Source organism: Jatropha curcas, chromosome 7 (assembly GCF_041381405.1).
Source record: "Jatropha curcas cultivar XTBG-Jc1 chromosome 7, XTBG_Jcur_1.0, whole genome shotgun sequence".
In the NCBI taxonomy this organism is placed as follows: domain Eukaryota; kingdom Viridiplantae; phylum Streptophyta; class Magnoliopsida; order Malpighiales; family Euphorbiaceae; genus Jatropha; species Jatropha curcas.
The window spans coordinates 8,506,616-8,578,704 of record NC_143157.1 but is presented as its reverse complement, the minus strand read 5'-3'; the positions used below and the strand labels follow the sequence as shown (position 1 = coordinate 8,578,704).

General features: G+C 39.6%; 1 protein-coding gene and 4 pseudogenes across 1 annotated transcript; 3 read left to right on the top strand and 2 right to left on the bottom strand.

Annotated features, from left to right (window-relative positions):
* The window catches only part of LOC149494669 (uncharacterized), a 2,801-nt pseudogene extending 1,735 nt beyond the window's left edge, over positions 1-1,066 (top strand).
* A 35,939-nt stretch (positions 1,067-37,005) lies between these two features.
* LOC149494668 (uncharacterized) lies at positions 37,006-44,001 on the top strand. The gene is made up of 3 exons (XM_089724396.1): positions 37,006-37,166; positions 41,782-43,352; positions 43,856-44,001. The coding sequence occupies exons 1-3, from the start codon at positions 37,006-37,008 to the stop codon at positions 43,999-44,001; spliced, it is 1,878 nt and encodes a 625-aa protein (XP_089580522.1).
* Positions 44,002-49,710: 5,709 nt separating this feature from the next.
* On the bottom strand, positions 49,711-51,398 carry LOC149494667 (uncharacterized; annotated as a pseudogene).
* Positions 51,399-53,456: 2,058 nt separating this feature from the next.
* Positions 53,457-55,804, top strand: LOC149494666 (uncharacterized; annotated as a pseudogene).
* Positions 55,805-57,315: 1,511 nt separating this feature from the next.
* On the bottom strand, positions 57,316-62,902 carry LOC149494665 (uncharacterized; annotated as a pseudogene).
* Between the last annotated feature and the right edge of the window lie 9,187 nt (positions 62,903-72,089).

Sequence of the window (72,089 nt, the reverse complement as noted above, 5' to 3'; positions counted from 1 at the left end):
AAGAACTTAACTTTCTCATTGAGACTAATCCTTCCTCTCCTTTGTTTGACGCGAAAGAAGAGAAATTCGCCAGCTTCGAAGACAAGTCGAAGAAATTGAAAGAGATAAAATCTTACAGCCTCCTATTCCTCCACCTTCTTACCCCTTTGATTATGCATTACCTCCACCACTGTTCACTCCCTCTCCAGCTCCTATAAAAATGTTCCCTTCAATTGCTGACCTTATCCCTAGAGAACCTCCTAAACCGCGTAGAAGACCTTCCTCCTCCTCTTTACCTTCTACCTCTTCTTCTCAAACAAACTTTGTACCTCCTCCAGAACCCAAAGACAAAGGTCCTGCCTTTCAGCAGTTTATGGCAACACCAGCTTCAGGTTCATCTAGTGATGTAGAAGACTCTCTCTCAGCTTCTTCATCCTCTTCTTCCCTTTTTCTTCCACAAGTTCTTATGAATGACCCACCGATGGAACCAAAAGTTGAACATCCAGATGATCCTTTTGATGATGCACCTTTTGATCTCCCTCAAGATCAACCAGTTCCTCCTCGTCCGACTTCTGGACCTTGGTTTACTTTTGATGATGTTCCTCCTAGTAAATGGCGTAGCCGCATTCTTGAGTTTAATGCCTGGCTTGATACACAAATGACTTTCCCACATACAAGTCTGAAAAAGGTTATTGCTGAATTCACTTCTCGTTTTACTGGATCTCTCAGAGAATGGTTCTTTAGTGGCCTTTCTGAATATCAACAAAAGCAATTTCTAGCAAGCGACAGTATCAGTGCTGCTTTTGTTACTATTCACACTCAGTTTCTTAGTAACTATCAGTTGATCTTTCAACAGCGCAAACAAGAGTTCTTTGACCGCAAGTGTTGTTCCCTTAAGTTTCGCGACTTAGAACGTCATTATCAACGGATGAATCATCTCTATCATGAGATTGGTGGATTTAAAGATGACAACTTGAAACTCACATTCATTGCTTCTCTTCCTCAACTCATTCAGCCTGAAGTGCAACGAATGTGTGGCACCATATTGCTAACCTCAAACTTGGTGAAATCTGGTAGTTTACTTTGACTGCTGTTGACCGCATGTGTGAACAACAACGACTTTTCAAAAAGATTGCTAAAGGTGATAAGCTGTTAAAAACTGCTTGCTCTCAACCATTCCAAACCCAGTGCAAAGATACTTCCTGTGAATGTCATCCTCGGCATTCCAAGCACTCAAAGCATTCTAAACATTCGAAGCATCAGAAGTCCATGTTCTTCCCCCGCAAGAAGAAGCACCGCTTCAGAAAGATGCGTTGGTTCAAACAGAAGTCCAAGTTTCGTCAAAAGTCTGACAGATGTTATATCTGTGGCAAGAAAGGGCATTATGCAAAAAATTGTCCCAAGAAGCCTAAACAGACTATTGCTCTTCTTCACCAACTTAAAGTTTCTTGTCCTGATTATGATTCAGACATGATTTGGAATCTTTGTTCTCAGAAGAAGATTCAGCTTCACCAGCAACTCTATTTGCTCTGCCTTATTCGGATTCTGATTCAGATTCAGACACAGATTCAGATGACATGGCTCCTGTCCTCACTATTGGTCCTCCTATTACTCTTAAACAGGAACCCGCAGACTTTGATTGCCCTGAATCTCCAGACTTCATCTCTTGTCCTTTGTCACCTCTCCCTCTAAGTCCAAATCCTTTTGATGACCTTTCCTTTGCAGAAATTTCCTATTGTTTTCCTGATATACCTTCACCATGTAAAATTCCTACACCTGTCTCATCTCCTAGTCTCTCAGACTCCTCATCTCTTATCTTATTCCCATTATCATCTCCTGAACCTGAAGAATCCCTACCTTCCTCACCTGATATAAGTTCAGTTCAGTTTTCTCATCATGTGCCCTTGATTTCAATGCACGTCCTTCCTGATAAGTATGAGAAACCTATTACAGTTACCGCTCTCTTTGACACTGGTTCACATTGTACAATGATCAATCCTGATGTGCTACCTGCTCATGCCTGGAAAAAGAAAATCCTCCATTTCTCAGCCGCTGATGGAAAAAAGTTCCAGACAACTATGATTACTAAGAAGAAAATTGGCCTTCAGTTCTTCCCTGATTGTATCATATGGACTCATGTCATTGGGTCCTACCTCTTTGGCCGAGATCTTCTAATTAGTTTTGATGTCTATCACCACGCACAAAACCTCCAAATCCTTCCCTCTGGTATTAAGTATAAAAGACAGTTCAAACCATACACCAATAGTCCCAACCAGTTCACTATAGCCACTGTTCCTCTTGATTTTGCTCACATAAAAGAATTATTCACTCCATGTTGGGCAACATCTCATCTCACCTTCAACCATCCTTCTCCTCTGTACAAAAATCCTAATTTCTTTGTCTCTCTTCCTTTTAAGGTCAATGAAGACATTAACCCTACAAAAGCTAGTCACCCTGGTATGTCTCCCTCTGACTTAGCTTTAGCCAGAGCTGAATGTCAAGAACTGCTTCAACAAGGTCTCATTGAACCCACTCAATCTCCATGGGCATGTCAAGCGTTTTATGTGAATAAACGCACAGAACAACTTCGAGGAAAAAAGAGACTTGTTATTGATTATAAACCCTTGAATCATTTCCTTGCTGATGACAAGTTTCCTATCCCTAAGATTTCCTCTCTCCTGGTTCATCTTCAAAATGCCAAGTTCTTTTCTAAGTTTGATCTTAAATCTGGTTTTTGGCAATTGGGAATTCTTCCTGAAGACAGATACAAAACTGCTTTTTGCATTCCTGATGCACAGTATCAATGGACCGTTATGCCCTTTGGTCTCAAGACTGCTCCTTCCATCTTCCAACGGGCTATGATCAGAATTTTTGAACCCTTGCTCCACAGTTGCATCATTTATATTGATGATATCCTATTGTTATCTGAAACTGCTAAGGCCCATGAAGATCTGTTGATCCAATTCCATTCTCTAGTCCATTCATATGGAGTTATGCTCTCTGAAAAGAAGTCCATTATTGGCAAGCATGAAATTGATTTCCTTGGGCTCCATATCAAAGATGGTCAATACCAACCAGGCCCACATCTGGCCCAAGAATTGGCCCATTTTCCAGACTCCAACCTTTCTAAAGTCCAAGTCCAACAATTCCTTGGGTTCATCAATTACATTCGGGACTTCATTCCTAAAGCCTCCATCTACACCAAGCCCTTATCCTCCTTACTCAAAAAGGATCCTCCTCCTTGGACCTATGAACATACCAAAGCCGTCCAAACACTTAAACAGTTAGCCCAAAAGACTCCCTCTCTCACTATTCCTTCTGATGAGGCCTAGCTTATTTTACAAACTGATGCTAGTGATTTAGCATGGGGTGCTATTCTTCTTCAACGCAAAAATGGCAAAGAATCTCTCTGTAAATATGCTTCTGGAAAATTCAAAGATGTTGAGCTCCATTATCATTCTAATTACAAAGAGATCCTTGCAGTCAAATATGGAATTCAGAAATGTGAGTTCTTTCTAGCCTCCCGCCATTTTATTGTCCGCCTCGACAATTCCTCTTTTCCCAAGATCCTTGATTTCAAAGGCAAAACCAATCTTATCCCTGACTTTTTGTCACGAGTCTCTAAACCTGTCACTCCTGTCTCCTCCATTATTAAGATCACTTATCCTTTTGTTGGCATGGCCTACCTGTTACAAGATACACCTCACCCTCAAATGCCACAAGGCCTCTCATCTCAAGAACGTGACATGTGGATCTACAGAAAAATAATTGAACTCTATCCTCAAGTACTTCCACATCCCAATGATTTCACTGCTCCTGTTCCTTAGAAACTGTTCCCCACTGTCAACGAGTCATTTCCTCACACAGACAATGAATTCTGGTACCTTTGGTGTCTTACCACCCTTTATCATCTTCCTGTAGAAATTCCACTTCTTCCAACTCTTTGGTTTCTACACAGAGAAGAGAACCATCGTCATCCTGCCTGGCAATTCTTTCAATTATTTGAGAATATTTCCTCATGGCAATACAAACTCAGAGCTTGGATTCACAAAAATAATCTGTTCACTCACCCTGATTTCACCAAAGCTAAAAAATACATGGCCATCTTGTTCCTCAGACGACAATATGACTCATCTGGTACCATTGTTACCACATTGACCATTCAACATGCACTGTTAGTCCATGCCAATACCCTTAATCATTCCACAGACATGAATATTCCCATGGTTAGCATGCATCGACATGACACAGACCCTAGAAAAATATTCTCCTATGCAGACTTGACACCTATACTTTCTTTGCCTAATTTTGAGAATACTTTTGAGATTGAGTGTGATGCTTCTGGAGTGGGAATTGGGGCTGTCCTAATGCAAGAAAAGAAGCCCATTGCCTACTTTAGTGAGAAGTTGAATGGAGCACAACTCAACTATTCAACCTATGACAAAGAGTTGTATGCCTTGGTAAGAACTTTGAATGTTTGGCAACACTACTTACTACCTAAAGAGTTTGTCATCCATACTGACCATGAGGCCCTAAAACAATTGAAGGGTCAAGGTAAGCTTAATAAAAGGCATGGTAAGTGGGTTGTGATACGGATCCATCATCACTCGTCGCTGGATCACAAGGAGGCATGGTGAACGACGAAGGAGATCCATTGGTGCTTCCTATTGGACCGATTACAAGGAGCCGTGCCAAGCGATATGGGGCAGCCATATCATTATTTGTTCAAGCCCGAAAAACACAAGAACTGCATGATGTTGCATTCAACAAGTGTTGTGAGGAACTTGAAGGCATTCCTAGGCTTCTAATGTTGTTGGTGGCTCTTTAAGTGGAGGAAAGCACGCTGCTACAGTAACGTGCTACAGGAACTCAGAAGCGCTACAGTGCTACAGGAACTCAGAAGCGCTACAGGAACCGTGCCAATTAGTTTGACTTGCTACAGTAAATTTGACTTTTCTATAGTAACGTGCTACAGGAACTCAGACGCGCTACAGTAACGCGTTTTGTGTGTTTTATGCTTCATTAAGCCCTAGTTTCTTGTTTTAGTATAAATGTCTTGTATTCCATGTAAGAACACAATTTTTGAGATATTGAAAACTTCATTTGTTTAAGCTTTGCTTGTACTCCTTTGCTTAGAGTGATAGTGAGAGATTGCTTCCTCTAATTGCATCAAGAATTAAGGTAAGCTTATCAACTTGTTTGTGGCGTTTATCTTGTTCTTTGCTCGATTATTGGTGTTACCGTTTCATTATAAACGTGGGGTGCCATAGAGGCGAACTTATATCTCATTCTTTGATCCGATCCGTATCAGGTTGAATTCATTGAACAATTTCCATATGTGATTAAATACAAGCATGGGAAAGATAATATTGTTGCTGATGCATTGTCAAGAAGATATACTCTAATTACTGCTCTTAGTTCTAAATTGCTTGGATTTGAGTATGTTAAAGACTTATATGAGAATGATTCTGACTTTAGCAACATATATGTAGCATGTGAACATGGAGCATTTGATAAGTTCTATAGACATGATGGATATTTGTTTAAGGGCAGCAAACTTTGTGTGCCTAAATGTTCTATGCGTGAATTGCTTGTGCTTGAATCTCATAGTGGGGGATTAATGGGACACTTTGGGGTATATAAGACTTATGATATGTTAAATAAACACTTTTATTGGCCTCACATGATTAAAGATGTAGAGAGGGTTTGTAACTCTTGTATTACTTGCAAACAGGCCAAATCTAAGTCTATGCCTCATGGATTATACATGCCTTTACCTGTTCCTAGTTCTCCTTGGATTGATATATCTATGGACTTTGTATTTGGATTACCTAGGACTAAACGTGGTAAAGATAGCATATTTGTTGTTGTTGATAGATTTAGCAAGATGGCTCATTTCATTCCTTATCATAAAACTGATGATGCCAACAATATTGCTGACTTATTCTTTAAAGAAGTGGTAAGATTGCATGGGGTACCAAGAACTATAGTTTCTGATAGGGATGCAAAGTTCCTTTCACACTTTTGGAGAGTTTTGTGGAGTAAGCTTGGAACTAAATTGCTTTATTCTACAACTTGTCATCCACAAACAGATGGACAAACTGAAGTTGTAAATGGAACTTTAGGAACATTGCTTCGTGCCATTGTGGGTAAGAACTTGAAAACTTGGGAAGATTGTTTGCCATTTATTGAGTTTGCATATAATCGTAGCATACATTCTACCTCAGGTTTTAGTCCATTTGAACTTGTTTATGGCTTTAATCCACTAACTGTATTAGATCTTGTTCCTTTACCTTTGAATGAACTTTCTAATCTAGATGGTGAGAAAAAAGCAGAATTGGTGAAGTCTTTACATGAGAAGGCTAGAGCCAACATAGAAAAGAGGAACAAGCAATATGCTAATAAAGCCAACAAGGGCAGGAAGAAATTAGTGCTTATGCTAGGTGATTGGGTTTGGGTACACTTTCGTAAGGAAAGATTTCCCAACCAAAGGAAGAGTAAGCTAGATGCACGTGGAGATGGTCCATTCCAAGTCTTAGAGCGCATCAATGACAATGCCTACAAAATAGACTTGCCAGGTGAGTATGGTGTTTCTGCAACTTTCAATGTTAGTGATTTGTCTCCCTTTGACATGGATGTAGATTTGAGGACAAATCTTTTTAAAGAAGGGGGGATGATACGGATCCACTATCACCAACCACCTATGGAGCTCAAGGAAACAAGGACCACAATAATGGCAATCCATTAGCACTTCCTAGTGGACCAATTACAAGGAGCCGTGCAAAGAAGTGGAGCAACCATGTCCTTATACATTCAAGGGCAAATCACACAAGAGCTCCATGACCTTGCTTTCAACAAGTGCTATGAAGAACTTGAAGAAACACCTAAGTTTCTCACATTAATAGAAGCACATGTTGAGTTGGTAAGCACGCCCGTGCAAGGTGGCACGCCCCAGACCGTGCAAGCTACTGCCTCTCAAGGAACAACATATGAATTGGAGCACGCCCGTGCCAATTAGCACGCCCCAAACTGTGCACTTCTCTGCCTCTCGCGAGGGACACACATACATGCGCGCACGCCCGTGCCAATCAGCACGCCCCAGGCCGTGCACTTCTCTGCCTCTCGCGAGGAACACACATACATGCGCGCACGCCCGTGCGCCTTGGCACACCCTAGACCGTGCAACTGTCTGCCTCTCATTAAACTAGTTAGCTTACATTGTGTTTTTGCAATGCTAATGGGTTGGGCCTCCAATATTTCGGCCACCCTTGAATAATTAGCCTTATTTTGATTAGATTTAGTCAATCTTTAGTGGATTTGGATTAGATCTCCAAATCCTTAAGTAGTTATGATTTTGTTAGTCAACTCCTTAGTTGGTTTAGATTTGCTAAATCCTACTCCTTAGCTAACTCTAAAACCTCTAAGGATCTGGACCTCTTAGATTAGTATAAATAGCTTGTTATTTTGTAAATTTTAACAGACAATTAATGAATTAAAAGAGAGTTTCTTCTTCACCTTCATGCTTAGGCGTGTTCATGTTTTTTAGAGAGTGTGAGATTGCATTCTTCTAATTGCATCAAGAATCAAGGTAAACTTATCAATCTAATAATTGTGGTGTTTATCTTATTCTTTTCTCTATTATTGGTGTTCTTGCTTCTTTTAGCTTTGGGTGCCATAGAGAGGGGTTTAGTTTGATCTTGGATCTCTTCCAAAACTTGTCATTGAGTTCATGAAATTTATTTTCATTGGGTTCTGCGTCACAATGCGCACGGGCGTGCTTCAATATAAAACTTCCCTCGCGAGAGGCAGAGGCTTGCACGGCCTGGGGCGTGCCACCTTGCGCGGGCGTGCTAACATAGCACGGTCTGGGGCGTACCATGGCTGGAATTTCAGATTCCATCTCAACATGTGCTTCCATTAATATGAGAAACTTAGGTGTTCTCCATGCTTCCTTGAGATCTATGGTTGAGTGGTAGCGATTCCGTATCATTCCCCCTTTCCTCGAAAAGATTCGTCCTCGAATCTTAATTAGAAGTTGAGGTATCCACGCTCTCTTGATCTCCATGGTTGCTCCATATTTCTTTGCACGGCTCCTTGTAATTGGTCCACTAGAAAGTACTAATGGATTGCCATTGTTGTGGTCCTTGCTCCCTTGAGTTCCATGGATGAGTGATGGTGGATTCGTATCAACGTGCATCGAGCTTATTCTTCCTTTGGTTGGGAAACCTTTCCTTGCGAAAATGTACCCAAACCCAATCACCTGGCATAAGCACCAACTTCTTCCTGCCCTTATTTGCTTTATTAGCATATTGCTTGTTCCTCTTTTCTATGTTGGCTCTAGCCTTCTCATGTAAAGACTTCACCAATTCTGCCTTTTGAGCCCCATCTAAATTAGAAAGTTCATTCAAAGGTAAAGGAACAAGATCTAATACAGTTAGTGGGTTAAAGCCATAGACAAGTTCAAATGGACTAAAACTTGAAGTAGAATGTATGCTACGATTATATGTAAACTCAATGAATGGCAAATAATCTTCCCAAGTTTTTAAGTTTTTACCCACAATGGCATGAAGCAATGTTCCTAAAATTCTATTCACAACCTCAGTTTGTCCATCTGTTTGTGGATGACAAGTTGTAGAATAAAGTAATTTAGTTCCAAGCTTACCCCACAAAAACTCTCCAAAAGTGTGAAAGGAACTTTGCATCCCTATCTGAAACTATAGTTTGTGGTACCCCATGTAACCTTACCACTTCTCTAAAGAATAGATCAGCAACATTATTGGCATCATCAGTTTTATGACAAGGAATAAAATGAGCCATTTTGCTAAACCTATCAACAACAACAAATATGCTGTCCTTACCACGCCTAGTCCTAGGTAAACCAAGTACAAAGTCCATGGATATGATACGGATCCATCATCACAAGGAGGCATGGTGAACGACGAAGGAGATCCATTGGTGCTTCCTATTGGACCGATTACAAGGAGTCGTGCCAAGCGATATGGGGCAGCCATATTATTATTTATTCAAGCCCAAATAACACAAGAACTGCATGATGTTGCATTCAACAAGTGTTGTGAGGAACTTGAAGGCATTCCTAGGCTTCTAATGTTGTTGGTGGCTCTTTAAGTGGAGGAAAGCACGCTGCTACAGTAACGCGCTACAGGAACTCAGAAGCGCTACAGTGCTACAGGAACGCGCTACAGGAACTCAGAAGCGCTACAGTGTCGCGCCAGTTAGTTTGACTTTGCTACAATGCTACAGTTAGGCGTGTTTTATTTGTTTTATGCTTCATTAAGCCCTAGTTTCTTGTTTTAGTATAAATATCTTGTATTCCATGTAAGAACACAACTTTGAGATATTGAAAACTTCATCTGTTCAAGCTTTGCTTGTTCTCCTTTGCATAGAGTGATAGTGAGAGATTGCTTCCTCTAATTGCATCAAGAATTAAGGTAAGCTTATCAACTTGTTTGTGGCGTTTATCTTGTTCTTTGCTCGATTACTGGTGTTACCGTTTCATTATAAACGTGGGGTGCCATAGAGCGTTTAATCTCGATTATTGGTGTTTCCATTTCCTTATAAACGTGGGGTGCCATAGAGGATATGATAAGGAACCGGGATCGGGAATCAAAGGAATGAGATGTAAGTTCGCCTCTATGGCACCCCACGTTTATAATGAAACGGAAACACCAATAATCGAGATTAAAACGCTCTATGGCACCCCACGTTTATAAGGAAACGGTAACACCAATAATCGAGCAAAGAACAAGATAAATGCCACAACGAGTTGATAAGTTTACCTTAATTTTTGATGCAATTAGAGGATAGCAAATTCTCACAATCACTCTAATTAAGAAGAACATGCAAGAGCATGAACAATTCTGCCTTTGATTCAAATTATGCCAAAAATCCCGTTTTACATCTTAAGGAGGCTATTTATGACGCGGAACCCAATGAAAATAAATTTCATGAACTCAATGACAAGTTTTGGAAGAGATCAAAGATCTAGAATAAACTCCCCTCTATGGCACCCAATGCTTAAAGAAGCAAGAACACCAATAATAGAGTAAAAGAATAAGATAAACGCCACAAAGAATTGATAAGTTTACCTTGATTCTTGATGCAATTAGAAGAATGTAATCTCACACTCTCTAAAAACATGAACACGCCTAAGCATGAAGAAGTAGTCTTTAATTCATTGAATAATTGTTGGAATAATTACAAAATAACAAGCTATTTATACTAATCTAAGAGGTCCAGATCCTTAAAGGATTTAGAGTTAGCTAAGGAGTAGGATTTAGCAAATCTAAACCAACTAAGGATAAGACTAATAAAATCATAACAACTTAAGGATTTGGAGATCTAATCCAAATCCACTAAAGATTGACTAAATCTAATCAAAATAAGGCTAATTATTCAAGGGTGGACGAAATATTGGAGGCCCAACCCATTAGCATTGCAAAAACACAAAATAAGCTAACTAACTAATGAGAGGCAGACAGTTGCACGGTCCAGGGCGTGCCAAGGCGCACGGGCGTGCGCGCATGTATGAGTGTTCCTCGCGAGAGGCAGAGAAGTGCACGGCCTGGGGCGTGCTGATTGGCACGGGCGTGCGCGCATGTATGTGTGTCCCTCGCGAGAGGCAGAGAAGTGCACGGTCTGGGGCGTGCTGATTGGCACGGGCGTGCGCGCATGTATGTGTGTCCCTCGTGAGAGGCAGAGAGGTGCACGGCATTGGGCGTGTTCGCTTGCACGGGCGTGCGCGCATGGAAGAGGTTCCTCCGCAAGAGTCAGTAAGGTGCACGGTCTGGGGTGTGCTTCCTTGCACGGGCGTGCTGCTTGGGCGTGCTATTTGGCACGGGCGTGCTTCATGCAACTTGATCTTCCTTGGCAAGCCAGAGGCTTGCACGGTCTTGGGCGTGCCACCTTGCACGGGCGTGCTAACATAGCACTGTCTAGGCATGTCATAGGCTGGAAATTCAGGTTCCAACTCCACATGTGCTTCCATCAATGTGAGAAACTTAGGTGTTCCCCATGCTTCCTCAAACTCTATGTTTGAGTGGTAGCCATTCCGTATCATACCCCTTTTCCTCGAAAAGATTCGTCCTCGAATCTTAGTTAGAAGTTGAGGTATCCATGCTCCTTTGTTCCTTTGATCTCCATGGATGAGTGTTGGTGGATTCATTTCATTCCCCTTTTCCTCAAAAGTGTTCGTCCTCGAATCTGCAGCCATGTTAAAAGGAAACAAATTACTAACATTGAAAGCAATGGAAACATCATACTCACCTGGTAAGTCTATCTTGTAAGTGTTGTCATCAATGTGCTTCAAGACTTGTAATCCTCTATCTCCATGTTTATCAAACTTAACCTTCCTTTGGTTGGGAAACTTTTCTTTGCGAAAATGTACCCAAACCCAATCTCCAGGTTTAAACACATCATGCCTTCTTCTATTGTTGGCACGGTTGGTATAGCCTTTGTTCTTTATGTTCATATGAACCCTAGCCTTAGCATGCATCTCCTTCACCAATGTAGGCTTTTCTTTACTTTTAGGAAATCCCTGCAACAAAGAAACAGAACTAGAAGGTAGAGAAGAAGTGTTAATGTTAGTCAAACTATGCAAAAACTCCTTGAACCGAATCATCAAGACTGGTCTACCCTCTCTCACACTGTTTTGGATTTCTCTCTTTTTCACATACACAATTTGTTTCTCTTTTTCACTCACAATTGGGCCATTAATTTGTTTTGTTATTTTTATGGCCTCTTTTCCCTCATCCTTACTCTTTTCTCTCTTTTGTTCTCTCAATCTCAGATTCTCACTCTCATGTTTTCTCAAGGCTGAAACCTCTCTCTCTCTCTCTCAAGTATCTTTCTTTGGTCTTTATAAACCTCTTGAGGTGATAAAGGTACAAGAACCACCTTTTTCCCCTTATGAATCAAAGAATATCGATTGTAGAATCCATCATGAAGTGCTTTTCTATCATATTGCCATGGTCTTCCCAACAATAGATGTCCAGCTTGCATAGGTACTATATCACACAAAATTTCATCCTCATACCATCCAATAGAAAATGGCACAAGTACCTGTTTAGTCACTTTCACTTCCCCACAATCATTCAACCATTGCAACCTATAAGGCTTAGGATGCTTGAGACAAGTTAAGTTCAGTTTGTTTACCATGTTTACACTAGCAACATTAGTGTAACTACCCCCATCAATAATAAGAGTACACACTTTCCCACTAATCAAACATCTAGTGTGAAATATATTCTCACGTTGCTCAAGGCTTTCCTCTTTAACTTGCATGTTCAAAGCACGTCTAGCAACCAAAGCTTCTCCATGTTCAGGAAGTATTAAGTTTTCTGAATCATCATCATCATTATCATCAAGTAATTTAGGCATGTCATCATAATCACTACATTCAGATTCAGAACTAACATTCCCATCATCTTTAATAATCATAACCCTTTTATTAGGACATTGAGATGCATAATGCCCTTTCCCCAAACATTTAAAGCATTTAATTTCTCTAGAAGGGGTTGTAGAGTTAGAAGTACCTTTGTTGCTTTTAATTGGAGTTTGGACAGCTTCTTTACCTTTTGAAGTTGAATCTGTCCTTTGAGAATTTGAACCTCTAAATTCCTTCTTCTCACCTTCTTTAGACCATTTAGATCCCCATGTGTTGTTGGAATACTTATGGGTGTTGGATCTTCCCTTTTTCTGTCTTTCAAGTTTCATGGCCATATCTATCATATCCTCCAAGGTATCATACCTATACATCTCTAAAGCATCAGCAATGTCTTTATTTAGGCCTCCAAGGAATCGTGACATGGTGATTTGCTCTTCTTCCTCAATCTTGGCTCTAGCCATGCAAATCTCCATTTCCTTATAGTATTCTTCAACACTCCTTCCTCCTTGCACCATTCTAGCTAATTTATTGTGTAAATCCCTAAAGTAATGAGTAGGGACAAATTTTTGGTGCATTAGTTCTTTCATGAGCTCCCATGGTGGTACGGGTCGTAATCCCTTCCTTCTTCTTTTCAATAGCAATTGTTCCCACCAAAACATAGCATATCCTTTGAATTCAACAGCAGCAAGATGAGATTTCTTTTCTTGACAATAGTTATGGCATTCAAATATTTGTTCTACCTTCCTTTCCCATTCAAGGTACTCTTCAGCATTGTTGTTGCCTTTGAATTCTGGAATCCTCATCTTAATTGATCCCAAGTCCCCATCAAGTTTATTAAAATTAGTACCTTCAGTATCTTCATCATCTTGGGGTTGAAATCTAGCTTGTTGTCGAGCTCTTGTTGCATTGGAGCTTTGTGAAGCCTTCATCTCTTGTAACTCCTCCTTCATGTCTTGGATAAGATTATTGAAGGTTCTGAACTGTCCTTGAATTGCTTCCATGAAAACCTTCATTTGAGGATCATCAAGGGGACTTCCATCTCCAGATTTGCCTGAACTCATGGTTAGTATTCAAAAGAAAACACAAAAGATTTTGGATTATTGGTAAATCACTCCCTCACGTGTTTACACTCTTGAATCTCTCCTTGCAATTCTTCCAATTGAACTTCAGAATCTTAGTTCAACCAATTCAACTCAAAGCACGTTTAGAATCAAGGAATAAAACTTAACAATGAAAAGCAAGCACAAGTTCTAGAAAGAAGACTCAAAACGATATGGACAGTAGCACAAGAACATAAACAATGCACTACTTTAATGATCAATTAGAGTGTAGTGAACAAGCAAACACACCCTAATAATGTAATAGAAGCAACAGAAAGCTCACACAAAAACAAAGAAACTAGAATTTGTAAGACAATATTAGGATATAATGTATCAATTTAGCTTACTACAAACCAAACCAAATATGGACCTAATTAATTCTACCCAAAACAAAGCAAGTAATCAAAGAAAAACAAAAGAAAACAGTTTGTTTAATAGGTTCAGAACCGTGCACGGGCGTGCTAGATGGAGCACGGGCGTGCGTGTAAGATCTTAGTCCAACAAGTGGAAGTCAGAAAAGTGCACGGTTGTGCTTGAGGTGAAGCACGGGCGTGCTGCCTTGTGTCCCTTTTATTGTAACCCAATTCAAGTAGGATTCTTAGATTTGACAAGGATTGTAGTAGATTTTGCTCAATCTCAAAAGATATGGTCAACTAATTTTGTTATCTTATCCACAAGTAGTTAAGATTGGATTTTATCACAAGATTATAGTGGATAACTAAATCCCATAAAATATGGTCAAATCCCTTTAGGATTAGGAACAATCCCACTAAATATGGTCAAATCTCCTAAGGATTAGGAATAATCCCACAAAATATGGCAAAATCCCACAAAATAAGGTAAAATCCCTTTGAATTAGGATCAAATCCCTTGGATTCAGGAACAAATCAAGATCCACACAAGCAATTTTAATGGTGGACGAAATTTTCTTTCTATACTTTTTTTTTTTTTAGTCAACAAGATCTAAGATCTAAACTTCCAGAATTGAAACAAGCACGAAATTACTAAATTTAATTGAAGCAAAAACGAATTGAAACTAAACAAAAGAAAACAATCACACAAAGAAACAAGATGAAGAAGAAAACAAACACAAGAACAATAAGAATAAGAAAACAAATAAACACAGATCCTAGAGCTAAGATAAATAAGAATTTACCTTAATCTTTGGCTCTGATACCAAACTGACGCGGAACCCAATGAAAATAAATTTCATGAACTCAATGACAAGTTTTGGAAGAGATCAAAGATCTAGAATAAACTCACCTCTATGGCACCCAAATGTTTAAAGAAGCAAGAACACCAATAATAGAGTAAAAGAATAAGATAAACGCCACAAAGAATTGATAAGTTTACCTTGATTCTTGATGCAATTAGAAGAATGTAATCTCACACTCTCTAAAAACATGAACACGCCTAAGCATGAAGAAGTAGTCTTTAATTCATTGAATAATTGTTGGAATAATTACAAAATAACAAGCTATTTATACTAATCTAAGAGGTCCAGATCCTTAAAGGATTTAGAGTTAGCTAAGGAGTAGGATTTAGCAAATCTAAACCAACTAAGGATAAGACTAATAAAATCATAACAACTTAAGGATTTGGAGATCTAATCCAAATCCACTAAAGATTGACTAAATCTAATCAAAATAAGGCTAATTATTCAAGGGTGGACGAAATATTGGAGGCCCAACCCATTAGCATTGCAAAAACACAAAATAAGCTAACTAACTAATGAGAGGCAGACAGTTGCACGGTCCAGGGCGTGCCAAGGCGCACGGGCGTGCGCGCATGTATGAGTGTTCCTCGCGAGAGGCAGAGAAGTGCACGGCCTGGGGCGTGCTGATTGGCACGGGCGTGCGCGCATGTATGTGTGTCCCTCGCGAGAGGCAGAGAAGTGCACGGTCTGGGGCGTGCTGATTGGCACGGGCGTGCGCGCATGTATGTGTGTCCCTCGTGAGAGGCAGAGAGGTGCACGGCATTGGGCGTGTCCGCTTGCACGGGCGTGCGCGCATGGAAGAGGTTCCTCCGCAAGAGTCAGTAAGGTGCACGGTCTGGGGTGTGCTTCCTTGCACGGGCGTGCTGCTTGGGCGTGCTATTTGGCACGGGCGTGCTTCATGCAACTTGATCTTCCTTGGCAAGCCAGAGGCTTGCACGGTCTTGGGCGTGCCACCTTGCACGGGCGTGCTAACATAGCACTGTCTAGGCATGTCATAGGCTGGAAATTCAGGTTCCAACTCCACATGTGCTTCCATCAATGTGAGAAACTTAGGTGTTCCCCATGCTTCCTCAAACTCTATGTTTGAGTGGTAGCCATTCCGTATCAATTTATATGCCTTAAACAAACATAACCCTAAAGAAGAGCATCTAACTAGGCTGCCCTAGGGCCAAAACACATGGGCTTAACTCTAAAACACAAAATAAAGTCATTTCCAGCCCAAAACAAACGACTAGATATTGGGTAGATTGCATGCATCATAAAACCAACCCAAAACAACTTAAATAAACACTATGAGCCCATATTACATATTAATTAGACCAAAACATGCAACAAGGGATAAGGACACGTCCAAGCCCACATCCCTTACATATTAGCATGGCTAGGGTGTGCTACACCAACAGCACATGTCTCCAACATTGTAAGAAGCCTAGGTGTGCCTTCAAGTTCCACACAACACTTGTTAAATGCCACATCATGAAGTTCTTGTGTAATTTGGGCTTGAACATATAAGGATATGGCTGCCCCATATCTCTTTGCTTGACTTCTTGTAATTGGCCCACTAGGAAACACTAATGGATCTCCCATGTTGTTCTCCTTGCTCCCTTGAGCTCCATGGTTGAGTGATGGTTGATCCATATCATTTTTGGTATCAGAGCCAAATCAAAGTTTTGGGGTAAGTTCTGTTATCTTAGTTAGGAATTTGAGTTTTCTTGTTGTTGGATTCCATTGTTGTTTGTCTAAATTCTTGTTTTCATTCTAGATCTGGATTTTTCTCTTTAGATCTTGTTGGATCTAGACATTTTCTGTTTAGATCTTGTTTAGACATTATCTCTTTAGATCTTGTTGGATCTAGACAATTTCTCTTTAGATTTTGTTGGATTTAGATAGATAATTTCTATTTAAATCTTCTTGAATCTAGTTTTCTTTTGTATCTTCTTATTGTTTGCATCATTTTCTAGTTACCCTTTTGACTAATTCAAGATCTATCTTTGAATATTCTTGTTGTTTGCTTGTTTCTTGATTAAAAAAAAAAAAAAGGTTATTGATAAAGAGAGATAAGTCAGAATTTGTTAAGGTCATTACCTACTTAAGTTGAATTGGGAGACACAAAATTGTTGGACAACCTACATACTAAGTCAATATCTACCTAGATTGAAATTGGAAGACACAATTGCTGGACAACCTAAAGGCATTTTGACTTGATTTGGGAATTTATTGATAGTCTATCTTACATTCAATTGAAGGATATCATATTTTGACTTGATTTGGGATCTTGAAAAAAAAAACACAAAAGTCATTGTTGGACAACCTAAATATTTATTAAGTCATTACCTACCTAAATTGAAATTGGGAGACACAAACCATCCACTTACACCTTGCTAAGGCCTTACCCTACCTAAATTGGGTCACATTTGTAGGTTAAGTGAGGATATAAGTCAAAAACGTGTGCTACAGTAACTTGCTATAGGAACTCAGAAGCAAACTTGCTACAGTACCTTAAAACGTCTGCTACAGTAACTTGCTACAGGAACTCAGAAGCAAACTTGCTACAGTACCTTAAAAAAAAAAATTTTTTTTTTTTTGGGTTTTTCTTTGTTTGCTTGCTTTGATTGGGTAGAATTAATTAGGTCCATATTTGGTTTGCTTTGTAGTGAACTAAATTCATGCAATATATCCAGAAATTGTCTTTTAAATTCTAGTTTCTATTTCTTGTTTTTGTGCTATCTTTGCTTCATTTATATTGTTAGGGTGTATTTGCTTGTTCCAACACTCTAATTAATAATCAAGTAGTACATTGTTTTGTTCTTGTGCTACCATTCATTTCGTTTGAGTTTTCATTCTAGAATTGTGCTTACGTTTCTTTTGTTAAGGTTTATTTTCCTTGTGTTCTAAACGTGCTTTGAGATTGATTGGTTGGCCTGAAATTCTGAAGTACAATTGGAGGATTTGCAAGGAGTGATTGAGGAGTGTAAACACGTGAGGGAGTGCCTTATCACTAACTCAAATCTTTTTCGTGTTTTCTATTTTTGAATACTAACCATGAGTACAGGTAAATCTGGAGATGGTAATGATGGAATTCCAATTAAAGATCCTCAATTGAAACTTTTCATGGAAGCAATTCAAGGACAGTTTAGAACCTTCAATAATCTTGTCCAAGACATGAGGGAGGAATTGCAAGAGATAAAAGCTTCACATAGCTCTAATACAACTAGAACTCGTCCACAAACTAGATTTCAAGACCATGATGATGAAGAAAGTGAAGAGACCAATCCTAATAAACTTGATGGAGACTTGGGATCAATTAAGATGAGGATTCCAGAATTCAAAGGCAACAACAATGCTGAAGAGTATCTTGAATGGGAAATGAAGGTAGAACAAATCTTTGAATGCCATAACTATTCCCAGGAGAAGAAATCCCATCTTGCAGCTGTGGAGTTCAAAGGATATGCTATGTTTTGGTGGGAACAATTGCTACTAAAAAGAAGAAGCAGGGGGATGCGACCAGTACCACCATGGGAGATCATGAAGGAATTAATGCACCAAAAGTTTGTCCCTGCTCATTACTTTAGGGATTTACACAACAAACTAGTAAGAATGGTGCAAGGAGGGAGGAGTGTGGAAGAGTACTACAAGGAGATGGAGATTTGCATGGCAAGAGCTAAGATTGAGGAAGATGTCCAAATCACCATGTCACGATTCCTTGGAGGTCTAAATAGCGATATTGCTGATGCTTTGGAGATGTATCGCTATGATACACTAGAAGAGATGGTAGATATGGCCATGAAGCTAGAAAGGCAGAAAAAGGGAAAGCCTACCAACAAGTATTCCAACAATACTTTGGGAACCAAATGGTCCAAAGGAGGTGAGAAGAAAGACTTCAAAGGTCCTAGTTTCCAAAGGACAAAATCAATTTCGAAAGGTAAAGAGGTTGCCCAAACTACATTCAAAGGAAACAAAGGTACTTCTAACTCTATAAACCCTGCTAGAGAGATTAAATGCTTTAAGTGTTTAGGAAAAGGGCATATTGCATCTCAATGTCCTAATAAAAGGGTTATGATTGTTAGGGAAGATGGAAATGTTAGTTCTGAATCCGAATGTAGTGATTGTGATGATATGCCTCATTTGCATGATGTTGATAATGATAATTCAGATGAGGATGAGCATAACTTGTTGTTTGCTGAACGTGGAGAATCTTTGGTTGTTAGGCGAGTTTTGAATATGCATGTTAAGGAGGAGAGCCTTGAACAACGTGAGAACATATTTCACACTAGATGCTTGATACATGGAAAAGTGTGCTTGCTTATTATTGATGGGGGTAGTTGCACTAATGTTGCTAGTGTAAGTATGGTGAATAAGTTGAATTTGGCATGTCTTAAACATCCTAAACCTTATAGATTGCAATGGTTGAATGATGGTGGAGAGGTGAAGGTGACACGCCAAGTGCTTGTGCCATTCTCCATTGGATGGTACAAAGATGAGATTTTGTGTGATGTAGTACCGATGCAGGCAGGCCATCTATTGTTGGGAAGGCCATGGCAATATGATCGAAAGGCACTACATGATGGGTTCTTTAACCGATACTCTTTGGTTCATAAGGGGAAGAAGGTGACTCTTGTTCCATTATCACCTCAAGAAGTGTACACCGATCAGAAGAAAATACTTGAGAGAGAGAGAGAAACTTCAGCTTTGAAGGAAAATGAGAGTGAGACATCCAGTTCGAGAGAACAAAAGAGTATTAAAAGAGAGGTTGAAAAGAAAGAGGCCACAAAAGATACCAAACAGATTATTGGCCCAAAAGTGAGTGAAACACAAAGAGGGGAGAGAAAGAAACACACTTTTTATGCGAGAGCTAGAGAGGTTAAGTGTGCCATAGCCTTGAGGCAACCCGTGTTGCTTCTTAGATTCAGGGAAATTTTGTTTTCTAACGCTGACACTAATCTTGATGGTTTACCTCCTGTGTTTGTTTCTATGTTACAGGAATTCACTGATGTTTTTCTAGAGGAGCTACCTAGTGGATTACCACCTTTGAGAGGGATAGAACATCATATTGATTTCATTCCCGGCTCCACCATTCCAAATCGACCAGCCTATCGAAGCAATCCAACGGAGACAAAGGAGTTGCAGAGGCAAGTTGATGAGCTTATGGAGAAAGGATTGGTGCGAGAGAGCATGAGTCCTTGTGCCGTTCCAGTACTTTTAGTACCCAAAAAGGATGGTACATGGCGAATGTGTATTGACTGTAGGGCGGTCAACAAAATCACTGTAAAGTATAGACACCCTATTCCTAGACTTGATGACATGTTAGATGAGTTGTGTGGGTCTACTTACTTTACAAAGATCGATTTAATGAGTGGTTATCATCAAATTCGAATGCAACCAGGTGATGAATGGAAAACTGCTTTCAAAACTAAGTATGGTTTGTATGAATGGTTAGTTATGCCTTTTGGATTGTCTAATGCACCTAGTACTTTCATGAGGCTTATGAACCATGTTTTATGTGCTTTTTTAGGAAAATTTGTAGTTGTGTACTTTGATGATATACTTGTTTATAGCAAGTCTCTTAATGATCATGTTGGGCATGTTAGGCTAGTATTACAAGCTTTGAGAACTGAACAATTGTATGCTAAGCTTAAGAAATGCACATTTTGTATAGATAGACTTGTGTTTCTTGGTTTTGTTGTGAGTGCGCAGGGTATAGAGGTGGATGATGAGAAAGTGAAAGCTATCAAGGAATGGCCGACGCCGAAATCAGCTTCGGATGTACGAAGTTTCCATGGGTTGGCAAGTTTCTACCGACGGTTTGTACAAGATTTCTCTTCGATTGCTGCACCACTCACGGAGGTAATTAAAAAGGAAGTTGGGTTCAAGTGGGGCGAGGAACAACAGAAAGCGTTTGACATGCTTAAAGGGAAGTTGACATCCGCTCCAATACTTTCTTTACCTAATTTTGAGAACACCTTTGAAATCGAGTGTGATGCTTCTGGTGTAGGTATTGGAGGAGTGCTGATGCAAGAGAAGAAGCCAATTGCCTACTTCAGTGAGAAGTTGAATGGAGCACAACTCAATTACTCGACCTATGATAAGGAGCTATATGCCTTGGTGAGGACTTTGAACGTATGGCAACACTACTTATTACCTAAGGAGTTTGTCATTCACACTGATCACGAAGCCCTAAAACACTTGAAGGGTCAAGGTAAGCTCAACAAGCGACATGGTAAGTGGGTTGAGTTCATTGAACAATTCCCTTACGTTATTAAATACAAGCATGGAAAGGATAACGTTGTTGCTGATGCATTGTCACGGAGACATGCTTTACTTACTACTCTTAGTTCTAAGTTGCTAGGATTTGAGTATGTTAAGGATTTGTATGTGTCTGATTCAGATTTTGGCAATGTGTATTTGGCATGTGAACATGGAGCATTTGATAAATTTTATCGACATGAAGGATATTTGTTTAAGGGCAGTAAACTTTGTGTTCCTAAATGCTCTATGCATGATTTGCTTGTACTTGAGTCTCATTGTGGGGGATTGATGGGACATTTTGGGGTACATAAGACTTATGACATGTTGAATGAACATTTTTATTGGCCTCATATGCGTAAAGATGTCGAGAAAGTTTGTGATTCTTGCCTTACTTGTAAACAGGCCAAGTCTAAGTCTATGCCTCATGGCTTGTATATGCCTTTACCAGTTCCTAGTTCACCTTGGGTTGATATCTCTATGGATTTTGTACTTGGATTACCTAGGACTAGGCATGGTAGAGACAGTATATTTGTAGTGGTTGATAGGTTCAGCAAAATGGCTCATTTCATTCCTTGTCATAAAACTGATGATGCCATTCATATTGCTGAATTGTTCTTTAGAGAGGTGGTACGATTACATGGAGTTCCACGGACTATCGTTTCTGATAGGGATGCTAAGTTCCTTTCACATTTTTGGAAGGTTTTGTGGGGTAAGCTAGGTACAAAATTACTTTATTCTACTACCTGTCATCCACAAACAGATGGACAAACTGAAGTTGTGAATAGGACTTTAGGAACTTTACTTCGTGCGATAGTGGGTAAAAATTTGAAAACTTGGGAGGATTGTTTGCCATTTATTGAATTTGCATATAATCGAAGCATACATTCTACTTCAGGTTTTACTCCATTTGAACTTGTTTATGGATTTAACCCACTAACTGTTTTGGATCTTGTTCCTTTACCTTTACATGAGCTCTCTAGTTTAGATGGTGATAAAAAGGCTGAATTGGTGAAGTCTTTACATGAGAAGGCTCGAGCAAATATTGAAAAGAGGAACAAACAATATGCTGACAGGGCAAACAAAGGAAGGAAGAAGCTGGTGTTTGCGCCTGGAGATTGGGTTTGGGTGCACCTTCGGAAGGAAAGGTTTCCCAACCAACGAAAGTCTAAGCTAGATGCACGTGGTGATGGTCCATTCCAAGTCTTGGAACACATTAATGACAACGCCTACAAGATAGACTTGCCAGGTGAGTATGGTGTTTCCGCTACCTTTAATGTTAGTGATTTGTCTCCTTTTGACATGGATGCAGATTTGAGGACAAATCTTTTTGAGGAAGGGGGGAATGATATGGATCAACCATCACTCAACCATGGAGCTCAAGGGAGCAAGGAGAACAACATGGGAGATCCATTAGTGTTTCCTAGTGGGCCAATTACAAGAAGTCAAGCAAAGAGATATGGGGCAGCCATATCCTTATATGTTCAAGCCCAAATTACACAAGAACTTCATGATGTGGCATTTAACAAGTGTTGTGTGGAACTTGAAGGCACACCTAGGCTTCTTACAATGTTGGAGACATGTGCTGTTGGTGTAGCACACCCTAGCCATGCTAATATGTAAGGGATGTGGGCTTGGACGTGTCCTTATCCCTTGTTGCATGTTTTGGTCTAATTAATATGTAATATGGGCTCATAGTGTTTATTTAAGTTGTTTTGGGTTGGTTTTATGATGCATGCAATCTACCCAATATCTAGTCGTTTGTTTTGGGCTGGAAATGACTTTATTTTGTGTTTTAGAGTTAAGCCCATGTGTTTTGGCCCTAGGGCAGCCTAGTTAGATGCTCTTCTTTAGGGTTATGTTTGTTTAAGGCATATAAATAGCCTCCTTAAGATGTAAAACGGGATTTTTGGCATAATTTGAATCAAAGGCAGAATTGTTCATGCTCTTGCATGTTCTTCTTAATTAGAGTGATTGTGAGAATTTGCTATCCTCTAATTGCATCAAGAATTAAGGTAAACTTATCAACTCGTTGTGGCGTTTATCTTGTTCTTTGCTTGATTATTGGTGTTACCGTTTCCTTATAAACGTGGGGTGCCATAGAGCGTTTTAATCTCGATTATTGGTGTTTCCGTTTCATTATAAACGTGGGGTGCCATAGAGGCGAACTTACATCTCATTCCTTTGATTCCCGATCCCAGTTCCTTATCAGGATATATCAATCCAAGATGAACTAGGAACAGGTAAAGGCATGTATAATCCATGAGGCATAGACTTAGATTTGGCCTGTTTGCAAGCAATACAAGAATTACAAACTTTTTCCACATCTCTATGCATATGAGGCCAATAAAAATGTTCATTCAGCATATCATAAGTCTTATGTACCCCAAAGTGTCCCATCAATCCCCCATTATGAGATTCAAGCACAAGCAATTCACGCATAGAACATTTAGGCACACAAAGTTTGCTGCTCTTAAACAAATATCCATCATGTCTATAGAACTTATCAAATGCTCCATGCTCACATGCTACATATATGTTGCCAAAGTCAGAATCATTCACATATAAGTCTTTAACATACTCAAATCTAAGAAATTTAGAACTAAGAGCAGTAATTAGAGTATATCTTCTTGACAATGCATCAGCAACAACATTATCTTTTCCATGCTTGATACGGATCCACTACCACCAACCATCTATGGAGCTCAAGGGAACAAGGACCACAACAATGGCAATCCATTAGCACTTCCTAGTGGACCAATTACAAGGAGCCGTGCAAAGAAGTATGGAGCAACCATGTCCTTACATATTCAAGAACAAGTTACAAAAGAGCTCCATGACCTTGCTTTCAACAAGTGCTATGAAGAACTTGAAGGAACACCTAAGTTTCTCACATTAATAGAAGCACATGTTGAGTGGGAACATGAATTGGTTAGCACGCCCGTGCTAGATGGCACACCCCAGGCCGTGCCCTCGTCTGACTTGCTGAGGAAAACAACTACCTTGAAGCACCCCCGTGCCAAATAGCACACCCAGGCCGTGCTTCCCTCTGACTCTGAAGCACCCCCGTGCCAAATAGCACACCCTGGTCGTGCTTCCCTCTGACTCTCACGAGGGAACTCCTACATTGAAGCACGTCCGTGCCATATAGCACACCCAGGCCGTGCTTGTCCCTGCCTCTCATTAAGTTAGTTAGCTTATTTTGAGTTTTTGCTTTGTTAATGGGTTGGGCCTCCAATATTTCGGCCCCCCTTGATTAATTAGCCTTATTTTGTTTAGATTTAGTCAATCTTTAGTAGATTTGGATTAGATATCCAAATCCTTAAGTTGTTATGATTTTATTAGTCTTATCCTTAGTTGGTTTAGATTTGCTAAATCCTACTCCTTAGCTAACTCTAAATCCTTTAAGGATCTGGACCTCTTAGATTAGTATAAATAGCTTGTCATTTTGTAATTATTCAACAATTATTCAATGAATTAAAGACTACTTCTTCATGCTTAGGCGTGTTCATTTTTTTAGAGGGTGTGAGATTGCATTCTTCTAATTGCATCAAGAATCAAGGTAAACTTATCAATTCTTTGTGGCGTTTATCTTATTCTTTTACTCTATTATTGGTGTTCTTGCTTCTTTAAGCTTTGGGTGCCATAGAGGGGAATTTATTCTAGATCTTTGATCTCTTCCAAAACTTGTCATTGAGTTCATGAAATTTATTTTCATTGGGTTCCGCGTCAATGCTTGTATTTAATCACATATGGAAATTGTTCAATAAATTCAACCCACTTACCATGCCTTTTATTAAGCTTACCTTGACCCTTCAAGTGTTTTAGGGCCTCATGGTCTGTATGGATGATAAACTCCTTAGGTAGTAAGTAGTGTTGCCAAACATTTAGAGTTCTTACCAAGGCATACAACTCTTTGTCATAGGTTGAATAGTTGAGTTGTGCTCCATTCAACTTCTCCCTAAAGTAGGCTATTGGTTTCTTTTCTTGCATTAGGACAGCCCCAATTCCCACACCAGAAGCATCACACTCAATTTCAAAAGTATTCTCAAAGTTAGGTAAAGAAAGTATAGGTGCAGATGTTAACTTCCCTTTAAGCGTGTCAAACGCCTTTTGTTGCTCTTCTCCCCACTTGAACCCAACTTCCTTTTTGATTATTTCTGTTAGTGGTGCTGCAATTGAAGAGAAATCTTTTACAAACCTTCTATAAAAGCTTGCCAACCCATGGAAGCTCCTAACTTCAGAAATTGATTTGGGAGTTGGCCATTCTTTGATAGCTTTTATTTTCTCCTCATCTACTTCAATACCCTGTGCACTCACAACAAGTCCAAGAAATACAAGTCTATCTATACAGAATGTGCATTTGTTAAGTTTAGCATACAACTTTTTAGATCTTAATGTTTGTAATACTATCCTAACATGCTCAATATGATCATTAAGAGACTTGCTATAGATGAGTATATCATCAAAGTATACAACCACAATCTTTCCTAAGAAGGCACGCAATACATGGTTCATGAGCCTCATAAAAGTATTAGGTGCATTAGATAGTCCAAAAGGCATAACTAACCATTCACACAAACCATACTTAGTTTTAAAAGCAGTTTTCCATTCATCACTTAGTTGCATTCTAATTTGATGGTAACCACTCATTAAATCAATTTTAGTAAAGTAAGTTGCCCCATGCAATTCATCTAACATATCATCAAGTCTAGGGAAAGGGTGCCTATACTTTACAGTGATTTTGTTGACCGCTCTACAATCAACACACATGCGCCATGTTCCACCTTTTTAGGTACTAGAAGCACGGGAACGGCACACGGGCTCATGCTCTCTCGCACCAAACCTTTTTCCATAAGCTCATCAACTTGCCTTTACAACTCCTTTGTCTCCATTGGATTGCTTGTATAGGCAGGTCTATTTGGAATGGTGGATCCAGGAATGAAGTCAATTTGATGTTCGAAATTCCCCTTAGAGGTGGTAAACCACTAGGTAATTCACTAGGAAAGACATCATCAAATTCCTGCAACATAGAAATAAACATAGAAGGTAAACTTTCAAGGTTAGTGTTAGTTTCAGCAAATAAAACCTCTTTATATCTAAGAAGCAACACGGGCTTCTCCAAGGCAATAGCTGACGCGGAACCCAATGAAAATAAATTTCATGAACTCAATGACAAGTTTTGGAAGAGATCCAAGATCAAACTAAACCCCTCTCTATGGCACCCAAAGCTTAAAGAAGCAAGAACACCAATAATAGAGAAAAGAATAAGATAAACGCCACAATTAGATTGATAAGTTTACCTTGATTCTTGATGCAATTAGAAGAATGCAATCTCACACTCTCTAAAAACATGAACACACCTAAGCATGAAGTTGAAGAAGAAACTCTCTTTTAATTCATTAATTGTCTGTTAAAATTTACAAAATAACAAGCTATTTATACTAATCTAAGAGGTCCAGATCCTTAGAGGATTTAGAGTTAGCTAAGGAGTAGGATTTAGCAACTCTAAACCAACTAAGGAGTTGACTAACAAAATCATAACTACTTAAGGATTTGGAGATCTAAATCAAATCCACTAAAGATTGACTAAATCTAATCAAAATAAGGCTAATTATTTAAGGGTGGCCGAAATATTGGAGGCCCAACCCATTAGCATTGCAAAAACACAAAATAAGCTAACTAATATTTGAGAGGCAGGGAAGTGCACGGCCTGGGGCGTGCTGATTGGCACGGGCGTGCGCGCATGTATGAGTGTTCCTCGCGAGAGGCAGAGAAGTGCACGGCCTGGGGCGTGCTGATTGGCACGGGCGTGTGCGCATGTATGTGTGTCCCTCGCTAGAGGCAGAGAAGAGCACGGCCTGGGGCGTGCTAGTTGGCACGGGCGTGCATCATCTCAAGTGTTGTTCCTTGAGAGGCAGTAGCTTGCACGTCTTGGGGCGTGTCACCTTGCACGGGCGTGCTAACCAAGCATGGTTCCCACTGAACTTGTGCTTCTATTAATGTGAGAAACTTAGTTGTTCCTTTAAGTTCTTCATAGCATTTGTTGAAAGCAAGGTCATGGAGCTCTTGTGTGATTTGTTCTTGAATGTATAAGGACATGGTTGCTCCATACTTCTTTGCACGGCTCCTTGTAATTGGTCCACTAGGAGGTGATAATGGTTTGCCATTGTTGTGGTCCTTGTTCCCTTGAGCTTCATAGGTGGTTGGTGATAGTGGATCCATATCATCCCCCCCTTCTTTAAAAAGATTTGTCCTCAAATCTGCATCCATGTCAAAGGGAGACAAATCACTAACATTGAAAGTTGCAGAAACACTATACTCACCTGGCAAGTCTATTTTGTAGGCATTGTCATTGATGCGCTCTAAGACTTGGAATGGACCATGTCCACGTGCATCTAGCTTACTCTTCCTTTGGTTGGGAAATCTTTCCTTGCGAAAGTGTACCCAAACCCAATCACCTGGCATAAGCACTAACTTCTTCCTGCCCTTGTTGGCTTTATTAGCATATTGCTTGTTCCTCTTTTCTATGTTGGCTCTAGCCTTCTCATGTAAAAAGACTTCACCAATTCTGCCTTTTTCTCACCATCTAGATTAGAAAGTTCATTCAAAGGTAAAGGAACAAGATCTAATACAGTTAGTGGATTAAAGCCATAAACAAGTTCAAATGGACTAAAACCTGAGGTAGAATGTATGCTACGATTATATGCAAACTCAATAAATGGCAAACAATCTTCCCAAGTTTTCAAGTTCTTACCCACAATGGCACGAAGTAATGTTCCTAAAGTTCTATTCACAACTTCAGTTTGTCCATCTGTTTGTGGATGACAAGTTGTAGAATAAAGTAGTTTAGTTCCAAGCTTACCCCACAAAACTCTCCAAAGTGTGAAAGGAACTTTGCATCCCTATGAGAAACTATAGTTCTTGGTACCCCATGCAATCTTACCACTTCTTTAAAGAATAATTCAGCAACATTATTGGCATCATCAGTTTTATGACAAGGAATAAAATGAGCCATCTTGCTAAATCTATCAACAACAACAAATATGCTATCTTTACCACGCTTAGTCCTAGGTAATCCAAGTACAAAGTCCATAGATATATCAATCCAAGGAGAACTAGGAACAGGTAAAAGGCATGTATAATTCATGAGGCATAGACTTAGATTTGGCCTGTTTACAAGTAATACAAGAGTTACAAACCCTCTCTACATCTTTAATCATGTGAGGCCAATAAAATTGTTCATTTAACATATCATAAGTCTTATGTACCCCAAAGTGTCCCATCAATCCCCCACTATGAGATTCAAGCACAAGCAATTGACGCATAGAACATTTAGGCACACAAAGTTTGTTGTTCTTAAACAAATACCCATCATGTCTATAGAACTTATCAAATGCTCCATGCTCACATGCTACATATATGTTGCCAAAGTCAAAATCATTCACATACAATTCTTTAACATACTCAAATCCAAGCAATTTAGAACTAAGAGCAGTAATTAGAGTATATCTTCTTGATAATGCATCTGCAACAACATTGTCTTTTCCATGCTTGTAATTAATCACATATGGAAATTGTTCAATAAATTCAACCCACTTACCATGTCTTTTATTGAGCTTACCTTGACCCTTCAAGTGTTTTAGGGCCTCATGGTCAGTATGGATGACAAACTCTTTAGGTAATAAGTAGTGTTGCCAAACATGTAAAGTTCTTACCAGGGCATAAAGCTCTTTGTCATAGGTTGAATAGTTGAGTTGTGCTCCATTCAACTTCTCACTAAAGTAGGCAATTGGCTTCTTTTCTTGCATTAGGACAGCCCCAATTCCCACTCCAGAAGCATCACACTCAATCTCAAAAGTATTCTCAAAATTAGGCAAAGAAAGTATAGGTGCAGAAGTTAACTTCCCTTTTTGTGTTTCGAATGCCCTTTGTTGTTCTTCTTCCCACTTGAACCCAACTTCCTTTTTGATAATTTCTGTTAGTGGTGCTGCAATTGAAGAGAAATCTCTAACAAATCTTCTATAGAAGCTTGCCAACCCATGAAAACTCCTAACTTCAGAAACTGATTTGGGAGTTGGCCACTCTTTGATAGCTTTCACTTTCTCCTCATCTACTTCAATACCCTGTGCACTCACAATAAAACCAAGAAATACAAGTCTATCTATACAAAATGTGCATTTGTTAAGCTTAGCATACAACTTTTCTGTCCTCAAAGTTTGTAACACTATCCTAACATGCTCAATATGATCATTAAGAGACTTGCTATAAATGAGTATATCATCAAAGTATACAACCACAAATTTTCCTAAGAAGGCACGCAATACATGGTTCATAAGTCTCATAAAAGTACTAGGTGCATTAGATAGTCCAAAAGCCATAACTAACCATTCATACAAACCATACTTAGTTTTAAAAGCAGTTTTCCATTCATCTCCTGGTTGCATTCTAATTTGATGGTAACCACTCATTAAATCAATTTTAGTAAAGTAAGTTGCCCCATGCAATTCATCTAACATATCATCAAGTCTAGGGATAGGGTGTCTATACTTTGCTGTAATTTTGTTGACCGCTCTACAATCAACACACATGCGCCATGTTCCATCCTTTTTAGGTACTAGAAGCACGGGAACGGCACACGGGCTCATGCTTTCCCTCACCAAACCTTTCTCCATAAGTTCATCAACTTGCCTTTGCAACTCCTTTGTCTCCATTGGATTGCTTCTATAGGCAGGCCTATTTGGAATGGTGGATCCAGGAATGAAGTCAATTTGATGTTCTATTCCTCTTAAAGGTGGTAAACCACTAGGTAGTTCACTAGGAAAGACATCATCAAATTCCTGCAACATAGAAACAAACATAGAAGGCAAACTATCAAGGTTAGCATTAGTTTCAGCAAATAAAATTTCCTTGTACCTAAGAAGCAATATGGGCTTCTCCAAGGCAATGGCACACTTAACCTCTCTAGCTCTTGCATAAAAAGTCTGTTTCTTTTTCTCCTCTCTTTCTTTTTCTCTCACAATTGGGCCATTAATTTGTTTTGTTATTTTTGTGGCCTCTTTTCCCTCATCCTTACTCTTTTCTCTCTTTTGTTCTCTCAATCTCGAATTTTCACTCTCATGTTTTCTCAAGCCCGAAACCTCTCTCTCTCTCTCAACTATCTTTCTTTGGTCTTCATAAACTTCTTGAGGTGATAAAGGTACAAGAACCACCTTTTTCCCCTTATGAATCAAAGAATATCGATTGTGGAATCCATCATGAAGTGCTCTTCTATCATATTGCCATGGTCTTCCCAACAATAGATGTCCAGCTTGCATAGGTACTATATCACACAAAATTTCATCTTCATACCATCCAATAGAAAATGGCACAAGTACCTGTTTAGTCACTTTCACTTCCCCACAATCATTCAACCATTGCAACCTATAAGGTTTAGGATGCTTGAGACAAGTCAAGTTCAGTTTGTTCACCATGTTTACACTAGCAACATTAGTGCAACTACCCCCATCAATGATAAGAGTACACACTTTTCCACTAATCAAACATCTAGTGTGAAATATATTCTCACGTTGCTCAAGGCTTTCTTCTTTAACATGCATGTTCAAAGCACGTCTAGCAACCAAAGCTTCTCCATGTTCAGGAAGTATCAAATTTTCTGAATTATCATCATTATTATCATCAAGTAATTTAGGCATATCATCATAATCACTACATTCAGATTCAGAACTAACATTCCCATCATCTTTAATAATCATAACCCTTTTATTAGGACATTGAGATGCATAATGCCTTTTCCCCAAACATTTAAAGCATTTAATTTCTCTAGAAGGGGTTGTAGAGTTAGAAGTACCTTTGTTGCTTTTAAATGGAGTTTGGACAGTTTCTTTACCCTTTGAAGTTGAATCTGTCCTTTGAGAACTTGAGCCTCTAAATTCTTTCTTCTCACCTTCTTTAGGCCATTTAGATCCCCATGTGTTGTTGAAATACTTATTGGTGTTGGATTTCCCCTTTTTCTGTCTTTCAAGTTTCATGGCCATATCTACCATCTCCTCTAAGCTTTCATACCTATACATCTCTAAAGCATCAGCAATGTCTTTATTGAGACCCCCAAGGAATCGTGACATGGTGATTTGCTCCTCTTCCTCAATTTTGGCTCTAGCCATGCAAATCTCCATCTCCTTGTAGTATTCTTCAACACTTCTTCCTCCTTGCACCATCCTTGCTAATTTATTGTGTAAATCCCTAAAGTAGTGAGTAGGGACAAATTTTTGGTGCATCAATTCTTTCATAATCTCCCATGGTGGTACAGGTCGCAATCCCTTTCTTCTTCTTTTCAATAGTAATTGTTCCCACCAAAACATGGCATAACCTTTGAATTCAACAGCAGCAAGATGGGATTTCTTTTCTTGAGAATAGTTATGGCATTCAAAAATTTGTTCTACTTTTCTCTCCCATTCAAGATATTCTTCAGCATTGTTATTGCCTTTGAATTCTGGAATCCTCATTTTAATTGATCCCAAGTCCCCATCAAGTTTATTAGGATTGGTCTCTTCACTCTCTTCAACATCATGGTCTTGAAATCTGGTTTGTGGACGAGTTCTAGTTGTATTAGAGCTTTGTGAAGCTTTTATCTCTTGCAACTCCTCCCTCATGTCTTGGACAAGATTATTGAAGGTTCTAAACTGTCCTTGAATTGCTTCCATGAAGAGTTTTAATTGAGGATCTTTAATTGGAATTCCATCATTACCATCACCAGATTTGCCTGTACTCATGGTTAGTTTTCAAAAGAAAACACAAGAAGATTTGAATTAATGGTAAGTCACTCCCTCACGTGTTTACACTCTTTAATCACTCCTTGCAATTCTTCCAATTGAACTTCAGAATCTTAGTTCAACCAATCAACTCAAAAGCACGTTTAGAATCAAGGAATAAAACTTAACAATGAAACGCAAGCACAAATTCTAGAAAGAAGACTCAAAACGATATGGACAGTAGCACAAGAACATAAACAATGCACTACTTTAATTATCAATTAGAGTGTAGTGAACAAGCAAACACACCCTAACAATGTAATAGAAGCAATAGAAAGCTCACACAAAAAAAACAAAGAAACTAGAATTTAAAAGACAATTACTGGATATAATGTATGAATTTAACTTACTACAAAGTAAACCAAATATGGACCTAATTAATTCTACCCAAAACAATGCAAGCAATCAAAGAAAACAAAAGAAAACAATTTGTTTAATAGGGTCAGAACCGAGCACGGGCGTGCTAGATAGAGCACGGGCGTGCGTATAAGTCCTAGTCCAACAAGTGGAACTCAGAAAAGTGCACGGTTGTGCTTGAGGTGAAGCACGGGTGTGCTGCCTTGTGTCCCTTTTCAATGCAACCCAATTTAAGTAGGATTCTTAGATTTGACAAGGATTGTAGTAGATTTTGCTCAATCTCAAAAGATATGGTCAACTAATTTTTGTTATCTTATCCACAAGTAGTTAAGATTGGATTTTATCACAAGATTATAGTGGATAACTAAATCCCATAAAATATGGTCAAATCCTTTTAGGATTAGGATCAATCCCACAAAATATGGTCAAATCTTCTAAGGATTAGGAATAATCCCACAAAATATGGCAAAATCCCACAAAATAAGGTAAAATCCCTTTGAATTAGGATCAAATCCCTTGGATTCAGGAACAAAATCAAGATCCACACAAACAAATTTCAATGGTGGACGAAATTTTTTTCTATACTCTTTTTTTTTTTTTTAATCAATAAGATCTAAGATCTAAACTTCTAGAATTGAAACAAGCACGAAATTACTAAATTTAATTGAAGCAAAAACGAATTGAACTAATCAAACAAGAAAACAAACACAAAAGAAACAAGATGAAGAAGAAAACAAACACAAGAACAATAAGAATAAGAAAACAAATAAACACAAACCCTAGAGCTAAGATAAATAAGAATTTACCTTAATCTTTAGCTCTGATACCAAACTGACGTGGAACCCAATGAAAATAAATTTCATGAACTCAATGACAAGTTTTGGAAGAAATCCAAGATCAAACTAAACCCTTCTCTATGGCACCCAAAGCTTAAAGAAGCAAGAACACCAATAATAGAGAAAAAGAATAAGATAAACGCCATAATTAGATTGATAAGTTTACCTTGATTCTTGATGCAATTAGAAGAATGCAATCTCACACTCTCTAAAAACATGAACACGCCTAAGCATGAAGTTGAAGAAGAAACTCTCTTTTTATTCATTAATTGTCTGTTAAAATTTACAAAATAACAAGCTTAGGTCCAGATCCTTAGAGGATTTAGAGTTAGCTAAGGAGTAGGATTTAGCAACTCTAAACCAACTAAGGAGTTGACTAACAAAATCATAACTACTCAAGGATTTGGAGATCTAAATCAAATCCACTAAAGATTGACTAAATCTAATCAAAATAAGGCTAATTATTCAAGGGTGGCCGAAATATTGGAGGCCCAACCCATTAGCATTGCAAAAACACAAAATAAGCTAACTAATATTTGAGAGGCAAGGAAGTGCACGGCCTGGGGCGTGCTGATTGGCACGGGCGTGCGCGCATGTATGAGTGTTCCTCGCGAGAGGCAGAGAAGTGCACGGCCTGGGGCGTGCTGATTGGCACGGGCGTGCGCGCATGTATGTGTGTCCCTCGCGAGAGGCAGAGAAGAGCACGGCCTGGGGAGTGCTAGTTGGCACGGGCGTGCATCATCTCAAGTGTTGTTCCTTGAGAGGAAGTAGCTTACACGTCTTGGGGCGTGTCACCTTTCACGGGCGTGCTAACCAAGCATGGTTCCCACTGAACTTGTGCTTCTATTAATGTGAGAAACTTAGGTGTTCCTTTAAGTTCTTCATAGCATTTGTTGAAAGCAAGGTCATGGAGCTCTTGTGTGATTTGTTCTTGAATGTATAAGACTTCTTTGCACGGCTCCTTGTAATTGGTCCACTAGGAAGTGCTAATGGTTTGCCATTGTTGTGGTCCTTGTTCCCTTGAGCTTCATAGGTGGTTGGTGATAGTGGATCCGTATCAATAGCACATTTAACCTCCCTAGCTCTTGCATAAAAGGTTTGTTTCTTTTTTTCCTCTCTCTGTTTTTCACTCACAATTGGGCCATTAATTTGTTTTGCTATTTTTTTGGCCTCTTTCCCCTCATCCTTACTCTTTTCTCTCTTTTGTTCTTCTGAAACCTCACTCTCATGTTTTCTCAAGGCCGAAACCTCTCTCTCTCTCTCAAGTATCTTCCTTTGATCTTCATAAACTTCTTGAGGTGATAATGGTACAAGAACCACCTTTTTCCCCTTATGAATCAAAGAGTATCGATTATGGAATCCATCATGAAGTGCTCTTCTATCATATTGCCATGGTCTTCCCAACAATAAATGGCCAGCTTGCATAGGTACTATGTCACATAAAATTTCATCTTCATACCTTCCAATAGAAAATGGGACAAGTACCTGTCGAGTCACTTTCACCTCTCCACAATCATTCAACCATTGCAACTTATGGCTTAGGATACTTGAGACAAGTTAAGTTCAGTTTGTTTACCATGTTTACACTAGCAACATTAGTGCAACTACCCCCATCAATAATAAGAGTACACACTTTTCCACTAATCAAACATCTAGTGTGAAATATGTTCTCACGTTGCTCAAGGCTTTCCTCTTTGACATGCATATTCAAAGCACGCCTAGCAACCAAAGCTTCACCATGTTCAGGAAGTATTAAGTTTTCTGAATCATCATCATCATCATCAATTAAATTAGGCATATCATCATAATCACTTAATACGACCCTAGCTAATTAACAAGTACTCTTGCAAATCAACAAGGAAATCTAGCGGAAAGCATGCAATCACAGAAGTACCCATCAATCCCTTTAACCCCCAAGTACTCTTGAAGAGAGAAAAACAAGGAATTTAAAACAAGAATCAGAAACTTACCTTCAAGTACTCTTGAAAACAACTCTGAAATTCTTGGCGCAATTAATCTTGTAGAACTCACAAGCCTAATTACTAAGGAAGATTCGGTTCTATTCATGCAAGGATGAAGAACACGGTCTGTTCTTGAAGAACAAAGAAAACACGTGGGTTTTTGATTAATTTTCAAGGTGGCTGCTGTGTAGCTCTTACAACAATATAAATAACCTAAGCTAACCCTAATTTAGCTATTACTTAAGTTAGCCCAGGCCTAAACCTAATGTGGCCCAAATGGGCTTAATTAAATACAAGTCCAAGCTAACTAATTAAAATAAGCCTGACTTAAACATTAACTAATCTAGTGCTGGCTCAACTCTGGAAAATAAGCCCAACCAGCCTTACACTAATTAATTAAGTCCACTAAAAGAATTTAAACAAAAAACAGGACAAATGGGCCAGAGGCCCTACACAACCCATACTTAAAGCTCATAATAAAATAACAGCCTCCTAAATTTGCCTAAGTATAGAATCATGTAAACTTCATCAACAGGCAGCCTCCTTGCACGCCTCAAGCACCATAACAAGCTTTGGTGCTTCTTCAAGTTCAATCTCACATCTTGCATAATTATGATCTTGAAGCTCCAATGTGATTTGTTCTTGAGCAAATGCATTCAAGGCTGCTCGTAGCTTGGTTACGCGAGCTCTTGTGATTGGCCCCGCGGGTAGAGCTAGAGGATCCTTCATCTTGCTCCCTTGCATCCGTATCATTCCCTCCCACCTCAAAGCATCCGTATCATTCCCTCCCACCTCAAAAAGATTTGTCATCAAATCTGAATCATAATCAAATGGAGAAAGGTCAGAAACATTAAAGGTAGCAGACACGCCATACTCACCTGGTAGATCAATCTTGTAGGCGTTGTCATTGATCCTCTCCAACACTTGAAAAGGTCCATCACCTCGGGCAGCAAGCTTTCCCTTCCTTTGGTTTGGGAATCTTTCCTTCCTCATGTGCACCCAAACCCAATCTCCAGGTTGAAAGACCACACGCCTCCTTCCCTTGTTGGCACGGTCAGCATAGCTTTTGTTCTTCATGTCTATATGAGCTCTGGCTTTAGCATGTATCTCCCTGACCAATTCAGCCTTCTTTTCACCATCCAAGTTAGCAATTTCACTCAAAGGCAAAGGAGATAAATCAAGTACAGTCAAAGGATTAAAACCATACACTAGCTCAAATGGACTATAACCACTAGAAGAATGTATAGACCTATTATAAGCAAATTCAATGAAAGGCAAACAATCCTCCCAGGTTTTTAGATTTTGTTACTATTCACACTCAATTCCTTGGTAACTATCAACTGATCTTTCAACAGCGCAAACAAGAGTTCTTTGATCGAAAATGCTGTTCCCTTAAGCTCCGTGACTTAGAACGTCATTATCAACGTATGAATCATCTTTATCATGAGATTGGTGGGCACTAATGTGTTGTGGGCCCCTCCCACATTATTATGTCTAGGATAAGATTCCTTTGCATTATTAGGTTAGAAGATAAGATTGCCACGTGGCTTGTCACGATTGGCTCTCTAAGATTACTTAAGATAAGGTTAGATAAGGATGCCACATGGGATCTTCTCATTGGCTCTTTAGATTACTTAGGATAAGGCTCCTTGCCTATAAATATGTAAGCTCTCTTCATTGTAAGGGATAAGAAAACTTGCATAAATATAATCTAGTGTGTTTTCTCTCTATGGCTTTCTAAATCTTCCCCTTTCTCCTTTCTAAAAATAGTTGCTGTACTAAGTAGCTTTCTCCATTAATGCAAAGATCCTAGTCTCCGATTTGTACCCCCTGTGTGCTATTCTGGTTCAGTGTTCTAAAGACCTTGAAAGGCCTATTGAAGCCGTGGAAGGCGTGTTGAGGCTATTCGGTTGCGAACTGCTGAACGGAATACCATGCTGGGTGGACAGCTCTCAAGGCGTGTTGAGGCTATTCGGTTGCGAACTGCTGAACGGAATACCATGCTGGGTGGACAGCTCTCGGATCCCTGGTATCAGAGCCTTAAGTCTGAAAACCGCTTTGCTACAGTAACTATTGGAAGAAGGAGATCTACAGTACCCATGGAAACAGTAACCAACAATCCTATTGTTCAAACCTCATCTTTACAACTTCCACCTACATGTAAACAGTACCTTACTGATAAAATAGATAACCTAGTTGAAATCTCCCATATCCCTGAGTCCGCTCAGATCCAAAATTCCCTTGTACCTATCCTTAACCCTTATGTGATACGGAATCGATACCACTCAACCATAAAGTGCAAGGAAGCATGGGGAACACCTAAGTTTCTCACATTATTGAAAGCACATGTTGAGTTGGACACGTCTGCTACAGTAAATTTGACTTTTCTACAGTAACTTTGACTTGAAGGCTTGTAGAAGCACGCCCCAGGCCGTGCACTTATCTGCCTCTCACGAGGAACACTCATACATGCGCGCACGCCCGTGCCAATCAGCACGCCCCAGGCCGTGCACTTCTCTGCCTCTCGCGAGGAACACTCATACATGCGCGCACGCCCGTGCGCCTTGGCACGCCCTGGACCGTGCAACTGTCTGCCTATCATTAAGTTAGTTAGCTTATTTTGAGTTTTTGCTTTGCTAATGGGTTGGGCCTCCAATATTTCGGCCACCCTTGAATAATTAGCCTTATTTTGATTAGATTTAGTCAATCTTTAGTGGATTTGGATTAGATCTCCAAATCCTTAAGTTGTTATGATTTTATTAGTCTTATCCTTAGTTGGTTTAGATTTGCTAAATCCTACTCCTTAGCTAACTCTAAATCCTTTAAGGATCTAGACCTCTTAGATTAGTATAAATAGCTTGTTATTTTGTAATTAAAAAAAAGACAATTATTCAATGCATTAAAGACTACTTCTTCATGCTTAGACGTGTTCATGTTTTTAGAGAGTGTGAGATTGCATTCTTCTAATTGCATCAAGAATCAAGGTAAACTTATCAATTCTTTGTGGCGTTTATCTTATTCTTTTACTCTATTATTGGTGTTCTTGCTTCTTTAAGCATTGGGTGCCATAGAGGGGAATTTATTCTAGATCTTTGATCTCTTCCAAAACTTGTCATTGAGTTCATGAAATTTATTTTCATTGGGTTCCGAGTCAGTTTGGTATCAGAGCCAAAGATTAAGGTAAATTCTTATTTATCTTAGCTCTAGGGTTTGTGTTTATTTGTTTTCTTATTCATCTTGTTCTTGTGTTTGTTTTCTTGTTCATCTTGTTTCTTTGTGTTTGTTTTTCTTATTTGATTAGTTCAATTCGTTTTGCTTCAATTAAATTTCATAAATTTCGTTATTGTTCAAGTCTGGAAGTTTAGATCTTAGATCTTGTTGACTAAAAAAAAAAAAAAAAGTGTATAAAAAAAAAAAAATTTCGTCCACCATTGAAGTTTGTTGGTGTGGATCTTGTTTTTGTTCCTGAATCCAAGGGATTTGATCCTACTTCAAAGGGATTTTACCTTATTTTGTGGGATTTTGCCATATTTTGTGGGATTATTCCTAATCCTTAGGAGATTTGACCATATTTAGTGGGATTGTTCCTAATCCTAAAGGGATTTGACCATATTTTATGGGATTTAGTTATCCACTATAATCTTGTGATAAAATCCAATCTTAACTACTTGTGGATAAGATAACAAAAAAATTAGTTGACCATATCTTTTGAGATTGAGCAAAATCTACTACAATCCTTGTCAAATCTAAGAATCCTACTTAAATTGGGTTGCATTGAAAAGGGAAACAAGGCAGCACGCCCGTGCTTCACCTCAAGCATAACCGTGCTAGGGCCTGACTTCCACTTATTGGACTAGGCATTACACGCACGCCCGTGCTTCTTCTAGCACACCCGTGCCCGATTCTGTCCATTGTTTTTCTTTGATTACTTGCTTTGTTTTGGGTAGAATTAATTAGGTCCATATTTGGTTTACTTTGTAGTAAGCTAAATTCATACATTATATCCTAATATTGTCTTTTAAATTCTAGTTTCTTTATTTTTGTGTGAGCCTTCTATTGCTTCTATTACATTGTTAGGGTGTGTTTGCTTGTTCACTACACTCTAATTGATCATTAAAGTAGTACATTATTTATGTTCTTGTGCTACTGTCCATATCGTTTTGAGTCTTCTTTCTAGAATTTGTGCTTGCTTTTCATTATTAAGTTTTTTATTCCTTGATTCTAAACGTGATCTTTGAGTTGATTGGTTGAACTAAGATTCTGAAGTTCAATTAGAAGAATTGCAAGGAGTGATTCAAGAGTGTAAACACGTGAGGGAGTGATTTATCAATAATCCAAATCTTTTGTGTTTTCTTTGAATACTAACCATGAGGACAGATAATAGTGAGGATGAAAGTCAAATAGATGATTCCCAATTAAAACTTGTAATGGAATCAATCCAAGAACAGTTTGAAAGCTTCAACAGTTTCTTCCAAGATATGAGAAAGGGTTTGAAGGAGATTAAAGCTGCTCAACGCTCTAATACAACAAGAGCTCGTCCTAGTACTACACTAACCAGATTTCAAATACCTAAAGATGAGGAGGTCGATAATCCTAATTGTTACTTTAGGAATTTGAACAATAATTCAGGAAGGATGCAAGAAAGGAAAAGTGTGGATTACCTCAATAGATATTCATTCACAAAGGATGGGTGGATGACTGATTCAAATTCATCTTTCTCAAAAGAAGTGTATGAAGACCAATATGAAAAGAAAAAGATGAGTTTTGAGACTGTCAATAAAGAAAAAGAAAGTAAAAGTAAAATGAGTGAAAACATGATAAGTGAAAATAAAAAGAAAGAGGGGGAAGGAAAGGAAAAACAAATTCAACCTATAATTGTACCTTTGTGCAAAGAAGTTTGTGTAACCATCAATGATCTTAACCCATCTTTGCCAAGTATGTTTGTTGATCCTTTGCAAGAAATTGAAGATGTATTTCCAAAAGAAGATTGCCAATCTTCAATTGAGGATAAACAGATGGTTCTTGATCCTTTATCACCTCAAGAAGTATATGAAGATCAAAGGAAGATAATTGAGAGAGAAAGAGAGGTTTCGACCTTGAAAGAAAATGAGAATGAGGCTTTGAGTTCAAAAGAACCAAAGTGTGAAAAGAGTGAAGAAAAAGAGGAGGAAGAGGCCACAGAACAAAAGAGTGAAAAGAGTGAGGAGAAAGAGAAAGAGGCCACAAAAATAACAAAACAAATTAATGGCCCAATTATGAGTGAAAAAGAGAAACAAATTGTGTATGTGAAAAAGAGAGAAATCCAAAACAGTGAGAGAGAGGGTAGACCAGTCTTGATGATTCAGTTTAAGGAGTTTTTGCATAGTTTGACTAACATTAACACTTTTTCTCTACCTTCTAGTTCTGTTTCTTTGTTGCAGGGATTTCCTCAAAGTGAAGAAAAGCCTACATTGGTGAAGGAGATGCACGCTAAGGCTAGGGTTCATATGAACATGAAGAACAAAAGCTATGCCAACCGTGCCAACAAGAGAAAAAGACATGTTATGTTTAAACCAGGTGATTGGGTTTGGGTACATTTTCGCAAAGAAAAGTTTCCCAACCAAAGAAAGATTAAGTTTGATGAACGTGGAGGTGAACCATTCCAAGTTGTGGAGCACATTGATGACAACACCTACAAGATAGACTTACCAGGTAAGTATGATGTTTTCATTGCTTTCAATGTTAGTAATTTGTCGCCTTTTGACATTAATGCAGATTCGAGGATGAACCTTTTCGAGGAAAGGGGGAATGATACGAATCCGCCATCACTCATCCATGGAACTCAAGGGGGCAAGGAGAACAACATGAAAAATCCATTAGTGCTACCTAGTGGATCAATTACAAGAAATCATGCAAAGAAGTATGGAGCAACCATGGAGATCAAGAGAGCATGGATACCTCAGCTTCTAACTAAGATTCGCGGACGAATCTTTTCGAGGAAAGGGGGTATGATATGGAATCGATACCACTCAACCATAAAGTGCAAGGAAGCATGGGGAACACCTAAGTTTCTCACGTTATTGAAAGCACATGTTGAGTTGGACACGTCTGCTACAGTAACTTTGACTTGAAGGCTTGTAGAAGCACGCCCGTGCCAATCAGCATGCCCCAGGCCGTGCACTTATCTGCCTCTCGCGAGGAACACTCATACATGCGCGCACGCCCGTGCCAATCAGCACGCCCCAGGCCGTGCACTTCTCTGCCTCTCACGAGGAACACTCATACATGCGCGCACGCCCGTGCGCCTTGGCACGCCCTGGACTGTGCAACTGTCTGCCTATCATTAAGTTAGTTAGCTTATTTTGAGTTTTTGCTTTGCTAATGGGTTGGGCCTCCAATATTTCGGCCACCCTTGAATAATTAGCCTTATTTTGATTAGATTTAGTCAATCTTTAGTGGATTTGGATTAGATCTCCAAATCCTTAAGTTGTTATGATTTTATTAGTCTTATCCTTAGTTGGTTTAGATTTGCTAAATCCTACTCCTTAGCTAACTCTAAATCCTTTAAGGATCTGGACCTCTTAGATTAGTATAAATAGCTTGTTATTTTGTAATTAAAAAAAAGACAATTATTCAATGAATTAAAGACTACTTCTTCATGCTTAGGCGTGTTCATGTTTTTAGAGAGTGTGAGATTGCATTCTTCTAATTGCATCAAGAATCAAGGTAAACTTATCAATTCTTTGTGGCGTTTATCTTATTCTTTTACTCTATTATTGGTGTTCTTGCTTCTTTAAGCTTTGGGTGCCATAGAGGGGAGTTTATTCTAGATCTTTGATCTCTTCCAAAACTTGTCATTGAGTTCATGAAATTTATTTTCATTGGGTTCCGCGTCATTATGCTGTGTTTAAACGTAGTCCGTCTCTGTCTCGTCACCTCCGTCAAATTATTAGCCGTCCCTCTGTTAATATTAAAGAATATGTTCAATCCTCCTCCCTTTCTCAGTGTGTTTTGTCCTCTACACCTGCAGAACAGTATGTTACTTTAGAGATTCCTGACCAGTTCATCTCCCAGTGGAAAAAGCAAAAATATACTCACCTCCACTTTGGAGCTATCCGTCTTGTCCTTTCCTACCATGGCCGACAAGGCTCACCTGTCACTGCTCGCTTGTCTCTTTTAGACACCCGTTATCTTCAGTATGAACATGCTGTTATTGGTACTATTGCTACTACCCTCAACGCTGGTAGCGTAGTCCTCACTTTCTTCCCCAATTTCAACATGTCTGTTGAAGATCCCCATCTTAATACTGCCCTGAAAGTTCAAGTACAGATCACTGGTGCTGATCAAGTTCCTGAAACCATCTCTGCCACTTTACACCACCAAATTGTCTACAGACTCCAAGATCATGCCATTAACCTGCAGACACCTGGCATCTCCCACAGTGATGCTTTGTACATCTTCGCTGATGGTGGTCCTACTCCCACTATTGTCCAAACTCCTAGGCAACTGCCTAGAGAAGAGCTTGAGAAGCTGATTCCCTCTGCCTGGATTACCAATTATGAAAAGCTTCATCAACTCCCTCAACCTGTTCCACAACAGGATCCCATCTTTGTTCGCCAACTGGATAAATCCGTTAGGATTTCATTTCTCCCATCCAGTTCTGAACCTAGACACTCTGTCTCTATGATTCAGCCAATTAAGAGCAAACCACTCCAACATGCTCCTATCCATAGTTTTGCCCATACTGGTAAACAGATCTATGCTGCTAAGAATGATGGTCACTTCCTTTGGGATGCTGATCCTCACATGTGTGACCCTGACTGTCCTTGCAAGTATGAAGATGATGGTTGGCTTGAAGATGCCACTGTTACCATCACCAAGTTAGAATCTCAGCCTCTTCTCCGAAAGACTCATTCCTGCCATCCTTCAGCTAAGAAGCGTCCTTATGATGATGATGATGATGCTCCTCCTCCATGGGTTGGCCTTCCTAAAGCCAAAAATAAACCCATGACTGAAGATCACTATCTCAAACGCTGTTTTGAGATTCTTGCAGAAGAAGGACTCCTCAAATGTCCTCCACCTCCTACTATTTGTTCTTGCTCTTTGGAAGCATATCAGACTCCTTCTGCTCCAGCGCCTCCCTTGTCTTGTTGCATGCTACAACCCGAAGACTTTCCTCCACTGGAAACAATCCGTGATTCCACGTCAAGAGTAACAGCCAGTCCTTATGTCCGACAAACTGTTGTTCACTCCACTGGCAACCTCCAGCCTATTTCCTCTTCAGAAGAAGTTCTCAACTGGCAAACTTCTAATGCTGTTGTCCAAAACAACTATCTCAAGAACATTGATGGCAAACTAAATCAAGCATTGAAAAAGAATGATCATTTGGCTTCAACTGTCTCTTCCTTCCGACAGGAAGCTCAACAAATGCATGATGATCTTCTACGAAGAATTTCTAAGCTGACGCGGAACCCAATGAAAATAAATTTCATGAACTCTATGACAAGTTTTTGGAAGAGATCAAAGATCTAGAATAAACTCCCCTCTATGGCACCCAAAGCTTAAAGAAGCAAGAACACCAATAATAGAGTAAAAGAATAAGATAAACGCCACAAAGAATTGATAAGTTTACCTTGATTCTTGATGCAATTAGAAGAATGCAATCTCACACTCTCTAAAAACATGAACACGCCTAAGCATGAAGAAGTAGTCTTTAACATGTGCTTCTATTAATGTGAGAAACTTAGGTGTTCCTCCAAGTTCTTTATAGCACTTGTTGAAAGCAAGGTCATGGAGCTCTTGTGTGATTTGTTCTTGAATGTATAAGGACATGGTTGCTCCATACTTCTTTGCACGGCTCCTTGTAATTGGTCCACTAGGAAGTGCTAATGGATTGCCATTGTTGTGGTCCTTGTTCCCTTGAACCCCATAGGTGGTTGGTGGTAGTGGATCCGTATCATAAGCTTGATAAAGAACTCAACTTTCTCATTGAAACTAATCCTTCCTCTCCTCTCTTTAATGAGAAAGAAAGAGAAATTCGCCAACTTCGCCGACAAGTCGAAGAAATTGAGAGAGATAGAAACTTACAACCTCCTGTTCCTCCACTTTCTTACTGATACGAAATGGCTACCACTCAAACATAAAGCTCAAGGAAGCATGGAGAACATCTAAGTTTCTCACATTAATAGAAGCACATGTTGAATGGGAACATGAATTGGTTAGCACGCCCGTGCTAGATGGCACACCCCAGGCCGTGCCCTCGTCTGACTTGCTGAGGAAAACAACTACCTTGAAGCACACCCCGTGCCAAATAGCACACCCAGGCCATGCTTCCCTCTGACTTTGAAGCACCCCCGTGCCAAATAGCACACCCAGGCCGTGCTTCCCTCTGACTCTCACGAGGGAACTCCTACATTGAAGCACGCCCGTGTCAAATAGCACACCCAGGCCGTGCTTGTCCCTGCCTCTCAAATATTAGTTAGTTATTTTTGAGTTTTTGCTTTACTAATGGGTTGGGCCTCCAATATTTCGGCCACCCTTGAATAATTAGCCTTATTTTGTTTAGATTTAGTCAATCTTTAGTAGATTTGGATTAGATATCCAAATCCTTAAGTTGTTATAATTTTGTTAGTCTTATCCTTAGTTGGTTTAGATTTGCTAAATCCTACTCCTTAGCTAACTCTAAATCCTTTAAGGATCTGGACCTCTTAGATTAGTATAAATAGCTTGTTATTTTGTAATTATAAAACAATTATTCAATGAATTAAAGACTACTTCTTCATGCTTAGGCGTGTTCATGTTTTTAGAGAGTGTGAGATTGCATTCTTCTAATTGCATCAAGAATCAAGGTAAACTTATCAATTCTTTGTGGCGTTTATCTTATTCTTTTTCTCTATTATTGGTGTTCTTGCTTCTTTAAGCTTTGGGTGCCATAGAGAGGGGTTTAGTTTGATCTTGGATCTCTTCCAAAACTTGTCATTGAGTTCATGAAATTTATTTTCATTGGGTTCCACGTCACTTACCCCTTTGACTATGCATTACCTCCACCACTATTTACTCCCTCTCCAGCTCCTATAAAAATGTTCCCTTCAATTGCTGACCTTATACCAAGAGAACCTCCCCAACCTCGAAGACGACCTTCCTCATCTTCCTTACCTTCTACCTCTTCTTCTCAAACAAGCTTTGTGCCTCCTCCAGAATCCAAAGATAAAGGCCCAGCCTTCTCCCAGTTTATGGCCACTCCAGCTTCTGGTTCTTCTAGTGATGTAGAAGATTCCCTCTCAACCACTTCATCCTCTTCTTCTTATGCCCTTCCACAGGTTCTGATGAATGACCCAACAATGGAACCTAAAGTTGAACATCCAGAAGACCCCTTTGATGATGCTCCTTCTGATCTAAATCCAGATCAACCAGCTCTGCCTCGTCCTACCACAGGACCCTGGTTCACCTTTGATGATATTCCTCCAAAAAAATGGCGTAGTCGTATGCTTGAATTTAATGCCTGGCTTGATACCCAAATGACTATTCCTTATACCAGTTTGAAAAAGGTGCTTGTTGGTTCTCTCCGTGAATGGTTTTTCAACGGTCTTTCAGAGTATCAATAAAAGCAATTCCTGGCAAGTGCAACGATCAGTATTACTCTTGTTACTATTCACAATCAATTCCTTGGTAACTATCAGCTGATCTTTCAACAACGCAAACAAGAGTTCTTTGACCGCAAGTGTTGTTCCCTTAAGTTCCGTGACTTGGAACGTCACTATCAACGAATGAATTACCTCTATCATGAAATTGGTGGATTTAAGGATGACAACTTGAAACTCACATTCATTGCTTCTCTTCCTCAACTCATTCAACCTGAAGTACAACGAATGTGTGGAACAGATATTGCTAATCTCAAACTTGGTGAAATTTGGCAGTTCACTTTAACAGCTGTTGATCGTATGTGTGAACAACAACGACTCTTCAAAAAGATTGCTAAAGGTGATACCCTGTTAAAGTCTGCTTGTTCTCATCCTTTCCAAACCAAGTGCAAAGATACTTCCTGTGAATGTCATCCTCGGCGTTCAAAGCACTCAAAGCATTCTAAACATTCCAAACATCAGAAGTCCATGTTCTTCCCCCGTAAGAAGAAGCACCGCTTCAGAAAGATGCGTTGGTTCAAACAGAAGTCAAAGTTTCGTCAAAAGTTTGACAGATGTTATATCTGTGGCAAAAAAGGGCATTATGCAAAGAATTGTCCCAAGAAGCCTAAACAGGCTATTGCTCTTCTTCACCAACTTAAAGTTTCTTGTCCTGATTATGATTCAGATCATGATTTAGAATCTCTGTTCTCAGAAGAAGATTTAGCCTCACTAGCAACTCTCTTTGCTCTGCCTTACTCAGATTCTGATTCAGATTCCGACACAGATTCTGATGACATGGCTCCTGTCCTCACTATTGGTCCTCCTATTACTATTAAACAAGAACCTCCAGACTTTGATTGTCCTGAATCTCCAGACTTCATTTCATGTCCTTTATCACCACTTCCTTTAAGCCCAAATCCTTTTGATGACCTTTCCTTTGCAGAAATTTCCTATTGCTTTCCTGATACACCTTCACCATGCAAAATTCCTACACCTGTCTTATCTCCTAGTCTCTCAGATTCCTCATCTCTTATCTTATTCCCGTTATCATCTCCTAGACCTGAAGAATCCCTTCCTTCCTCACCTGATATAAGTTCAGCCCAGTTTTCTCATCCTGTGCCATTAATCTCAATGCACGTCCTTCCTGATAAGTATGAGAAACCGGTTACAGTTACTGCTCTCTTTGATACTGGTTCACATTGTACCATGATCAATCCTGATGTGTTACCAGCTCATGCCTGGATAAAAAAATCCTCCATTTCTCAGCTGCTGATGGGAAAAAGTTCCAGACAACTATGATTACTAAGAAGAAAATTGGCCTTCAGTTCTTTCCTGATTGTATCATATGGACTCATGTCATTGGCTCCTATCTCTTTGGCCGTGATCTTCTTATCGGTTTTGATGTCTATCACCATGCTCAGAACCTTCAAATCCTTCCCTCTGGAATAAAATACAAAAGACAGTTTAAACCATACACCAACAGTCCCAACCAGTTCTCTATAGCTTCTGTTCCCCTTGACTTTGCTCACATCAAAGAATTATTTTCCCCATGTTGGGCAACATCTCATCTCACCTTCAACCATCCTTCTTCTCTGTATAAAAATTCTGAGTTCTTTGTCTCTCTTCCTTTTAAACTGAATGAAGACATTAATCCTACTAAAGCTAGCCACCCTGGTATGTCTCCCTCTGACTTAGCTTTAGCTAGAGCTGAATGTCAAGAACTGCTTCAACAAGGTCTCATTGAACCCACTCAATCTCCATGGGCATGTCAAGCATTCTATGTGAACAAACGCACAGAACAACTTCGAGGAAAAAAAAGACTTGTTATTGATTATAAACCACTGAATCATTTCCTTGCAGATGACAAGTTTCCTATTCCCAAGATTTCCTCTCTCCTGGTCCATCTTCAAAATGCCAAGTACTTTTCTAAGTTTGATCTTAAATCTGGTTTCTGGCAATTGGGAATTCACCCTGAAGACCGATACAAAACTGCTTTCTGCATTCCTGATGCACAGTATCAATGGACTGTCATGCCATTTGGTCTTAAAACTGCTCCTTCAATCTTTCAACGGGCAATGATCCGAATCTTTGAACCTTTACTCCACAGTTGCATCATTTATATTGATGATATTCTACTGTTCTCCAAAACTGCTAAAGCCCATGAAGACCTCCTGATCCAGTTCCATTCTCTAGTCCATTCATATGGAGTTATGCTCTCTGAAAAGAAGTCCATTATTGGCAAGCATGAAATTGATTTCCTTGGGCTCCATATCAAAGATGGTCAATACCAACCAGGCCCACATCTGGCCTAAGAATTAGCCCATTTTCCAGACACCAACCTTTCCAAAGTCCAAGTCCAACAATTCCTTGGGTTCATCAATTACATTAGGGACTTCATCCCTAAAGCTGCCATCTACACCAAGCCCTTGTCCTCTTTATTGAAAAAGACTCCTCCTCCTTGGACCTATGCACATACTGAGGCCGTCAAAGCTCTAAAACAGTTAGCCCAAAAGACTCCTGCCTTGACTATTCCTTCTGATGAGGCCCAGCTCATTTTACAAGCTAATGCTAGTGATCTAGCATGGGGTGCTATTCTTCTTCAACGTATAAATGGCAAAGAATCTCTCTGTAAATATGCTTCTGGAAAATTCAAAGATGCTGAGCTCCACTATCATTCCAATTACAAAGAGATCCTTGCAGTCAAATATGGAATTCAAAAATGTGAGTTCTTTCTGGCTTCCCGCCATTTTATTGTTCGCCTTGACAATTCCTCTTTTCCCAAGATCCTTGATTTCAAAGGCAAAAATCTTCCTGATAAACAGTTGCGCAGGTTAAAAGAATGGTTTTCTCGCTATGATTTTGAAGTACAGCACATAAAAGGTAAAACCAACCTTATCCCTGACTTCTTGTCACGAGTTTCTAAACCTGTCACTCCTGTCTCCTCCATTATTAAGATCACTTATCCTTTTGTTGGCATGGCCTACCTGTTACACGATACACCTCACCCTCAAATGCCACAAGGCCTCTCATCTCAAGAACGTGACATGTGGATTTACAGAAAAATAATTGAGCTCTATCCTCACGTACTTCCACATCCCAATGATTTCACTGCTCCTTTTCCTTGGAGACTGTTCCCCACAGTCAATGAGTCTTTTCCGCACACTGATAATGAGTTCTGGTACCTTTGGTGTCTTACCACCCTTTATCATCTTCCTGTAGAAATTCCACTTCTCCCAACTCTTTGGTTTCTACACAGAGAAGAGAACCATCGACACCCTGCCTGGCAATTCTTTCAACTGTTTGAAAATATTTCTTCATGGCAGCACAAACTCAGAGCTTGGATTCACCAAAACAATCTGTTCACTCATCCTGATTTTAAATCAAGCTAAAAAATACATGGCCATCCTGTTTCTAAGAAGACAGTATGACTCATCTGGCACTATTGTCACCACTGTGACCCATTGGAAGAATCTCCCTTGTCGTTTTGAAGAATCCTCTTTGACCATTAAACATGCACTGTTACTTCATGGAAATGCCTTAAATAATTCCACAAATATATTTATTCCCACGATTAGCATGCACAGGCAAGACACAGACCAACGCAAAATGTTTTCCTATGCAGACTTTGCACCTGGACCATCTTCTGAACCTGGACCATCAACTGGACCGCCTGGCCCTCTTGGATCAGAGTTTCAAGATTCTCAATTACCTGACACTCCAATGACTTCACAACAGATTGAAGCACTCCTTCCAAGAAGATCAGCACGACTCCAACAACGTCCCTCTCAACCTGGCCCCTCCAGTCATAATGACTCTGATTATGACCCTGAAGATGATCATAACACGTGGATTGCTGGTAATCTCAAACGAGCACGCTGGACCTATGATCACACCCCTTCTGACGACTCAGATGAAGACTATTCCGAACATGAACCTATCAAGAAAAGTCCCTGGGTCTAAAAGTGGATGGTGATGCGTCCCATCCTTGTCTCCTTTTCCTTTTGTAATAATGGTGATATATTTGTCTTATTGTAATAATGGTGTGTTGTCATTTCCCTTTTGTCTTGTTGTAATAATGTAGTGCACTAATGTGTCGTGGGCCCCTCACATTCATTGCTTCTCTTCCTCAACTCATTCAACCTGAAGTACAACGAATGTGTGGCACCAATATTGCTAATCTCAAACTTGGTGAAATTTGGCAGTTCACTTTGACAGACGAAAGGAAGAGATAGAAGAAGCCAAATGATCATTCTTCTTCAAAGCTTGATTTAGTTTGCCATCAATGTTCTTGAGATAGTTATTTTGGACAACATCATTAGAAGTTTGCCAGTTGAGAACTTCTTCTGAAGGGGATATAGGCTGGAGGTTGCCAGTGGAGTGAACAATAGTTTGTCGGACATAAGGACTGGCTGTAACTCTTGAAGTGGAGTCACGAATTGTTTCAAGTGGAGGAAAGTCTTCGGGTTGTAGCATGCAACAAGACAAGGGAGGTGCTGGAGCAGTGGGAGTCTGATATGCTTCCAGAGAGCAAGAACAAATAGTAGGAGGTGGAGGACATTTGAGGAGTCCTTCTTCTGCAAGAATCTCAAAACAGCGTTTGAGATATTGATCTTCAATCATGGGCTTATTTTTGCTTTTGGGAAGGCCAATCCATGGAGGAGGAGCATCATCATCATCATCAAAAGGACGCTTCTTAGCTGAAGGATGGCAGGAATGAGTCTTCCGGAGAAGAGGCTGAGATTCAATCTTGGTGATAGTAACTTCGGCATCTTCAAGCCAACCATCATCTTCATACTTGCAAGGACAGTCAGGGTCACACATATGGGGATCAGCATCCCAAAGGAAGTGACCATCATTCTTAGTAGCATAGATCTGTTTACCAGTATGGGCGAAACTATGGATAGGAGCATGTTGGAGCGGTTTGCTCTTGACTGGTTGAATCATAGAGACAGAGTGTCTCGGTTCAGAATTGGATGGGAGAAATGAAATTCTTACGGATTTATCCAGTTGGCGGACAAAGATAGGATCCTGTTGTTGAACAGGTTGAGGAAGTTTATGAAGCTTTTCATAATTGGTAATCCAGGCAGAGGGAATAAGCTTCTCAAGCTCTTCTCTAGGCAGTTGCCTAGGAGCTTGGACAATAGTGGGTGTGGGACCACTATCAGCGAAGATATACAAAGCATCACTATGGGAGATGCCAGGTGTCTGTAGGTTGATAGCATGATCTTGAAGCCTATAGACAATTTGGTGGTGTAAAGTGGCTGAGATGGTTTCTGGAACTTGATCAGCACCAGTGATTTGTACTTGAACCTTCAGGGCAGTACTCAAGTGTGGATCTTCAAGAGACATGTTGAAATTGGGAAGAAAGTGAGGACTACGCTACCAGCGTTGAGGGTAGTAGCAATAGTGCCAATAACAGCATGTTCATACTGAAGATAACGAGTATCAAGCAGAGACAGACGAGTAGTGATAGGTAAGCCTTGGCGACCATGGTAAGAAAGGACAAGACGAATAGCTCCAAAGTGGAGGTGAGTATATCTCTGCTTTTTCCATTGGGAGATGAATTGTTCAGGAATCTCTAAAGTAACATACTATTCTGCAGGTGTAGAGGACAAAACACAATGGGATAGAGAAGAGGATTGAACATACTCTTTTATATTAACAGAGGGACGGCTAATTATTTGACGGAGGTGACGGGATAGAGACGGACTACGTTTAAAGATAGCATAAGGGTTGAGGATAGGTACAAGGGAATTTTGGATCTGAGCGGACTCAGGGATATGGGATATTTCGACTAGGTTATCTATTTTATCAGTAAGGTACTGTTTACATGTAGGTGGAAGTTGTAAGGATGAGGTTTGAACAATAGGATTGTTGGTTACTATTTCCATGGGTACTGTAGATCTCCTTATTCCAATAGTTACTGTAGCAAAGTGGTTTTCAGGTATTAGGCTCTGATACCAGGTAGCCGAGGGCTATCCATGATACGGAATCGATACCACTCAACCATAAAGTTCAAGGAAGCATGGGGAACACCTAAGTTTCTCACATTATTGAAAGCACATGTTGAGTTGGACACGTCTGCTACAGTAAATTTGACTTTTTCTACAGTAACTTTGACTTGAAGGCTTGTAGAAGCACGCCCGTGCAAGACAGCACGCCCCAGGCCGTGCACTTCTCTGCCTCTCGCGAGGAACACTCATACATGCGCGCACGCCCGTGCCAATCAGCACGCCCCAGGCCGTGCACTTCTCTGCCTCTCGCGAGGAACACTCATACATGCGCGCATGCCCGTGCGCCTTGGCACGCCCTGGACCGTGCAACTGTCTGCCTCTCATTAGTTAGTTAGCTTATTTTGGGTTTTTACTTTGTCAATGGGTTGGGCCTCCAATATTTCGTCCACCCTTGAATAATTAGCCTTATTTTGATTAGATTTAGTCAATCTTTAGTGGATTTGGATTAGATCTCCAAATCCTTAAGTTGTTTTGATTTTATTAGTCTTATCCTTAGTTGGTTTAGATTTGCTAAATCCTACTCCTTAGCTAACTCTAAATCCTTTAAGGATCTGGACCTCTTAGATTAGTATAAATAGCTTGTTATTTTGTAAATATAACGACAATTATTCAATCAATTAAAGAGAGATTTTCTTCTTCCATGCCTTTGGCGTGTTCATGTTTTTAGAGAGTGTGAGATTGCATTCTTCTAATTGCATCAAGAATCAAGGTAAACTTATCAATCTAATTGTGGCGTTTATCTTATTTTTTCTCTATTATTGGTGTTCTTGCTTATTTAAGCTTTGGGTGCCATAGAGAGGGGAGTTTATTCTAGATCTTTGATCTCTTCCAAAACTTGTCATTGAGTTCATGAAATTTATTTTCATTGGGTTCCGCGTCAGTTTGGTATCAAAGCCAAAGATTAAGGTAAATTCTTATTTATCTTAGCTTTAGGGTTTGTGTTTATTTGTTTTATTGTTCTTTTGTTTTGTGTTTGATTTCTTCTTCATCTAGTCTCTTTTGTGTTTGTTTTCTTTTGTTTAGTTTCAATTCGTTTTGCTTCAATTTCATAAATTTCGTGCTTGTTTCAATTCTGGAAGTTTAGATCCTAGATCTTGTTGACAAAAAAAAAAAAAAAAAAAGAGTATAGAAAAAAAAAAAAATTTCGTCCACCATTGAAATTTGTGTGTGTGGATCTTGAATTTGTTCCTGCAACCAAGGGATTTGATCCTAATTCAAAGGGATTTTACCTTATTTTGTGGGATTTTGCCATATTTTGTGGGAATTATTCCTAATCCTTAAGAGATTTGACCATATCTAGTGGGATTGTGCCTAATCCTAAGGGATTTGACCATATTTTATGGGATTTAGTTTATCCACTATAATCTTGTGTCGTGGGACCCTCCCACATTATTGTGTCTAGGATAAGATTCCTTTGTATTATTATGTTAGAAGATAAGATTGCCACGTGGCTTGTCACGATTGGCCCTCTAGATTACTTAAGATAAGGTTAGATAAGGATGCCACATGGGATCTTCTCATTGGCTCTTTAAGATTACATAGATAAGGCTCTTTGCCTATAAATATGTAAGCTCTCTTCCTTGTAAGATATAAGAAAACTTTCATAAATACAATCTAGTGTGTTTTCTCTCTATGGCATTCTAAATCTTCTCCTTTCTCCTTTCTGAAAATAGTTGCTGTGCTAAGTAGTTTTCTCCATTAATGCAAAGATCCTAGTCTCCGATCTGTACCCCCTGTGTGCTATTCTGGTTCAGTGTTCTAAAGATCTTCAAAGGCCTATTGAAGCCATGGAAGGTGTGTTGAGGCTATTCGGTTGCGAACTGCTGAACGGAATACCATGCTGGGTGGACAGCCCTCAGTCCCTAGTATTAGAGCCTAATGCTAGAAAACCACTTTGCTACAGTAACTATTGGAAGAAGGAGATCTACAGTACTCATGGAAACAGTAACCAACAATCCTATTGTTCAAACTTCCTCTTTACAACTCCCACCTACTTGTAAACAGTATCTTACTGATAAAATCGATAACCTTGTAGAAATATCCCATATCCCTGAGTCCGCTCAGATCCAAAATTCCCTTGTACCTATTCTCAACCCTTATGCTGTGTTTAAACGTAGTCCGTCTCTGTCTCGTCACCTCCGTCAAATTATTAGTCGTCCCTCTGTTAATATTAAAGAGTATGTTCAATCCTCCTCCCTTTCTCAGTGTGTTTTGTCCTCTACACCTGCAGAACAGTATGTTACTTTAGAGATTCCTGAACAGTTCATCTCTCAGTGGAAACGACAAAAATATACTCACCTCCACTTTGGAGCCATCCGTCTTGTCCTTTCCTATCATGGTCGACAAGGCTTACCTGTCACTGCTCGCCTATGTCTTCTAGACACTCGTTATCTTCAATATGAGCATGATGTTATTAGTACTATTGCTACTACTCTCAACGCTGGTAGCGTAGTCCTCACTTTCTTCCCCAACTTTAACATGTCTCTTGAAGATCCACACCTAAGTACTGCCCTGAAGGTTCAAGTTCAAATTACAGGTGCAGACCAAGTTCCTGAAACCATCTCAGCTACTTTACACCACCAAATTGTCTACCGCCTTCAAGATCATGCTATCAACCTACAGACACCTGGCATCTCCCACAGTGATGCTTTGTACATCTTTGCTGATGGTGGTCCCACTCCCACAATTGTCCAAACTCCTAGGCAACTGCCTAGAGAAGAGCTTGAGAAGCTTATTCCCTCTGCCTGGATTACCAACTATGAAAAGCTTCATCAACTCCCTCAACCTGTTCAACAACAGGATCCCATCTTTGTTCGCCAACTAGATAAATCCGTCTGAATTTCATTTCTCCCATCCAGTTCAGAACCGAGACACTCTGTCTCCATGATTCAACTAGTTAAGAGCAAACCTCTCAAACATGCTCCCATCCATAGTTTTGCCCATACTAGTAAACAGATCTATGCTGCTAAGAATGATGGTCACTTCCTTTGGGATGCTAATCCCCATATGTGCGACCCTGACTGTCTTTGCAAGTATGAAGATGCCGACCAAAATTGAATCTCAGCCTCTTCTCCGGAAGACTCATTCCTGCCATCCTTCAGCTAAGAAGCGTCCATATGATGATGATGATGATGCTCCTCCTCCATGGATTGGCCTTCCTAAAGCCAAAAATAAACCCATGACTGAAGATCACTATCTCAAACGTTGTTTTGAGATTCTTGCTGAAGAAGGACTTCTCCAATGTCCTCCACCTCCTACTATTTGTTCTTGCTCCTTGGAAGCATATCAGACTCCCACTGCTCCAGCCCCTCTCTTGTCTTGTTGCATGCTGCAACCCGAAAACTTTCCTCCTCTGGAAACAATCCGTGATTCCACGTCAAGAGTCACATCCAGTCCTTATGTGAGACAAACTGTTGTTCACTCCACTGGCAACCTCCAGCCTATATCCCCTTCAGAAGAAGTTCTCAATTGGCAAACTTCTAATGCTGTTGTCCAAAACAACTATCTCAAGAACATTGATGGCAAGCTAAATCAAGCTTTGAAGAACAATAATCATTTGGCTTCTTCCGTCTCTTCCTTCCGACAGGAAGCTCAACAAATGCATGATGATCTTCTACGAAGAATTTCCAAGCTTGATAAGAATTTCCAAGCTTGATAAAGAACTCAACTTTCTCATTGAGACTAATCCTTCCTCTCCTCTCTTTAATGAGAAAGAAAGAGAAATTCGCCAGCTTCGCCGACAAGTCGAAGAAATTGAGAGAGATAGAAACTTACAACCTCCTGTTCCTCCACTTTCTTACCCCTTTGACTATGCATTACCTCCACCACTATTTACTCCCTCTCCAGCTCCTATAAAAATGTTCCCTTCAATTGCTGACCTTATACCAAGAGAACCTCCCAAACCTCGAAGACGACCTTCCTCATCTTCCTTACCTTCTACCTCTTCTTCTCAAACAAGCTTTGTACCTCCTCCAGAATCCAAAGATAAAGGCCCAGCCTTCTCCCAGTTTATGGCCACTCCAGCTTCTGGTTCTTCTAGTGATGTAGAAGATTCCCTCTCAACCACTTCATCCTCTTCTTCTTATGCCCTTCCACAGGTTCTGATGAATGACCCACCAATGGAACCTAAAGTTGAACACCCAGAAGATCCTTTTGATGATGCCCTCTTTGATCTCCCTCAAGATCAACCAGCTCCGCCTCGTCCTACCACAGGACCCTGGTTCACCTTTGACGATATACCTCCCAGAAAATGGCGTAGTCACTCCTGTCTCCTCCATTATTAAGATCACTTATCCTTTTGTTGGCATGGCCTACCTGTTACACGATACACCTCACCCTCAAATGCCACAAGGCCTCTCGTCTCAAGAGCGTGACATGTGGATTTACAGAAAAATAATTGAGCTCTATCCTCAAGTACTTCCACATCCCAATGATTTCACTGATATTGTTCCTTGGAAACTGTTCCCCACTGTCAATGAGTCATTCCCTCACACAGATAATGAGTTCTGGTACCTTTGGTGTCTTACCACCCTTTATCATCTTCCTGTAGAAATTCCACTTCTCCCAACTCTTTGGTTTCTACACAGAGAAGAGAACCATCGTCACCCTGCCTGGCAATTCTTCCAACTCTTTGAAAATATTGCTTCATGGCAATACAAACTCAGAGCTTGGATTCACCAAAATAATCTGTTCACTCATCCTAATTTTAGTAAAGCTAAAAAATACATGGCCATCCTGTTTCTGCGAAGACAATATGATTCTTCTGGTACCATTGTCACAACTGTCACTCATTGGAAAAATCTCCCTTGTCGTTTTGAAGAATCCTCTTTGACCATTCAACGCGCCCTGTTACTCCATGGCAATGCACTTAATAATTCCACAGACATGACTACTCCTATGGTTAGCTTGCATCGACATGACACAGACCCTAGAAAAATATTTTCCTATGCAGACCTGACACCTGGACCCTCAACTGACCCTGGACCATCAACTGGACCACCTGGCCCTCTTGGATCAGAGTTTCAAGATTCTCAATTACCTAACACTCCAATGACTTCCCAACAGATTGAAGCACTCCTTCCAAGACGATCAGCACGACTCCAACAACATCCCTCTCAACCTGGCCCCTCCAGTCATAATGATTCTGATTATGACCCTGAAGATGATCATAACACGTGGATTGCTGGTAATCTCAAACGAGCACGCTGGACCTATGATCACACTCCTTCTGATGACTCAGATGAAGACTGGTCTGAACATGAACCCATCAATAAAAGTCCCTGGGTCTAAAAGTGGATAGTGATGCGTCCCATCATTGTCCCCTTTCACTTTTGTCATAATGGTGATGTGTTTGTCTTTTCCTTTTGTCTTGTTGCAATAATGTATGTGTAAGAATATGTGTGTCACTATCGTGGGCCCTCCCCACATTATTATGTCTAGGATAAGATTCCTTTGCATTATTATGTTTGAGGATAAGATTGCCACGTGGCTTGTCACGATTGGCTCTCTAGATTACTTAAGATAAGAATAGATAAGGATGCCACATGGGATCTTCTCATTGGCTCTTTAGATTTCTTAGGATAAGGCTCTTGGCCTATAAATATGTAAGCTCTCTTCATTGTAAGAGATAAGAAAACTTTCTTATATATAATCTAGTGTGTTTTCTCTCAATGGCTTTCTAAATCTTCTCCTTTCTCCTTTCTGAAAATAGTTGCTGTGCTAAGTAGTTTTCTCCATTAATGCAAAGATCCTAGTCTCCGATCTGTACCCCTGTATGTTATTCTGGTTCAGTGTTCTAAAGACCTTGAAAGGCCTGTTGAAGCAGTGGAAGGCGTGTTGTGACTATTCGGTTGCGAACTGCTGAACGGAATACCATGCCGGTGGACAGCTCTCGGCTACGCCTGGCTGGTATTGACCATCTTTGATATTGATACGACCCTAGCCAATTAACAAGTACTCTTGCAAATCAACAAGGAACATCTAGCGGAAAGCATGCAATCTCGGAAGTACCCGACAATCCCTTTAACCCCCAAGTACTCTTGAAGAGAGAAAGCAAGGAATTTAGAACAAGAATCAGAAACTTACCTTCAAGTACTCTTGAAAACAACTCTGAAATTCTTGGTGCAATTAATCTTGTAGAACTCACAAGCTTAACTACTAAGGATATTTTGGTTCTATGAAGAACACAATCTGTTCTTGAAAGAACAAGAAGAAAACATTTTGTTTTTTATTTCAATTCAATGGTGGCTGCTGTGCAACTCTTACAACATTATAAGTAACCTAAGCTAACCCTAATTTAGCTATTAACTTAAGTTAGCCCAAGCTTATCCCTAATGTGGCCCAAATGGGCTTAATTAAATACAAGTCCAAGCTAACTACTTAAAACAATCCTGACTTAAACATTAACTAACTTAGGCTGGCCCTACTCTAGAAAATAAGCCCAACCAACCTTACACTTAATTAATTAAGTCCACTAAAAGAATTTAAACAAAATAGGGCAAATGGGCCGAAGGCCCTACACAACCCATACTTAAGCTCCTAATAAGCTAACAACCTCCTAAATTTGCCTAAGTATAGAATCATGTAAAATGCATCAAATGGCAGCCTCATTGCACGCCTCAAGCATCATAACAAGCTTTGGTGCTTCTTCAAGTTCAATCTCACATCTTGCATAATTATGATCTTGAAGCTCCAATGTGATTTGTTCTTGAGCAAATGCATTCAAGGCTGTTCGTAGCTTGGTTGCACGAGCTCTTGTGATTGGCCCCACGGGTAGAGCTAGAGGATCTTTCACCTTGCTTCCTTGATCCGTATCATTCCCTCCCTCCTCAAAAAGATTTGTCCTCAAATCTGAATCATAATCAAATGGAGAAAGGTCAGAAACATTAAAGGTAGCAGACACGCCATACTCACCTGGTAGATCAATCTTGTAGGCATTGTCATTGATCCTCTCCAACACTTGAAAAGGCCCATCACCTCGGGCAGCAAGCTTTCCTTTCCTTTGGTTTGGGAATCTTTCCTTCCTCATGTGCACCCAAACCCAATCGCCAGGTTGAAATACCACATGCCTCCTTCCCTTGTTGGCACGGTCAGCATAGCTTTTGTTCTTCATGTCTATATGAGCCCTAGCTTTAGCATGTATCTCCCGGATCAATTCAGCCTTCTTTTCACCATCTAAGTTAGCAATTTCACTTAAAGGCAAAGGAAATAAATCAAGTACAGTTAAAGGATTAAAACCATACACAAGCTCAAATGGACTATAACCACTAGAAGAATGTATAGACCTATTATAAGCAAATTCAATGAAAGGCAAACAATCCTCCCAAGTTTTCAGATTCTTACCAACCACCGCTCTAAGTAAAGTACCTAGAGTTCTGTTAACTACCTCAGTCTGTCCATCCGTTTGGGGATGACAAGTAGTAGAGTACAGCAACTTTGTACCAAGCTTACCCCATAAAACACGCCAAAAGTGAGAAAGGAATTTGGCATCACGGTCTGAGACTATGGTGCGTGGCACCCCATGCAATCTCACAACCTCCCTAAAAAACAACTCAGCAATATGGACAGCATCATCACTCTTATGGCATGCAATGAAATGTGCCATCTTACTAAACCTGTCCACAACAACAAAAATACTATCCCTACCACGCTTTGTTCTAGGCAATCCAAGTACAAAATCCATAGAAACATCAGTCCAAGGCAAAGTAGGTATAGGTAAAAGCATATAAAGGCCATGAGGCATAGATTTAGACTTAGCTTGCTTACATGCTATGCACACACCACACAGTTTCTCTACATCCCTACGCATATGTGGCCAAAAGAAATGTTCAGCAAGTATATCATATGTTTTAAGAACACCAAAATGCCCCATAAGTCCTCCACAATGCGATTCTAATACAAGCAATTCACGCATAGAACATTTGGGTATACAAAGTTTATTTCCCTTAAATAAAAACCCCTCATGCCTAAAGAACTTATTAAATGCCCCATGTTCACATGCACTCCAAATAAGACCGAAGTCATCATCATCAACATACAAGGATTTTATATGCTCAAATCCTAACAACTTAGCATTAAGAGTAGTAATTAAAGCATACCTCCTAGAAAGTGCATCAGCCACAATATTTTCTTTCCCTTGCTTGTATTTAATCACAAAAGGAAACTGTTCAATGAATTCAACCCACTTACCATGTCTCTTGTTCAACTTACCTTGTCCCTTGAGGTGCTTTAAAGACTCATGGTCAGTGTGTATGACAAATTCTTTGGGTAGAAGGTAATGTTGCCATACCTCCAATGCTCTCACTAGAGCATATAGCTCCTTATCATAGGTTGAATAATTGAGTTGCGCTCCATTGAGTTTCTCACTGAAATAGGCAATAGGCTTTCTCTCCTGCATCAACACTGCACCAATACCTACACCAGAAGCGTCACACTCAATCTCAAATGTTTTATCAAAGTCAGGAAAAACTAAAATAGGAGCAGAACAAAGAATGGATTTTAAAGTATCAAATGCCCTTTGTTGCGCTTCCCCCCATTTGAACCCAACTTCCTTCTTTACCACCTCTGTGAGTGGGCTGCTATAGTAGAGAAGTCCTTCACAAACCTCCGGTAGAAGCTTGCCAAGCCATGGAAACTCCTCACCTTAGATATAGATTTAGGAGTTGGCCATTCTCGAATTGCTTTAACCTTCTCCTCATCAACTTCAATCCCCTGTGCACTCACAACAAAACCAAGAAAAACAAGCCTATCTATGCAAAAAGTGCATTTCTGTAGTTTAGCATATAACTTTTCAGCTCTCAAAGTTATCAATACTAACCTAACATGCTCAATATGCTCATCAATAGATTGGCTATAAATCAGTATATCATCAAAATAAACCACAACAAATTTGCCTAGAAAAGCACGTAAGATATGGTTCATTAATCTCATGAAAGTACTAGGTGCATTTGTTAGACCAAATGGCATAACCATCCACTCATATAAACCATATTTAGTCTTAAAGGCAGTTTTCCATTCATCACCTAACTTCATTCTAATTTGATGATATCCACTCATTAAATCAATTTTCGAAAAGTATTTACTACCATGCAGTTCATCTAACATATCATCTAGCCTAGGAATTGGATGGCGATACTTAACTGTGATTTTGTTGACAGCTCGGCAGTCAACACACATCCTCCAAGAACCGTCCTTCTTAGGCACAAGTAATACAGGCACTGCACATGGGCTCATACTCTCCCTCACAAATCCCTTAGACAACAGGTCATCAACTTGGCGCTGCAACTCCTTAGTCTCCATGGGGTTGCTCCTATACGCTGGCCTATTAGGAATTGTGGCTCCGGGCACGAAATCAATCTGATGCTCAATGCCTCTTAGGGGTGGTAGTCCGCTAGGCATTTCATCAGGAAACACATCAGAAAACTCCTGCAACAAAGAAACAAAACTAGGAGGCAAAGAAGAAGTGTCAATGTCAGTCAAATTAAGCAAAGTTTCCTTAAACCAAATCATTAAGATTGGTCTACCCTCACCAACATTACTACGGATCTCTCTCTCTCTTACATACATGTTTTGTTTCTTTCTTCCCTCTCTTGGTGTTTCACTCACCAATGGGCCATTCAATTGTTTCTTTTCACTCTTGGCCTCTTTATCCCTTTTTTCTTTATCTTTATTTTCTCCCCCCCCCCCTGAATACAATTCTGCCCCTCACTTTCTAATATCCTCTTTTGGTCCAAATAGACCTCTTGTGGTGTTAAAGGAGCTAGAACCACATTTTTACCCAAATAGGCTAGGGAGAACCGGTTGGTGTACCCGTCATGCTGGACTCGCCTGTCAAATTGCCATGGGCGGCCTAGGAGAATATGCCCAGCTAGCATAGGTACTACATCACAAGTGACCTCATCCTTGTACCTTCCAATGGAAAATGGCACCTTCACCTGCTTGTTTACTCTTACAGAACCCATATCATTTAGCCATTGAAGCTTATATGGCCTTGGGTGCTGCACACATGTCAAACCCAATTTCTGCACCATGCTCAAACTAGCTACATTAGTGCAACTTCCACTATCAATAATCAAAAGACATACCTTGTCAAGTACCAAGCACCTAGTATGGAAAATATTCTTTCTTTGTACTAAGCTCTCCTCTTGAACTTGCATGTTGAGAACTCGCCTAGTAACTAGTAATTGTCCCATCTCAGGTTGTAAAACTTCATCATCACCCTCATCATCATCATGGCAGTCTTCAAGTGGTGGCATTGGGTTTTCTTCATCCTCAGATTCAGAATAGGTGTATCCATCCCTAATCACTATTACTCTCTTATTAGGGCATTGAGAAGATATATGGCCCTTCCCAAGACACTTGAAACATTTGATGTCTCTACTAGGAGTATTGGAACTTGAACCCTTTGAATAAGTTGGCACATTAGGCGTGAATGCCTTAGGCACTGAATCTGTCCCCTTTTGTGTAGAGCTTTGAAACTCCTTTTTCTCCTCCCTTTTAGGCCATCTAGCACCCCAAGAATTGCTGTTGTTGTTGGCAGCCCTATATGATGTGGTGCTCTTCCCTTTTCTCTGCTTCTCTAACTTCATAGCCATATTCAGCATCTCCTCCATGGAATCATACTTGTACATCTCTAATGCATCAGCTATGTCTTTATTCAGGCCACCTAAGAATCTAGCCATGGTCACCTCCTCATTTTCCTCAATGTGTGCTCTAGCCATGCACATCTCCATATCCTTATGATAGTCTTCTACTGATTTGGCTCCTTGGACGAGTCTATGAAGCTTCTGATGCAACTCCCTGAAATAATGCTCAGGAAGAAAACGTTTTCTCATTACCTCCTTCATGTCTTCCCAATTGTGGATAGGTCGTCTTCCCACTTTTCTTCGACTCTGATTAAGTTGATCCCACCAAAACAGAGCATAGTCTTGGAACTCTAAGGCTGCAATTTTCACCTTTTTTTCTTCAGTATACCTGTTGCATTCAAAGATCATCTCGACCTTCCTCTCCCATTCCAAGTATTCATCTGCACTGTTTCGGCCTTTGAAAGGTGGCACCTTGAGTTTGATGTTACCCAAGTTACCATCTAATGGTGTGTCAACCTCTTCGTCATCCTCTCCATAGTGAGTTTCATTTCTGTAAACACGGCCTCTACCAATCCCTCTTCCTCTTCCTCTATTATTTCTACCTCCTCTTGCCCACATAGGCTCTCTATGCCATTCATCATCCTCTTCTTCATACTCTTCATGCCAAGGTTGTTTAGAGTGCTCTTTGGAAGTGCTTGCAACCCTACTTGTGGCATTAGGGTCATGTCTTTCTGTCTTTTGCTCTTGAATCTCCAGTCTGTCATTAAAGCTCTCCATAAGCCTAATGATTCGTCCCATTTCTCCAGAGAAAGCATCTAGAAAGGCTTGTAGTTTTGGATCTTCAACTTTGAGAGGGCTATTATCCTTGTCTCTAGATGAATTAGACATCCTGAAATAAGATTGCAAAAACTAAGGAAATAGTTAGTTTATCACTCCCTCACGTGTTTCTCTCCTTATTTGGCTTTTTTTTTTTTTTCAATATGTGGGTTTCACTCCAGCCTTTTACCACTCTTTCCACTTGAATAATTGCACTTCAGAATCCCAAAGTTGCTACAAAAGTCAAGAGAAAGTTAGGAAAAACAAAGAATATAATTAAGTAATGCACAAACTCTATCAAGAAATCACAATGTTTGAATGGCAATACAAGAATAAGAAAGGTGTATTGCTAGAAATCAATAAACTAAAGTGTAGGAACAAGCAAATAACACTTTAGCAATGTTAAATGAAGCAAAGATAGCACACAAACAAGAAATTGAAACTAGAATTTAAAAGACGATTTAGGGATATAGTGTATGAATTTAGTTCGCTACAAAGCAAACCAAATATGGACCTAATTAATTCTACCCAATCAAAGCAAGCAAACAAAGAAAACCCAAAAAAAAAAATTTTTTTTTTTAAGGTACTGTAGCAAGTTTGCTTCTGAGTTCCTGTAGCAAGTTACTGTAGCACAACGTTTTTTATTTATATCCTCACTTAACCTACAAATGTGACCCAATTTAGGTAGGGTAAGGGCTTAACAAGGTATAAGTGGATGGTTTGTGTCTCCCAATTCAATTTAGGTAGGTAATGACTTAGTCCAACAATGACTTTTGTATCTCCCAATTCAATTTTAGGTAGGTAATGACTTTGTCCAACAATAATTTTTGTGTCTCCCAATTCAATTTTAGGTAGGTAATGTCTTTAACAACCAATTCAGATCCAGATTTTTTTTTTATCAAGAAATAAGCAAACAACAAGAATGTTCAAAGATAGATCTTGAATTAGTCAAAAGGGTAACTAGAAAATGATGCAAACAATAAGAAGATACAAAGAGAAAACTAGATTCAAGAAGATTTAAAGAGAAATTATCTAAATCCAACAAGATCTAAAGAGAAATTGTCCAGATCCAACAAGATCTAAAGAGATAATGTTTAGATCCAACAAGACCTAAAGAGATAATGTGTAGATCTCAGAATGAAAAGAAAACACGAAGATAAACAACAATGAATCCAACAACAAGAAAACTCAAATTCCTAACTAAGATAACAGAACTTACCCCAAAACTTTGATTTGGCTCTGATACCAGATGATACGACCCTAGCCAATTAACAAGTACTCTTGCAAATCAACAAGGAACATCTAGCGGAAAGCATGCAATCTCGGAAGTACCCGACAATCCCTTTAACCCCCAAGTACTCTTGAAGAGAGAAAGCAAGGAATTTAGAACAAGAATCAGAAACTTACCTTCAAGTACTCTTGAAAACAACTCTGAAATTCTTCGTGCAATTAATCTTGTAGAACTCACAAGCTTAACTACTAAGGATATTTTGGTTCTATGAAGAACACAATCTGTTCTTGAAAGAATAAGAAGAAAACGTTTTGTTTTTGATTTCAATTCAATGGTGGCTGCTGTGCAACTCTTACAACATTATAAGTAACCTAAGCTAACCCTAATTTAGCTATTAACTTAAGTTAGCCCAAGCTTATCCCTAATGTGGCCCAAATGGGCTTAATTAAATACAAGTCCAAGCTAACTACTTAAAACAATCCTGACTTAAACATTAACTAACTTAGGCTGGCCCTACTCTAGAAAATAAGCCCAACCAACCTTACACTTAATTAATTAAGTCCACTAAAAGAATTTAAACAAAATAGGGCAAATGGGCCGAAGGCCCTACACAACCCATACTTAAGCTCATAATAAGATAACAACCTCCTAAATTTGCCTAAGTATAGAATCATGTAAAATGCATCAAATGGCAGCCTCATTGCACGCCTCAAGCATCATAACAAGCTTTGGTGCTTCTTCAAGTTCAATCTCACATCTTGCATAATTATGATGATACGGATCGGATCAAAGAATGAGATATAAGTTCGCCTCTATGGCACCCCACGTTTATAATGAAACGGAAACACCAATAATCGAGATTAAACGCTCTATGGCACCCCACGTTTATAATGAAACGGTAACACCAATAATCGAGCAAAGAACAAGATAAACGCCACAAACAAGTTGATAAGCTTACCTTAATTCTTGATGCAATTAGAGGAAGCAATCTCTCACTATCACTCTAAGCAAAGGAGTACAAGCAAAGCTTAAACAAATGAAGTTTTCAATGTCTCAAAAATCGTGTTCTTACATGGAATACAAGATATTTATACTAAAACAAGAAACTAGGGCTTAATGAAGCATAAAACATAAAACGCGTTACTGTAGCGCGTCTGAGTTCCTGTAGCACGTTACTGTAGAAAAGTCAAATTTACTGTAGCAAAGTCAAACTGATTGGCGCGGCACTGTAGCGCTTCTGAGTTCCTGTAGCACTGTAGCGCTTCTGAGTTCCTGTAGCACGTTACTGTAGCAGCGTGCTTTCCTCCACTTAAAGAGCCACCAACAACATTAGAAGCCTAGGAATGCCTTCAAGTTCCTCACAACACTTGTTGAATGCAACATCATGCAGTTCTTGTGTTATTTGGGCTTGAACAAATAATGATATGGCTGCCCCATATCGCTTGGCACGGCTCCTTGTAATCGGTCCAATAGGAAGCACCAATGGATCTCCTTCGTCGTTCACCATGCCTCCTTGTGATCCAGCGACGAGTGATGATGGATCCGTATCATCCCCCCTTTCCTCAAAAAGATTTGTCCTCAAATCTGCATCCATGTCAAAAGGAGACAAATCACTAACGTTAAAGGTAGCGGAAACACCATACTCACCTGGTAAGTCTATCTTGTAGGCATTGTCATTGACGCGTTCCAAGACTTGGAATGGACCATCTCCACGTGCATCTAGTTTAGACTTTCGTTGGCTGGGAAACCTTTCCTTCCGAAGGTGCACCCAAACCCAATCTCCAGGCGCAAACACTAGCTTCCTCCTTCCTTTATTGGCCTTGTCAGCATACTGTTTGTTCCTCTTTTCAATATTTGCTCGAGCCTTCTCATGTAAAGACTTCACCAGTTTAGCTTTCTGTTCACCATCTAAACTAGAGAGCTCATGTAAAGGTAAAGGAATAAGGTCCAAAACAGTTAGTGGGTTAAATCCATAAACAAGTTCAAATGGAGTAAAACCTGAAGTAGAATGTATGCTTCGATTATATGCAAATTCAATAAATGGCAAACAATCCTCCCAAGTTTTTAAATTTTTACCCACTATAGTACGAAGTAAAGTTCCCAAAGTCCTATTCACAACCTCAGTTTGTCCATCAGTTTGTGGATGACAAGTAGTCGAATAAAGTAATTTTGTACCGAGTTTACCCCACAAAACCCGCCAAAAATGTGAAAGGAACTTAGCATCCCTATCAGAAACAATAGTCCGCGGAACTCCATGTAATCGTACCACCTCTCTAAAGAATAATTCAGCAACATGAATAGCATCATCAGTTTTGTGACAAGGAATGAAATGAGCCATTTTGCTGAACCTATCAACTACTACAAATATACTGTCTCTACCATGCCTAGTCTTAGGTAATCCAAGTACAAAATCCATAGATATATCAACCCAAGGTGAGCTAGGAACTGGTAAAGGCATATACAACCCATGAGGCATAGACTTAGATTTGGCCTGTTTACAAGTAAGACAAGAATCACAAACCTTCTCGACATCTTTACGCATATGAGGCCAATAAAAATGTTCATTCAACATGTCATAAGTCTTATGTACCCCAAAATGTCCCATCAATCCCCCACAGTGAGACTCAAGTACAAGCAAATCACGCATAGAGCATTTAGGAACACAAAGTTTACTGCCCCTAAACAAATATCCTTCGTGTCGATAAAATTTATCAAATGCCCCGTGTTCACATGCCAAATATACATTGCCAAAATCAGAGTCAGACTCATACAAATCCTTAACATACTCAAATCCTATCAATTTAGAGCTAACAGTAGTAAGTAAAGTATATCTCCGTGACAATGCATCAGCAACAACGTTATCCTTTCCATGCTTGTATTTAATAACGTAAGGGAATTGTTCAATGAACTCAACCCACTTACCATGTCGCTTGTTGAGCTTACCTTGACCCTTCAAATGTTTTAGGGCTTCATGGTCAGTATGAATGACAAACTCCTTAGGTAGTAAGTAGTGTTGCCATACGCTCAAAGTCCTCACCAAGGCATATAGCTCCTTATCATAGGTCGAGTAATTGAGTTGTGCCCCGTTCAACTTCTCACTGAAATAGGCAATTGGTTTCTTCTCTTGCATCAGTACTCCTCCAATTCCTACACCAGAAGCATCACACTCAATTTCAAAGGTGTTCTCAAAATTAGGTAAAGAAAGTATAGGAGCGGATGTCAACTTCCCTTTAAGCATCTCAAACGCTTTCTGTTGTTCCTCGCCCCACTTGAACCCAACTTCCTTTTTAATTACCTCTGTGAGTGGTGCGGCAATCGAAGAGAAATCTTGTACAAACCGTCGGTAGAAACTTGCCAACCCATGGAAACTTCGCACATCCGAAGCTGATTTCGGCGTCGGCCATTCCTTAATAGCTTTCACTTTCTCCTCATCTACCTCTATACCCTGCGCACTTACAACAAAACCAAGGAACACAAGTCTATCTATACAAAATGTGCATTTCTTAAGCTTAGCATACAATTGTTCAGTTCTCAAAGCTTGTAATACTAGCCTAACATGCCCAACGTGATCATTAAGAGACTTGCTATATACAAGTATATCATCAAAGTACACAACTACAAATTTTCCTAAGAAAGCTCGTAAGACATGGTTCATAAGCCTCATAAACGTACTAGGTGCATTAGATAATCCAAAAGGCATTACTAACCATTCATACAAACCATACTTAGTTTTGAAAGCAGTTTTCCACTCATCACCTAGTTGCATCCGAATTTGATGATAACCGCTCATTAAATCGATCTTTGTAAAGTAAGTAGACCCACACAATTCATCTAACATATCATCAAGTCTAGGAATAGGGTGTCTATACTTTACAGTGATTTTGTTGACCGCCCTACAATCAATGCACATTCGCCATGTACCATCCTTTTTGGGTACTAAAAGTACTGGAACGGCACAAGGACTCATGCTCTCTCGCACCAATCCTTTCTCCATAAGCTCATCAACTTGCCTCTGCAACTCCTTTGTCTCTGTTGGATTGCTTCGATAGGCTGGTCGATTTGGAATGGTGGAACCGGGAATGAAATCAATCTGATGTTCTATCCCTCTCAAAGGTGGTAATCCACTAGGTAGCTCCTCTGGAAAAACATCAGTGAATTCCTGTAACATAGAAACAAACACAGGAGGTAAACCATCAAGATTAGTGTCAGCGTTAGAAAATAAAATTTCCTTGAACCTAAGAAGCAACACGGGTTGCCTCAAGGCTATGGCACACTTAACCTCTCTAGCTCTCGCATAAAAAGTGTGTTTCTTTCTCTCCCCTCGTTGTGTTTCACTCACTTTTGGGCCACCAATCTGTTTGGTATCTTTTGTGGCCTCTTTCTTTTCAACCTCTCTTTTAACACTCTTTAGTTCTCTCGAACTGGAAGCCTCACTCTCATTTTCCCTCAAAGCTAAAGTCTCTCTTTCTCTCTCAAGTATTTTCTTCTGATCGGTGTATACTTCTTGAGGTGATAATGGAACAAGAGTCACCTTCTTCCCCTTATGAACCAAAGAGTATCGGTTAAAGAACCCATCATGTAGTGCCTTTCGATCATATTGCCATGGTCTTCCCAGCAATAGATGGCCTGCCTGCATCGGTACTACATCACATAAAATTTCATCTTTGTACCACCCAATAGAGAACGGCACAAGCACCTGGCGTGTCACCTTCACCTCTCCACCATCATTCAACCATTGCAGTCTATAAGGTTTAGGATGTTTAAGACATGCCAAATTCAACTTATTCACCATACTCACACTAGCAACATTAGTGCAACTACCCCCATCAATAATAAGCAAGCACACTTTTCCATGTATCAAGCATCTAGTGTGAAAGATGTTCTCACGTTGTTCAAGGCTCTCCTCCTTAACATGCATATTCAAAACTCGCCTAACAACTAGAGATTCTCCACGTTCAGCAAACAACAAGTTATGCTCATCCTCATCTGACTTATCATTATCAACATCATGCAAATGAGGCAAATCATCACAATCACTACATTCAGATTCAGAACTAATATTACCATCTTCCCTAACAATCATAACCCTTTTATTAGGACATTGAGATGCAATATGCCCCTTTCCTAAACACTTAAAGCATTTAATCTCTCTAGCAGGGTTTATAGAGTTAGAAGTACCTTTGTTTCCCTTGAATGTAGTTTGGGCAACCTCTTTACCTTTCGAAACTGATTCTGTTCTTTGGAAACTAGGGCCTTTGAAATCTTTCTTCTCACCTTCTTTGGGCCATTTGGATCCCCATGTGTTGCTAGAATACTTGTTGGTGGATCTCCCCTTTTTCTGTCTTTCAAGTTTCATGGCCATATCTATCATCTCCTCTAAGGTATCATACCTATACATCTCTAAGGCATCAGCAATGTCTTTGTTTAGACCTCCAAGGAATCGTGACATGGTGATTTGGACATCTTCCTCAATCTTGGCTCTTGCCATGCAAATCTCCATCTCTTTGTAGTACTCTTCCACGCTCCTCCCTCCTTGCACCATTCTTGCTAATTTATTATGTAAATCCCTGAAGTAATGAGCAGGAACAAACTTTTGGTGCATTAACTCCTTCATGATCTCCCATGGTGGTACTGGTCGCATTCCCCTGCTTCTTCTTTTTAGTAGCAATTGTTCCCACCAAAACATAGCATATCCTTTGAACTCCACAGCTGCAAGATGGGATTTCTTCTCCTGGGAATAGTTATGGCATTCAAAGATTTGTTCTACCTTTCTCTCCCATTCAAGGTATTCTTCAGCATTGTTGTTGCCCTTGAATTCTGGGATCCTCATTTTGATTGCTCCCAAGTCTCCATCAATTTTATTAGGATTAGTACCTTCAGTCTCCTCATCATCAGGGGTTTGAATTCTAACTTGGGGACGGACTCTAGTGGCATTAGAACTTTGTGAAGCCTTCAGCTCTTGCAATTCTTCCCTCATGTCTTGAAAGAGATTGTTAAAGGTTCTAAATTGTCCTTGGATAGATTCCATGAACAATTTTAGTTGAGGATCTCTAATTGGATTTCCATCTCCGTTACCACCTCCAGATGTGCCTGTACTCATGGTTAGTATTCAAGAATAGAAAACACGAAAAAGATTTGAGTTAGTGATAAAGCACTCCCTCACGTGTTTACACTCCGCAATCACTCCTTGCAATTCCTCGAATTGTACTTCAGAACCGTAGGTTAACCAACCAATTTGAAAGCACGTTTTAGAATCAAGGAAATAAATCTTAACAATAAAAGTAAGCACAAACTCTAGAAAGAAGACTGAAAACGATAATGGATGGTAGTACGAAGACAAGATGATGTACTACTTGATTATATTAATTTAGAGTGTAGTGAACAAACAAATACACCCTAATAATGTAATAGAAGCAACGGCAGCTCAAAACAATAATTAAACAAACTAGAATTTAAAAGGACAATTTCTGGATATGATGTGTGAATTTAGTTTACTACAAAGCAAACCAAATATGGACCTAATTAATTTTACCCAATCAAAGCAAGCAAACAATAAAAAACCAAATTTTCAGAATTGACACAGAAATTGATGTCACAGATTTACTTGATATCACAGGTTGATTATCTTTAACTATAAAATTGCATGCTTGTGTATATAAATGTAGTATAGTCGGTCCAAGCAAAGTATCAACCTTTCCAGCAATGATTTGTGTTCTCTCAAGATAGGATCCCAATTTAAGTCAAATGCTTTTAGGTTGTCCAGCAATTGTGTCTTCCAATTTCAATATAGGTAGGTAATGATTATGTTGTCCAACAATGCTTTTGTGTCTCCCAAGTCAAATTTGGTAGGTAATAATTAGTTGTCCAACAATCACTTTTCTTTTTTTTTTTTTTTTTTTTTTTTTGATTTGATCAACAAGATTCAAGAACACAAACAAATCTCCAGATTTGGTATTTAATAACTTATAAATTCGTAATAAATGTAATCAATTGATTTTTTTTTTTTTTTTTTTTAACTGAAGAACAAGCAACAACAAGAAGATTCAATAGAAGGTAATTCTAGATCTAAGTAGATCCAGCGAGAAAATATATAGATGCAACAAAATCCAAAGAGAAAATTCCAGATCTAAGAAGATCTAACGAGGAAACACCTAGATCCAACAAGATCTAAAGAGAAAATTCCAGATCTGCAATGAAATCAAGAAATAAGACAAACAACAATGGAATCCAACAACAAGAAAACTTAAATTCCTAACTAAGATAACAGAACTTACCCCAAAACTTTGATTTGGCTCTGATACCAAATGATACGGATCGGATCAAAGAATGAGATATAAGTTCGCCTCTATGGCACCCCACGTTTATAATGAAACGGAAACACCAATAATCGAGATTAAACGCTCTATGGCACCCCACGTTTATAATGAAACGGTAACACCAATAATCGAGCAAAGAACAAGATAAACGCCACAAACAAGTTGATAAGCTTACCTTAATTCTTGATGCAATTAGAGGAAGCAATCTCTCACTATCACTCTAAGCAAAGGAGTACAAGCAAAGCTTAAACAAATGAAGTTTTCAATGTCTCAAAAATCGTGTTCTTACATGGAATACAAGATATTTATACTAAAACAAGAAACTAGGGCTTAATGAAGCATAAAACATAAAACGCGTTACTGTAGCGCGTCTGAGTTCCTGTAGCACGTTACTGTAGAAAAGTCAAATTTACTGTAGCAAAGTCAAACTGATTGGCGCGGCACTGTAGCGCTTCTGAGTTCCTGTAGCACTGTAGCGCTTCTGAGTTCCTGTAGCACGTTACTGTAGCAGCGTGCTTTCCTCCACTTAAAGAGCCACCAACAACATTAGAAGCCTAGGAATGCCTTCAAGTTCCTCACAACACTTGTTGAATGCAACATCATGCAGTTCTTGTGTTATTTG

Bases quoted from the DNA above. Each gene is read 5' to 3' on its own strand.
- LOC149494668 (XM_089724396.1), top strand. From the start codon at position 37,006: ATGGAAACAGTAACCAACAATCCTATTGTTCAAACCTCATCTTTACAA. The intron at 37,167-41,781 runs TTATGTGATACG...GGTTCCGCGTCA, and splicing joins CTTGTACCTATCCTTAACCC to TTATGCTGTGTTTAAACGTA. The intron at 43,353-43,855 runs GGAACCCAATGA...ATAAGCTTGATA, and splicing joins AAGAATTTCTAAGCTGACGC to AAGAACTCAACTTTCTCATT.